This window comes from Callorhinchus milii, unplaced genomic scaffold, assembly GCF_018977255.1.
Source record: "Callorhinchus milii isolate IMCB2004 unplaced genomic scaffold, IMCB_Cmil_1.0 Scaffold13, whole genome shotgun sequence".
NCBI classification, from domain to species: domain Eukaryota; kingdom Metazoa; phylum Chordata; class Chondrichthyes; order Chimaeriformes; family Callorhinchidae; genus Callorhinchus; species Callorhinchus milii.
The window spans coordinates 5,862,153-5,932,428 of NW_024704754.1; the positions used below are offsets into that span (position 1 = coordinate 5,862,153).

At 43.9% G+C, this 70,276-nt stretch overlaps 1 protein-coding gene across 4 annotated transcripts; it reads right to left on the reverse strand.

The window, feature by feature from the left end:
- Nucleotides 1-6,234: 6,234 nt before the first annotated feature.
- On the reverse strand, nucleotides 6,235-48,976 carry LOC103186464 (pro-neuregulin-2, membrane-bound isoform). Of its 4 annotated transcripts, none has more exons than XM_042339989.1 (11): nucleotides 48,750-48,976; nucleotides 43,099-43,258; nucleotides 39,159-39,277; nucleotides 24,283-24,448; nucleotides 18,683-18,753; nucleotides 13,478-13,501; nucleotides 10,794-10,896; nucleotides 9,307-9,430; nucleotides 8,431-8,558; nucleotides 7,270-7,488; nucleotides 6,235-7,074 (listed from the first exon to the last, which is right to left on the reverse strand). In XM_042339989.1, the coding sequence occupies exons 1-11, from the start codon at nucleotides 48,862-48,864 to the stop codon at nucleotides 6,414-6,416; spliced, it is 1,890 nt and encodes a 629-aa protein (XP_042195923.1). In that variant the 5' UTR covers nucleotides 48,865-48,976; the 3' UTR covers nucleotides 6,235-6,413. The 4 variants fall into 4 exon arrangements, with proteins under 4 accessions (XP_042195923.1, XP_007903709.1, XP_042195925.1 ...); XM_007905518.2 differs by lacking the exon at nucleotides 18,683-18,753 and adding an exon at nucleotides 18,328-18,386 and having other exon boundaries at nucleotides 48,750-48,972; XM_042339991.1 differs by lacking the exons at nucleotides 13,478-13,501; nucleotides 18,683-18,753 and adding an exon at nucleotides 18,328-18,386 and having other exon boundaries at nucleotides 48,750-48,972.
- Between the last annotated feature and the right edge of the window lie 21,300 nt (nucleotides 48,977-70,276).

Sequence of the window (70,276 nt, forward strand, 5' to 3'; positions counted from 1 at the left end):
CCCAGACTGTTTGGGCTGAAATGACTTTTCTGAGTTGTACTGTACCATCTATAAATCTATCTAAATCTAAGTTTATAACATCCATTTGGAGTCCTGTAGCTCAGTGGTTAGAGTATTAGCTTTGCAAGCGAGAGACCTGGATTCGATTCCCCGCAGGGTGAAACCTTGGGCAAGTTTCTTTACTCCACACACCTGATAATAATCCCTCAAGAAAAAATAATAATAATTTGGTCACTCAATCCACGACTGGTTGTGGGACACTGCTGTGCGCAATTGGTTGCCGTGTTTCGCCCACAAATATACAGTCAATTTACTTTACAGTATATTCAGTGAAGCGCTTTGAGACGTCTAGAAGACGTGAAAAGCGCTTATCAAATGCAAGGATTATTATTATTATTAATATTATACTGTAACCCACTTAGTGGTGTAGACATATTTTGATGTTTAAATAAACCCTTTCGCCAAACATTTCAATGGGATAAGACTTTCATAATAAATACTACTGCTAATAATAATAATAATCCTTACATTTGGTCTAGTGCCTTTCACATTAGGCGGACGTCTGAAACCGCTTCACAGGATTTACTGTAAAAAGTGGTTTGGATATTTTGCGGGAGAATTTTGAATCAAATGCATGGATTGCCCCATCATATTGCACGTCTTGGTCCATATCTCACAACCAAAGCAGCCGAAACCCTCGTCCACGCCTTCGTCACATCCCGGCTGGACTATTCCAATGCCGTCCTCGCTGGTCTCCCCAGCTCCACAATGCACAAAATTCAATTCATTCAAATCTCCGCCGTCCAAATACTCACCCCCACAAATCTCCATACCCCCATCATACCAGTCATTGCCAGGCTCCAGTGGCTCCCAATTACTGAACGGATCGATTTCAAGATCCTCTCACTTGTTTTCAAATCTGTTCCTGCCCTCGCACCTCCCTACCTATCCGATTTGTGCAAATCAGATTTATTATGTGAGTCCCTTGACCCCTCTACTCCACCATTGGTGGTCATGCTTTCAGCCACTACTCGTCAAAACTCTGGAACTCTCTCCCCCAATCCCTCCGCCTTGTCTCCTTCCCTTCCCACTTTCAATTCCCGCCTAAAGACCTTTTTTATCGTGCTTACAGTCACCTCTTCCATCCCTCTCCTCCTGGCTCGGCATCAGACTTCACCACTGTGAGTGCTCCGGGGCGCTATCTCGTGTGAGGAGTGATATATAAATGCAAGTTGTTGTTGTTGTGGATTATTATGAATAATTATTATTGTTATTTGTGCAAATCAGATTTATTATCGTTTTATTTTGTTTTTTTAACCCATTTTCTTTCCGGTTCCATCCCCACTTGTGTGCTTTGTTCAATAATTGTTGATATTATTAATATTTATAAAACTCACTTTGTCAAGCCCCTCAACAAAAAAAAGCATTACAAAAAGTTTTTAAAAAAGTCAATTACAAATGCACGATTAATTATTGATTGAGGCTTATAGATACGATATTGTTGGGAGGTTTTAAACGCAGGTTAAGATATTATACATCAGCCGCAGGAATATTTAAAAATAAATAGATGTCATTTTGCGTTGACGGGAGCTCAGGGAACAAAACTGTAAATCTAATAATCTCTTAAAACAAATAATATTGTCACTCAATCCATGACTGTTTGTGAGACACTGCTGTACGCAATTGGCTGCTGTGTTTCGCCCACAAAATACACAGTCAATCCACTTTACAGTATATTCTCTGAAGCGCTTTGAGACGTCTCAGCGATTTAATAAGGCTCTGAGACATGCAAGGATTATTTTTATTTTGATGAGATTATGTGCGTCTGACCAGTTCACTGTCCCTCTTTCTCCTGCTCTATCGCTACCACCAGATTCGCGGAGAGAGTTCCGGGCACCTCAGAAACGTTCAGTCCCTATTTCTGAACGATACTTTGCTCTGTGCTGTATAATTCATCTCTTAGCCTAAGGTTCGTGTCACGTGCTGCTGCTCGGTTGCTAGCACATCAGCAAAGCCTTGCTATTAGATCGCTCTTAATAGCTGTGTCAGGATGGTTTTGTGTACGGACAAGTAAATAATTTAAAGATTTAACATCCGTTGGCCCTGTTCTGAACTTGGGGGCAATGTAATGACATTGATGTAACCAGAATGTTACATGGGGAACGATCCATCCCGAACTGTCATCTGCTTGTTATTACCCTCTTCAATATTTCATGTGGAGTCTGTAGCGTATTGGTTAGAGCACTCGTCTAGCAAGTGAGAGGACCTGGGTTTGTTTCTCGGGCTGAGCGAAACCGTAGGGAAGTTTCCTTACTCCATTCGCCTCTGTTTACCCAGGTGTAAGTAATAACCAGTTGTTTGACGGATCGCTTTTCCGAGGGTAATAATCCCTTCAAAAAATAATAATCTGATCATTCAATCCACGACTGTTTGTGGGACACTTCTGTACACAATTGGTTGCCACATTTTGCCCCAAAACATAGCCAATTCATTTTACAGTATATTCTGTGAAGTGCTTTGAGACGTCTTGAAGACGAGATAAGGGGCTATATCAAATGCAAGGATTATTATTGCAGTACAATCTGGGACCTGTTGTTGTCTTTTTTCTGGAAAAAGATTGCTGGATGGATTGCTTGGCATCTCCGAGGATTGCCTTTCCAGGAGGGACACATCCTGTTCACTTAATTCTGGAGAGTGTTTGGCGTGGGTTGACAAGAGCCAAGGCTTGGGGGGATCCAAGGAGTTGGTGGAGGGGGAAGGTGGTGGGTTAAAAAGTGAGGGAGATACTGCCTCAGTTTAATCAGCCAAAACCACATAGTTTACAACCCCACAGTCCACAGCAATGTTCCCCTGAAGCAAACACTGTTGACAACATCAGGGTTTGAAGCCGTCACATTATTACTAGTTTTCGCCTGCGACTTTTTTTTCCAAAATTCAATTGCCCATCATTTCCTGGAGTAAAAAAACTGCAATTAAACAAACCCACACTTGCACAAACACAGCCCAACCTTGTAGCCCCACCTTGTCTGCCTTCAGCCACTGCCAATGTTCTTTGTGGAATCCTTACAAAATCCTTGCACCTCCAACCACTCTATCGCCGATTCCCAAAAGCCGACCTCTGTTGGGACCTTCCCACCACTCACCTCCTCTCTCCTACCCACCATCTCCTACCTTTCTTGTGTCTCCACTCACTTTATCCTCCTCCCCTCCTTTCAGTTGGTCACTCTGCAAATGGTTCGAAATGTTTCCCAGGTGATGGCTGACAAGCAGCGATTGGTTGTGTGGGACGAGCTGTGACATAGCCACGTCCATCCCACAGAGCCAGGAATGACCTATTTAGCAGTGAGATTCTTGGCCAGGACATTGGGAGAAACTCACTTTAACTTTCTGAGATAGAATGGGGGCGGGGGGGCTGGTGGGGAGAGATGCATTCACATAGTGTACAAAAGGAACCAATAAACTTGCATTAGCAGTGAACACACAGCCTGGGCCGGTCCTGACAGGGTACACAATATAGGTGTGGATTAACTGAACTATTTTGGTGCAAAGGGATTGACACTTACCTGGAACAAATGCAACAGCAGTCAATAAAAAGAGAAGCGAGTTTCTCTCTCTCTCCCCAGGTCTCCCGGCCAACTATCCACTCCCATCCCACTCCCTCCAACCGCCCACATATCCTGTGAAGCGCTTTGAAATGTCTCGATGACATCATAAGGTGCTAATTATTATTATAAGTATGTTGTCCAGTTGCAACTATCCATATTAACATCAAAATATTTGGGCGTTAATATGGATAGTTGCAACTGGACAACATAACATCAACCGGAACCGAAAGCATCAAGTTACAAGATACAAGAGAGTTCCAGATTTCCACTTTCCTTTGTGTGGAAAAACATCTAAGCACTTCACACTGTAAAGTCGATCGACTGTATATTTTGTGGGCAAAATACCGTGTTCACATGGGGCATTTAAACATACCCCTGCCACATTGAAAAAGGAGGAGGAAAGAGGGGAAGAGGTGTTTCTCTTCAGTAAAGTCCTCGTGACATCTACAAACCCGGGGAACTTGAACCAACAAACCTTGATAATAAACCGGTAAGGGTTAGATTGCTTGCCAGAAACCAGTCAATAGCGCTAAACATTGGAATCACCAGAGTGCAACCCTGCAGCTAAAGCCTTCTGGCGGAACGTAACAGGTCACAATTAATAATAATAATCCTTGCATTTGATATAGCCCCTAACACATCCTCCAGACCTCTCAAAGCACGTCACAGAATATACTGTAAAGTGAATTGACTGTTTATTTTGTGGGTGAAACGCGGCAGCCCATTGCGCCCAGTGGAGTCCCGCAAACAGCCAATCTAATTTGCTTTGAAGTAGAATATTCTTGCTGTCACATAAACCCGTCTCGAAACACCAGAGAGAGGGAAACACAGTCCTCACGCTTGTGTTACCCACTTCTTTTATTTTTGTCACAAAACAAACCGATTGCAATAGGCACTTGGGAATCTTTGAAACTGGTTCGTCGAGGGCACAGATTTGGGAAAAAATTGAGCGATTGTTGGGTTTGGGAACGACAGCCTGGAGTCCTGGAGAGAGAAAGTTACTCCGCATCGTGTTCTGGCATGCAGTGGATATTTTCTTACAATAAGCATTGGGGTTCATTATGAAAGTAAAGAATATAGGTTTATTTCAAAATGGATAATGCTAAATTCCAATATTTCACAGCCCTGCATGGCACACAGTTGAAATGTAACCAATAAAAGTTTTTTTTTTCTTTTTTTTTAATCCTATAGCTTCGAGAGAACCCATAGTAAAACCTGCATTTATAAAGGAAACAATTCGATGAAAATTTACGCAAGTTTAGTTCATTAAAAATATGCTATAAATCTTCTCATTCCTAGCTTCACCATGCATCAGTCCAATCGGAATGGTTAAAAGACATGCAAAAAAAGTGTTCCAGAGAGAGAGAGAGAAAAAAACTCTCAGCGATTAAAAAAAAAGAGAAAATACATATTGTAAAGTTGTTGCTTGTTAATTTTGATCAGTTTCCAATCAGATTAATTTCAAAGTATCTTTTGAAAGCAGCACTGCAACCAGGAAGGCGTGTGTGTGTGTGTGTGTAGTGTGTGTGTTACTGTGTCTGTCGATGTGAGTGTTGTAAACTCGTCAAAATCTGCTCCTGTACTTTGCTGATGAAAATACTTTTGGACAAAAAAAATGACTAATGAAGGAAACTCAAACGACCCCAAAAATGGTGGACCTTTCAGTGGGGTCTCATGGCGCTGTGTCAGATTCATCTACGAGCTTTAAGCTTGGTGGACCGATCAGAAAAGTGAACAAACTCACTCTCACAACAAATAGGAAAGTCCAGATATGTTTCCCATCCCCTCTCCAGGTCGCCCACCTACCCACCCACCCACTCCCTCCCTCCCACCCAAACGTGAACCTCTAGGCTTGAACTGGCTGTGACACACACACAACACGCACTGTGTGAGTGTGCTCCCCCACCCCACAAAAAAATTAATAATGCGAATACAGAGCAGCAAAAAAAAATATTATTTAATGTTAATAATAATTCTTGCATTTGATATAGCGCCATTGAGACGTCTCAAAAGCGCTTCACAAAATATACTGAAAATTGATTGACTTTGTATTTTGTGGGCGAAATGCGGCAGCCAGTTCTTTATTAATTACTTGTTATTATCAATAAAAATATTGATGACGACTTTTAATCTACCCTCCCTAACAAAAGGTATTTGATTTTAAAAAAATCAGACCCACAGACAGAGTATGTGTGTGACAGAGTGTGAGTATCTGTGTCCATGCATTTGTGTGTGTGTGGTGCTGTGTGTGTGTGTGTATCAGTATGTGTTGTATGTGTGTATCAGTGTGTGTTGTGTGTGTTTTATGTGTGTATCAGTGTGTTGTGTGTGTGTGTATCAGTGTGTGTGAGTGTGTGTGTGTCCCAGATCAGAAGAAACCCAATGTCCAAAAGTAATAAAATCCACAGTAAATGTAAATGAAGTTAAAGGGCTTTGAGAAAGACAAGTCCATGGGAGAGAAAACTAACAGCAGAAAATCTGCTATCAGCAAGCGAAAGGCACCACAAATTACTTAACCATGATGTGAAAAATTAGCACACCATCCTCGTCTTTAACTGTAAATTATTTTTTTTTACATATAAATACAGGTTTTTTTGTTTTTTTTATTTTTTTTTATTATTTTCCCCTATAAAAAAGACTTTTCCTGTTTTTTTTTAGCTAGAAGACAACTTTGCTAAAATGAAAATAAAATGTTTTTTTTTTAATTTAATTCCTTTGTAGAATATCTGATAATTATATAAAATAAAATATTTTTACAGTTGGGGATCTGCGGAGTTTGGTGTGTTTTGTTTTTTGTTTTGTTTTGCTCTACACGGCGGCTGAGTCTCGATTCGACCGTGTCCGCGCGGTCCTGGTCTGTAAGCTCTCCCTGGGGTTGTGCCGTTCCGATGGGAAAGTCCTGGTGTCCGGCAGTCGGAATAGAGAGGTTTGCTCCGTCGTGCTGGCTCCGGGCGCGTTCTGGGAGTTTAAGAAAGGGGTGCGTTCCCCCACTTTCTCAACGGCACAATCGCTGTCAGAACTGCACGTCCCCGAGTCCGAGTCACAATCGCAGTCGCACTCAGCTCGGTGCGAGATGTGCCCGTTCGGTTTTGTTTTCCGCCACCTCCGGCTGCTGTTTGCCACTTTCCTCGGCCGCTCCAGCGCTGCTGGGATGTACTCCTGAGTGGTCTCGTACTCGTCGTCTTCGGCAGTCCTCAGCGGGCTGGGGGGCAGGCTCCCGAAGCTGTCATGCAGGTAGTTTCTCCGCTGTTTGTAAGGGTCGTGCCTCTGGTTGTCTGTTGGGTACGGGCGGTTTCTCCGCAGTAACGGCTGCTCCTCCTCCACCCTGTAGCCCCCCGCTGTGGGCGGCAGAGACGACCCGGGGGCAGAGACCCGGGGAGACAGCTCGAAGCTGGGCGCCCTCACTGGCAGGGAGTAGTGGAACTCGACAGGAGACAAGCGAGCCGGCGTGGTGAGCGCTGACACGTACCTGTGAGGGGAGGGGAACCGAGAGAGCGTCAGAACAGCATCAAGTAACAACTAGACAGCAGTCTGTGTTAGAGGGCAGGTCAGCTACCACAGAGCGATAGCTAGCTAGTCAGTCAGTCAGTGGGTTAATTAGCCGATTGGTATGTTAGTTTAGTTAGTTAATAAAAGACCTAATACTGTGTCCTGGCGTCCCCACCTGTCACTGTGAGGAGAGTCTCGGAGGGAATCCACGGAGTCCCGGCAGTACAGCATGGGGTGTCTGGTGTCGTGAAAGCCGCACACAGCGCTCAGTCTGCCTCGCGGCTCCACGGGGCTGTTACACTTGCTGGTGTCTAAGGAGGACGTCATCATCCCGGAGTGCATCTCCGAGGTCATGCTCTCTGTCTGCTCCACGCTCCACGTCCGTTCTCCATTCCTGCGGGAAAGAGATGCCGGGACAAGAGGACACGGGGTTGGAGTTGTGAAGTGACAAGACACCAGGAAGTATTTCTATAAAAATAATAATAATAATGATACAGCACATTATCACGTCTTCGAGACATCTCAAAGCGCTTCACAGAATATACTGTAAAGTGAATTGACTGTACTTTGTGGGCAAAACATGGCAACCAATTGCGCACAGCAGCGTCCCACAAACAGTCGTGGATTTCTTTACCCAGAGGGTAGTTAACAAGGGGTCGGCAGGACGGGTGGATGTTGCTGGGACGCTGGATGCTGTGATGGGTGGGGGAGAGATGGAAGGGGAGGCAGGCGATCTGGAGGGATGAGGTCAGACGGGACAAAGGGTCTTCTTCATCCAAACCAATCTTGTGAAGTTTCTCGGGACATAGAGATCTGCTCAGCTGTGTGAGAGTCAACATCAGATTTGTGATGGGACAAGAGGTGGGGGGTGGTATGGGATGTTGTGCTGTGTTGTGGGTTGGGTGGGCAGTTGAGAGTCAACAGGAACTCCAGAAGTGTTGGGTGTGTATTTGTTTGAGATGGAGTTGTTGGCCTTTTTTAAAAAAAAGTAGAAGCGTTGGTATTTTTCTTAAAATAGAAGCGTGCTGAACAGGAGAACCAGAGGACACGGTGTATGACTGAACCTGAGTAAATTCAAAACTAATCTGCAGAAGCCCGACTTCAGTGAGCGAGTAATAAACCTAGAGAACAGGCTCATTAGGGAGACGGTGGAAGCAGAAAGTGTCGATCCATTCAAGGGACAAATTAGATAGATTTCTGTTTGGAAATAATATCTCGGGAAACAGTATATAGTTTGGGACACATGACAAGCGACTGTCGGGATGGTGGAAGGCAAACTGGATGGACCTTGGTCTTCTGTTGTCTAGAAATTCTTACGTTCTTAATGGGTTAATACCTATGGCTGGATGTATGCGTTGCCGTGGAAGAACGATGAGAGGTGGACGATGGCTGACTCCCCGAAAACGAGGTTTCCGTCTCGTGCCGTCTCACGTGTTCAGAGGCTGGAACATTTTTGGAAACATACTGAAAGACAAACACAAGAGAAACACGGCACCTTCGGTCAATAGAGGTGAGCAAGTGGGCATCGGAGCTGTATAACAGAGACGTTAGGAAAACGTCAAATCTTACATTGCGTTCACCTACAAAACACAGTCACTAAACTTCCTAGTACATTCTGTAAGGATTTTTTTATATAGATGTTGTGTTGCAATTTTACACTGCATCAATCACTATAGTATTCTTGAGTCAATAATAATAATAATCCATGCATTTGATATCATGCTTTATCACGTCGTTGAGACGTCTCAAAGCGCTTCACAGAATATACTGTGAAGTGAATTGACTGTATTTTTGTGGGCAAAACGCGGCAGCCAATTGCACACAGCAGCGTCCCACAAACAGTCGTAGCTGGAGTGAGTGACCAAATTATTATTTTTAATAAAAATATTTTAAAGGAATTATTACTGCCGGATAATGCCGGAAACTTACTGCTAGGTAAACAGAGGCGTGTTGGTGTAAGCAAACTTGCCTAAGGTGCCACCCTGCCTGGGAATAGAACCCGAATCCTCTTGCTTGCGAGGCGAGTGCTCTAACCACTGCACTACAGGACTCCACAAACCGTTTGCGAAGAGTTCCTTTACATCTCCCCAATTTCAATCTTGAAACAATCCCCATGGTGTAAAGGGTTAGGGTTAAATCACGCAGGTTAAACCCAGGGCTGAGCGAGCGCACAGGTGAAGACATTCACCACTGTAATTGGAGACAAACGTACATCAACCATTTGGATGTCTTCGGGCAGTGGCCCAGGGTGGTTGGGCCCGTTGGCAAGGTTTCGGTTCTGATGGTCTGCACACAAGTTTTGCCTCAGGTGATTATGCATTTTCTTCCTCTGTTTCCTGTTACAGAGAACACATCGTTAGAGCAGGCGACACGCACACATGCCCGCACTCACGAAAATCACAAAGTTTCATCTTAGTAATGTTGCAAAACTTATGATAGTTTATATCCCCACCATTTTCTGTGATTCTAACACCATTTCTGAATATCGATTCTCCATCACAAACCTTACTTTCCTAAAATTGTTCTCTTTGCCCGTTTTCAGAACTCTTCGCTACTGAAGACTTTTCTCTTCGAACGCGCGAGCGCACACCTCCCACTTTCTCCGCATCCAACTACCCTGCTTGTTAAGCGCTCTGAGAAACTACCCCGCAAGAAAGGCGCGGCTGTACAAATGTAAGTTGATGTCCTATTGTTATTGTACATAAGAATAAGAATAATCCTTGCAATCCTTGTCATCTTCGAGACATCTCAAAAGCGCATCACAGAATATACTATAAATTGAATTGACTGTATATTTTGTGGGCGAAACGCAGAAGCCGATTACGCACAGCAGTGTCCCACAAACAGTCATGGATTCAGTGATCGTCTAATCAAAATAATAAGTAAAATAATCTTCAAAGCTAATGCAGGCTTTTGTTAATACCAAGGGGTGAGAGATGCTCTGTTTCTTAATGGGTTCAAAGATAATTAGCACTTTGAATCTGCAAGAAAATGTCATATAATTCAACTCCCAAATGAGGAGTAGATTTAAAACCAATTGTTAATTGCACTTCTATTTCCCTCTTCAATCTTTACTCTTTCCCAAATGACCACCTCAGTTGGGAAGCTGAAAGGATCGATCGCTACCCCATTTCTGAGCCTATCGCTGAGCATTTCTTTGGTCAGACCACAGCATCACAAGAGGGCTCCTGTGTTGGGAGAACATCTGTCTTAACACCAACCAGTGGGTCATCAAAATGTTTGCCTGCCTTAGATTTTTTTTAATGGCATGTTAGAATCTTTATGCAAATGGCTATCGAGGTTAAGTTATACCTCACCATTTAAAAGGGAATTTGTTAAATACTTGAAGAAAAATAATAAGGGTAAAAGCGAAGAATAGGATTAGGAATAGGAGAGCTCCAGAGGGAAAGAGAATGGACTGTATATTTTGTGGGCAAAAGTGGCAGCCAATGCCCCCAAACAGTCATGAATTGAGTGAGCAAATTTTTATCATTATTTTAGTTTTTTGAAAGGATTATTACCCCCCGGAAAGCAATCCGCCAATCGATTAACTATCGGGTTCCTATTTACTGCTAAGTAAACAGAGGCGTGTGTAGTAAGAAAACCTGCCTAACTTTTCGCCTCACCCGGGAATTATACCCAGTTCCTCTCACTTGCGGGACGAAGTCATGACAAAGACTGGGAGATTGACTGACTTACTTTGTTTTGCAATACGCGACGACACATACAATTCCAACAACAAGAAGGGCCACGCAGATGCCAGTGATGGTCAGAACTCTCTTCTGATAGAGTTCCTCAGCTTCTACAGCAAGAGAGAGAGAGAGGGAAAGAGAGAGAGAAGAGCAGGATATAAATGGGATTAAATGTCTCTGATCACAAGAAGAATTCCCCCCACCCCACACTGCATCAGTCACTCAGAAAACCTCACTCCCGCTAACAATCCGACACGTTCAGGCAAATACGATTTACAGCAAAATCTTCACAAACACCCTTTACAAAAATTGCAGGATTTATCGTAAAACTACAATTTTTATCCCCCAGGTAAACCTTCAAGTTTAAGGACAGATTAAGAGAAATTTTCTCATTTTTTAAAAGTATTAATTGTTAAAAATTAAATTGCACATAAAAATATTAAGAAAGTACACACTTTTGGAACAATCTGTCTGAAAACTGAAAGTTTAGAATTAAAACTGCATCTAAACTTCACGATAATGATAACATCTCAAATCATCAAATTAACTAACAGGGATTTTTTTCCAAATCAATTAGGATTAGTTACTCTAATTGTTACTCTTTTGGAGGTGGGGGAGTGGGGGGGGTGGGAAAGAGGGGGGGAAGTGCGGGGTGGGAAGTGAGGGGAGAGAGAGAGAGAGAGAGAGAGGAGCAGGGAAAAAAAAGCTCTGATTTATTTAATAATTTAAACTGGTCCGTTTGAGAAAAAATAGGGAAGGATATTTGACATAACCTCATTACTAAAGGAGGCCGATTGAGAATTTGCACTAGGTAGAGACTAGTCAATACACAGTTTGTATGCATCACTGACAGCAATGATAAAAGGAAGAAAGGAAATAGACAACAGAAAGATGGGAGACGTAGAAGCAACTTTTATTACAAATATCTGGTCACTGGGTGCAGAGGGGTGGGAGGAGGGGGGAGGGAGGAAATGACGTCAACTACAAGGTTGGCATTGCATGCTTTCGACTGGTAAAAGCAAGGGTTGAGGAAAGAGATCGAGGCAGACTGTGGAGGGGCTGAAGGTGAATGGGTCCTGACAAAACGTGCGAGTCGCAATTGTGCTGACAATCATCACTAATTCGAATGTGAGCATCATTCATTTTGCTCAAGGGTGAGAAATAAGCAGAAGCTGGTGTGGGTTTTCAGTGCTGCAAGCTGTTACTTTTTCTCTGCTCTGATTATCGATGAATTATTACACCATCTCAGAGCGCTGCGCAGTAGAGGGGGTTGGACACCGAGAGGAGAAAGGGGAAAGGGGGAGGTGACCGTGGGCAAGGTTGAGGAGGTAGGTCTTGAAGTGGGACTTTACAGGTCAATAATAATAACAACAATCCTTGCATTTGATACAGCGCCTGATCATGTCATTGAGACGTCTCAAAGCGCTTCACAGAATTGACTGTGTACTTTGTGGGTGGAACGCGGCTGCCAATTGTGCACAGCAGTGTCTCACAAACAGGCATAGGGGTGGTAAGAGACAGTGAGATTTGGAGGTGAGGAATTTAGTGGCTGAAGACACGGCCACTGATGGTGGAGCGGAGGGGTTGGGGGATGTGCAGGAGGCCTGTGTTATAGCTGAGCTAGGGGACGAAAGGAGGGGAAAACTATGCGCTCACCCATCCCCTCATCAAAAAAATGACGGTAATTCCGCCACGCAGTCTGGCTGGGGACACAGAGAAATTATCTGACGGGTTGACACTAACAGCAAAGTGAGTCTTGATTTGGTGCAGGTGGTTTGGTTAAAGGTCTAACTCTCTGCCAGTCAATGAGAGCTATTCGGTTTCAGCTTTAATGTTTTCCTTAACTGAGGTAACTTGCAAGTTTTTTTCATTTTGAAAAGCCCCCGCCATAAAAAACTGTTTATCTTATATCCAACTCCACAAAAGACATTTGAGTGCGGTGTGGAGGGAGGGCCAGATTTACGATCAAATCAGTAACACACAGCTGGCAGTTCAAAGAACGGGGAGGGAGCATGTGTGTGTGTGTGTGTGGTGGGGGGGGGGGGGGGGGGGGGAGAGGGGGGAAGGGTGCGAAGGGGAGAAGTGGGTTGGATGGGAAAGGGAGGGTGACAAATGGGAGAGGGAGGGTTCCTTCCATAAGCCCCTCTTGAAAGCTAACGAACTGACACAAACTTATCCTGCTAGAATGAGACTCTCAAGTTCCAAAATACCAGCCCCCCACCCCAACCCCCCTTCCGTGACTCAGCGTAAATTTGGCAAGGGGGAAGGGAGAGGGGCAGGGGAGGATGGGGGAAAGGGTGGGGAGGGGATTATGGGGAAGAGGTGGGAAGGGGAGGAAAGGGGAGAGGGGGGAGGGGAGAATGGGGGCAGGGGAGGGTGGGGAGACCTCGAGTTGGCCATCTGCAGCTCATCTTGAGTCAAAAAGAGTGCTGCCTTTGGAAAAAAGCTCCACTTATCTGTAGCTCAATGTCACTGCTTATAGATACAGACCGAAAGCCTTTATTTCTGGCCAGTAAGGAGTTAAATACAACCAGCTGTGTTTGCTTCAAAGCAAAAGATAATGGCTAGAATTCCAAGGCAGCTCTTTTTTTTCTACTGAATTGATATATATATTATATATATCTATAGTTTTTTTTTAAAAAAATCATTTCGTCTTTTTTTTTGCAGATTAAAATGAATGGTTTTCCATACCCATAAATTCAAATCCAAGATGCTCTACCACAATGCAGAAAGTTGACAAAAAAAGAAAAAAGGAAAAACAGTTTCAGAGAAGAGTATTTTTAAAACATAGCAAAAATACACGCGTGTCATGTGGTTAGCTCGAATTATTCTCTTCCCACCCACCACCCACCCACCATCCCTGTTTTTTGATATAGCAACACGGTAAGGTGTGTCTTTAACTCTCAACACACAGTGGTTAGACTTCCCCTGGTTGTTCCTGACAGAGTGGGCTCCGTTGCTGAAGGCAAGCTTTGTACACATGCAGAACGAGAGATAATGGGTGGAACACAGTTAATAGCAAAATGATCTGCCCTCCTCCCCCATTACCCCATTCCCCCATTCCCCCACCCCCGCCCTTAACACGAAACAAAACTCTGAGCCAGTTAAATAAAGGGGGAATTGTCTCAGAGTTTAAGGAAAATGCGTTGTATTTGATGGGACGTGAACAGGGAGAGATGGTTTTATCATATCTGTACTGTGAGCACAAACACAAGAGCAGCGATTGGCCTATTGAGGATGCAAAAAAAATTCACACACACGACCACGACCTCACTATCAAATGAAGGAAGCACTTTTTCTCCCCGTCTGGTGATATATGCCACGCACCTGTAAATTTGGACGATTGAGGCTTATTTAGGATTGAGTTGTGACATGCTAGGGCTTGGGTGGTCCAACCTTTTGGCTGCCGAGGGCTGGATGCAGCCCGTGGGCCGCCAGTTGGACCCCCATGTGCTTAGGGCATCGATAGCTAAAGTGGGCAATATTGAATAGATTTCTCATGAACAGAATGCCAGGCTGGTGGGTTATGAGGTACCCTGTGTCCTGTGATGTGCTTCACCTCTCTGCAATCTACTCTATGCTACATCCTGGCTGGTATTACAGGAAAGGTACTTACACAAAAGGCTTCTTATGAGGGTCACAGGCCTGACACAACACTGGCACTTTCACACGATCGCAAGATCGGCTCATCTGATTTTATTCCATCCCAAAAAACACCCATCCAACCCAACCCCCATAAAAGCATCAAGCTGCTTCTTAAAGAAGTCCCAATGTTCTGGCTTCAACCAGCCTTCCTGGCAACCTTATTCCAGTCATTGATTCCCCAGTCACTGGGTAAAGAAATACTGCCTAATGGTGTCTGTCCTGAAATAACCCCTTTGCAACTCTAAACCCATGTCCTGTTTTGTTCTGCTGTCTCTGTGCATTTGGAAGTGTTGTTCTGAGTATTATGTGATAGCCTATATGTGATAGAGACTACGATGAAGTGGCTGAATGCCAGATCCCCTAACAATCCCCCTAAGGTTCCCCCTAAGTATAGTGTTACAGCTACAGTATTGAACAGACATTCACAGTTGTAAAGGACGTCCTAACTCTTAAGCATGTGTGGACTGATGGCGAGACAGAAGGGGTACAAAGTGAGAATAAGCGCAGACAGAGGGAGACAGACAGTTTGGTGTGGTTCTTTTGCCTTGAAATGAGGAGAAGGATGAGCTTGAAAAAACAAGGCGTTTTCTCACTAGCCTTACCCTGGGAACAAATCTATAACTAATGGATTTTATTTGCCGCGTTGAATTGTTTTGTGAAGGGCAACTAATTTTCCCCTTTTTTGCATCAACCCATCAGATACCTCCCCGCAGAGGATCATGTGGTGCTGTTTGCCCATGGATAGTGTTTGGGACACACTATTTATTCTGCCTCTACAGTCAAGTCATGCAACCTCCCTTCCCCCGAACTAGAATGATTCACAGCAAGAAATCCAATTCATATCTCTCAGCTCCTATCACTCTTGCCCGTAGGAGGCTATATATTATTATTGCTTTGTGTTTGATATAGTGCCTTATCTCATCATCGAAGTGTCTCATGGCATTTACTGTAATTTTGTTCACAGCAACGTCCCACAAGCAGCCGTGAAGTGATTGACCGATTTTATCTGGAGGATTGTCAGCCAGGACACCAAGATAGAGAAACTCCCATCTCGTTTTGAATGCAAGCACACATGATATAACATCTCAATCAAAGGACGGCACCTCCAACAATGCAGTACACCCCCAGCACTGCATTGAACTGTCAGCCTAGACTACACATAATATGAATAATAATCCTTGCAAGTGATATAAAACACCAAAGTACTTCACAAAGTTTCTTTGTGACTCTGTATTTGGTGGAGCATTAAAACTTAAGGTTGGTTAATATTGAGCTGAAGGCACTGCAGAAAAAATTTGAGCTGGCAATGTCGTTCCCTTTTGTTTTATGTTGCGTCAGCGTGAAGGTTGGTATTTGCATTCCTGCCCCCCCGCCACACCCCACCGTTTAAAAAACAGCGAAAACACCCCCCTCCAACAGGTACCCCAACGCACACTCTGGGGTCCTCAAGCCTTGGCTCTTTCCAACCTGCGCCTAATACTTTCTGGAATTAGGTAAGGAGTAATGCATCGCTCCAGGGACAGAGTGCGCATTCCATTCCAACAATCTATCTCTGGGATTTCCACGTGTAGGTGGGATGCATAGAATTCTGTAAAGGGAACAATCATTCCCCACTATATCATACATGTGATGCACTGCACAGACCTCGAATCCCTAGCTACGCTTCTACTGTAAAGAGAAGACTTCAGCACCCAACAAACTCACTCACAGGCTGAAATTGTTTACCCATGAAAAATAAACTGTGTAACAGCTCACGAAACAGAACTTTGAGAGCATCACATATGTACACACTCCTGTGTCCTGTATGTCAAGAATCTATGGATGTATTCAGGATCAAGCTTAATAAATCCGGTTTACGCTTCATTCCTGTCTTAGGTGTTACGTGGAATTCCATCCCCTGCCCCGCCACCCAGATTAAATCACCGCCTCAACTCTCACGTGAGGAGGATATTCCAAAGCGCTTGACGGTTCCGGCTGGGGATGGTAGCTGGGTGGGGTGAGAAGGCGATAGCGCGGTCGAAGAAGTACGCTTCGAGGCACACCTTGAAAGAGAGGAGGGAGGGAGTGAGTCAGAGGGACCTGGTAATGGAGTTCCATAGATGGGCACCAATTGGCTCTAAGATGGATTTAATACATAAATGCAGCTGATTACAGAGATTCGGGAAGTGTTTCAGTGTTATAACAGGTAGGGTGGGCCTAGCTGGACAAGCAGCAGGAAAGCTTGTCAAACAATGATATTCATGTCAAGCTGTGTGGTTTTAGCTGATTAGACTCCAGCAATTACCCCAATGCACACTCTGGGGTCCCCAAGCCTTAGCTCTTTCCAACCTGTGGAATTAGGTAAGCAGGAGGCGTCCCTCCAGGGAGAGAGTGCGTATTCAATTCCGACAATCCATTTCTGGGATTTCCATGTGTTGGTGGGATGTATGGTTGGTTTGGTTTGGATACTCTTAAGCAACGGTGATGGGTTTCCGCAGGTGTCAGACACCCGGCTGACCAAAAAAAAACTCTTTCTTGTTTATCTGCTTTAGTTAATGGAATATTCACTGGTGACCTCTTGCGAGCTTTTCCATCCCACTGATGTTGACGAGTCTGAATCAGCAAACACCGAAATCAAGGCCGACGTATAAAACGTCTCCACAGGATGTAAAATAACTTCAGAGGAGTCCAGTGGAGGTATCAGTGAAACCTCCACGATACCAACAGTAAAAATGAAAATATAGATTGATGTAATTATTCCTACTGGTGTCATGCCACGTCAAATCTCTGTAGCAATAGTGTAATGAATTGTTCTGAGAATGGGCCGCAAATGGGGAGGTTTCACCAGAGCATAACTTTGTAATTGATCATTTAACATTAATAAATTCAATTGTCTTAGAAAGCTGGTGACCCGTGCAATCATTTTGAAGTATTTTATTGCTTGTGAATAAAAAATACGAGGGCAGAGATTAGCTTTCGTCCTCAAGTCTTAGATATACAGGGAGAAATCCCTCGCTTCCACACCTGGTCTATTTACTCAGTGTGTCAGCCAGCACAACACACAGTCACGACACATTGCGGTAAAATCAGTTAGCTTGCATTTCTGCTAACCTTGGAATTTGTGTGTCAGCCTGGCTCAGTTGGTAGCACTCTCGCCTCTGAGCCAGAGGATTGTTGGTTCAAGCCCCTATGTAATCATGTACGTAGTTTAGGATGACACTCCATTGCAGTGTTGGGGGGGTAGCGTTACATTTTCAGAGGTGCCGCCCTTCGGATAAGACAAGGCCCTGTCTGCTGCACAGATGAATCATTAAAAATCTCGCAACGCTACTGAAAAGAGAAGGGAGTTTCTCTCTTCCGGTGTCCTGGCCAAGAATACCCCCACCCCCTCACCCCCAAATAAAATCCGTCACTCATTTCACGGCTGTTTGTGGGACATTGTTGTGCGCAAACTGGCTGCAGCTTTGATCTACAAAACACACAGACACTGCGCTTCACAGCGAAATCCTTTGAGACCTGCTCCCGAGATGAAAGCCGCAGATTTCAAACATAGGGAATATCCCAATTAAATCATCTGCCGTGTCAAGATTGATACCTGAATTTACGAGAGAGAGAATATGGAATTCTATTCAATCTTCCTGGTAAATTCTTGCACTATCAGCCTCCAGTTCACAGTTATTTGTTAAGAATTTGTCGTTAACTTCCACTCTAAAGTCAAACAGGTATAACAGCTTTGGAGAAGGGGGGGGGGTGAGGGGAGAGGAAGGGAGGGAGGGGTGAGGGGAGAGTTGGGAGTTGAAATATAGGAAGGATAGACAACAGCATCAATGGCAGAGAACAACAGCGGGGGAAAAAAGCATGCTATGAATCAGCAATAGCATGCTCCAGTTTAAGAAGAAAACAAGAGTCAGACATACTGTAGAAACTGGCTATTACGTAATGTTGGCAACGATCACCTGTAAATTCATTTGGACACCTGACGAAGCAAGCAAAAAAGAGAGATAGAAAGAGAGAGAGAAGAGAGAGAGAGAGAGAGAGAGAGAGAGTGAGAAACAAGACAGAAAGGGTTTAACATTAGATCGACAATACCCAAGATACACAGACCCAAACACTATGGTCTGATCACAGAGCTCTTCAGCAACCTTAGAGAAACGTCTCAAAAATTTAATGCTCTCCATTCTGTTTGCCCTGACACGCTATATTGCTGCAAACTACTCTTAACTCCAGTGGTGCAAACCTACAAGTATGTAACTCTTTTCACAGATAACATACTTAGATCAGGTTTATATGATCTCAAGGGCTCAGTCTCCATACATCGTTGTCCGAAGAATCCAGGATGGCACCTGGGGAAGGAAAAGGGGAAAGAAATCACAAAACAAATGTAGGTACAAAATGCTACAGGTCGAAGTTAGAAAATAACTCCATTCCCAGGTGGAATTTCGTTTGCCTTATATTGAGAAAGCACCAAAGCTGCTGGTGATCATTTGCCAGCATTTGTTAAACGTCTTGACTCGACAAAGTGATAATAATAATAATCCTTGCATTTGATATAGCGCCTTATCAGGTCGTTGAGACGAGTCAAAGCACTTCACAGAATATATTGTAAAGTGGAGTGACTGTGTATTTTGTGAGCCAAAATCATCAGCCAATTGCACGCAGCAGTATCCCATGAACAGTTGCGGATTGAGTGACCACATTCTTTTTTGGAGGGATTAGTTAGTCGATACACCAATTGACTAACAACCAGGTTCCTACTTACTGCTAGGTAAACAGAGGCGTGCGGAGGAAGGAAACTTGCCTAAGGTTTCGTCCTGCCTGAGAATCGAACCCGGGTCAAGGAGCTATATCAAATGCAAGGAATATTTAATGCCAACTAATGGATAAAGCAAAACATTTTTTAAAACTGTCCAACGGAAGACTTTTCTTTGAATAAAACAATTGGGTCTTGGATTACGTTTCCGATACTTTATATTAAAAAACACACAAGAGAAAACAGGCAGGGTTGTTAACAAGTGATTAGGCAGCAGCATTTTACCCAGACTTAGGTAAGGGTTACAATAAGCAATAATAATAACCCTTGCATTTAATATAGCACCTTATCACATCATTAAGATGTCTCAAAGCTCTTCACAGAATATACTGTAAAGTGGATTCACTGTGTATTTTGTGGGTGAAATGCTGGTTGCAGGGAGCAGGTCAGAGTGAAATCAACATGTGCAGTTAATTCAATTCGATCTATGAAATGATCACACATCATTACTGTCTAGGGAATATATATAAAGGATATATACGATATGGAACAACACAACTGATGTATTCTTAACCACATGGAAATGCAATGAGATTCTTCATGTTATTATATTTCTGCCAAGCGAGAGAGCGAAAGCGAGAGAGTTTAGTGCATTGTCCTCTCCCTCCGCTCAGCGGGCTCTGGGCTGCTCCTTGTCCCCCGCCCGGTCTACCCTACAATCGGACGGGCCTTCAGCCTCTCTGCCCCCATCCTCTGGAACTCCATCCCACAGTCCCTTCGGAGAAGGGATACCGTAGTGCCTCCAATTCAGCAGCAAACTCTGAATATTAATTAATTTTCAGCCACATAGCCTCCAGTTTTTGCTTCACCATGTTATGCAGAATTTTGGCTTGGGAAGGAAGATTTTTTTTCTTTGAAAAAGAACTTGGTAAAGTTCCTTTCCTGGCCAAAATCCAAATCGATAACCTTGGAGCAAGATCTGAAAGGTTGAAATAACTCAGATCAATCCTGGCCCCAGAATATATAACAGGAAGGGACCTGGTGATCTTGTTACAGACCAGAATTATGGACTAGAACTGAACACTCCCACCAGTGTTTAGTTTTGTGTTGGGATAATATCTCGGGATACAGTATATAGTTTGGGGTATGATATGTGAATGTGATTGCCAGGATGGTTGAAGGCGAACTCGATGGACGTTGGAAATTCTTATGTTTTTATGTTCTTATGGATGGTATCTCACATGGAAATCATTTGTACCCAACCAAAAACAAAACTGGCTGTTAATTATCAAAAAACATCTTGAGACTTTTGTTTTTTTGCGGTTTCGCGAAAAGGTCAGTTCTGATTTAAATTGTTCATCAAAACAAAACCTTTTTCTTTCTGCAGTTTATTAACTGAATAACAAGCAATAAATATGAGATAATGTGGACCAGATTCACCAATTGCTGAGTTCCCAGCACCAGCCCAGGGCATTGGAATAAGTTTGGGCCTGGCTAGAGGCTTGGATGTGTGCCAGAGCAACTTGGAGGACGAACCAGACCTTAGCTATCATTATACATCTCACAGAGGCTTGGCTTAATGCCTTCATTGTCAGATGCTTAACATCTGACAATGAACATCTGAGAGAGCTTCACAAGTGCAGAAGAAGGTTTGCTCTAAGCTTTGGGTGGAGGGTAAAAACAAAGGCACAAAAAACAGGCACAAGAAAATCTCTCTCCAGCTGACGATTCCATTACACCATCTAATTGAATCGGAAGCTCACTTGGTCTGGGTTTCGGTTTAAGAACCTACACAGACATTTTCTGTCTCCCTCCTGCTTGCGTGCCTAATGCCAGCGAGCAGACAATAGTAGGGAAATGAGTTTGTTTGCAAACCTGGTTACACAGCACCTTATGGTCTCAGCTCTTTAAAAACGAAAGGGCTTTTGAATGCGTTTCAAACAAAGTTGCCAATGTTTGTTGTTGTGCCCAGTGACTAATTTCTCTGTCCTTTCCTTTCTCCACTGTGGTGGCTATGCTCAAAGCAAATAAAAATCCAGCTGTGCTAACCGGATAGATTTTATAAGGCCCGCACACATGCACTTGTCAGTCATTCACATTCATACACACTGTCATAGAAGCTGAATGAAACAGCGAGCTTGCTCAATATGACCGAGTGAGGCAGTGTGTGATTCTGGTTGACATTTTACTTGTGTGGGACTTTGTACGAGAGAGGCGGAATGAGAGTAAGAGAGAGAGAGAGAGGGGGGAGGGGTGGGGGTGATAGGACGGGACAATTCATTGCTGAACCTCCTGTTCGTCACTCCCTTTGGGAACGTTTGCAAGTGCAATTCCAAAACAGGGAACACCGCGAAATGTACAAGAGGCAGCTGGAGCTGCGAGAGTTCAAAATTCATTTGAAGATTATATCACCACAAGCCAAATGGCAAGGGGCTGTTGCAAGTCCAAAAGACAGAACCCTTTCCCGAAAGAAAAAAAAAGAAAGCGGCAACGCAGATTTAGCTCAGAGATTCCAGTTCCCTTTCACACCATGTTTCTCTCAGCTAATGGACAGCAAAGTGTAGGGGTTGCTGCTGTTATAATGTGCCTCTCTAGAGGGCGAGCATGCTTATAACATGGGCATCCTTTCACCATTACCATGCTTCCGGCTGTTAATAATAATACCGTTATTATATAACATACTGCCGTAATAATCAACTGAATTGGATAGATACTTTAACAGGAAAAGATTGCTAGGATTAGAGCAAGGGAGTGGGACTAGTTGGATAGTCTTTCAAAGAGCCGGAACAGGCACGATGGGCTGAATGGCCTCCTTCTTGTGTTGTACGATTCTATGATTCTAGTTAATAATAAAGTGGTGCGAGATGTCTACTGGTGATGGAATTTTTATGGTCAGTGAGTGATTTAGTGAGTCCTACATAGCTTGGACCTTGCGTAAATGGCGACGGATCCAAGTCATAAAGTTATTGTGCTTATTAATTATTATGAATAATTATGATTAATATTTATTATTATGACAGTATATTATAGAATACTGGCATTGCTATTAACAAATAACTTCATTATTAAAAACTTCAGCATCATCACTTTTCCAGGGGTAATACGTCCTTAAAAAAAATGTGGTCACTCAATCCACAACTTTATGGGACACTGCTGTGCGCAATTGGCTGCCATGTTTCGCCCACAAAATATACAGTCAATTTGCTTTACAGCATATTCTGTGAAGCACTTTAAGAAGTCGCGAAGACATGATAAGTCGCTATATCAAATGCAAGTATTATTTATTATTAATTATTATTAAAACAAACTATCATTACAAGAAAAACACTGATCAACTGGTCCACAATATTCCTGTGAAGCGTTTTATTTCCTGGTTATTGATACCAGAAAGGGGTTTCTTTAAATACCCAACCACTGTTAATTAATTTATGGCTCCGTTAAAGTCTTGCCACAGAACTTGCCACAGAAGTGACCCCGAGATCTTTCATCCTGCATAAATGACAACAATAGCATTGATTTTGAATTAATAATAATCCTTGCATTTGATATAGTGCCTTATCATGTCGCTGAGACGTCTCAAAGTGCTTCACTGAATATACTGTAAAGTGGATTGACTGTATTTTGTGGGTGACACGCAGCAGCCAAATTCTCTCAGCAGTGACAAACAGTCGTGGATTGAATGATTAAATCGTTTTGGGGGGATAGGAGGAATTATTACACAAGCAAACGATCCGCCAATAAGCTCCCAAACTGGTTTCTACTTACTGCTAGTTAAACAGAGGCATGTGGAGTCAAGAAACTTGCCTAAGGTTTCACCCTGCCCGGGATTCGAACTCCGATCTTCTCGCTTGCGAGGCGAGTGCTCTAACCAATATACTACGGGACTCCACAATTGGTAAGAATAAAGACATACTGCAAGAAATTGAACTGGGAGCAGTTATTAATAAACAGTTAATAATAAAATGGTGTGAGATAAGGTCTATCGGTGAGGAAATTTTTTATGGTCAGTGAGGGAATTAGTATCCTACGGAAATGATTCCCTGTATTCCCAAACAATGCAGCCTGGTAACGCTTGAAATCACTTCCTTCTCAGCGTCAGATAAGAAATGTTCCCAATCTGTTTCCACTCAATGATTTGTTAACATTGCCTCTGAACAACGTTATACTTCAAAGTGAAAGATGCAACCATAAATAAAAAAGAGCTCGTCTTTCTTGCTTGTAAGGGAGTGAATAATTATGTCCCAAGAATGTACCTTATTGAACGCAATAGCTTAAAGGTTTCAAACACCTCTCGGCATCAGCTACATTATCTGATTTGCAGGGCTCATGCTGTTCAGTTAGTGAATTAGCTGCAAGGACTGAGTTACTGCGAGTTGGAATTTATATTCTGGGCGTTTGAACGTTTCTTCCAACTTACAGGCGAAAAGAGAAATCACAAAACAACACCGTTGCAAAGCATTAGGCATCTCTATACCCTCCACATAACACACAAGCATTCTACTCATCAATAACATTAATATCAAGTAATAATAACGATAACAATAATAATCCTTGCATTCGATATAGCGCCTTATCACGTTGTTGAGACGTCACAAAGCATTTCACAGAATATATTATAAAGTGTAGTGACTAATAATAATTATATTATTAATAATATTATTAGTAATAAGTAATGAGTACTGAAGGGATAGCCTGTACCATGTTTAAAGCAATTTTTTACATTTCCGTTTCACTAACCCGTGTCAGTCTTGTGACGTTTATTGCACATTCTTTGCGTTTGGTCAATAGGTTAGAACAGCAATACATTTGCATTCCTGCCTTCTGCTTAAAGTAAGACAGAATTGGAGATTTAAAAGATGACGCTTAAACAGTGTCCTGTTTTTTCCCGCATTGCTGGCAAACTGACACACACCATTATAATATCATCATCATCATCATCGATAATAATGATGATAATTTCTCACTTACCACTAATGGAGGAAAATAAACCTTCAGTACTCAAAATGCAAATGAAACATTTTCAGTTTTATGAAACAGTCGTCAGCAAAAGTCGTCATCAAAAGATGACATCGAATTAAACAATAAACCTTCTAAAATAATATTAAAAAGTACACTCACTTACTTGCAAGAGAGTTTATTTATACCATCTATATAATAACACACACCGCCATTAACACAGTAGGATGTTTCAGTCTTATTGCATCTCCTGGCATGCCCGGACTCCGGAGATTCAGGGGTGGGTGTCGGTGACGGTGTAGACAGATTCGGGCTCGGAGTTGGAGTTGGAGCTGGAAAAGAAAAATTGAGCAAACTTAGGAACTTTCTTTATCAGGCAGACAAGTTGGCACATCCCTGCAATTACCTTCTGAAGTCTCGTAATATTTCCAGAGTTATACTTCAGATCACAAGGATCTTTCCGCTAACATCATGTTTTACCATGAGTTACAGTTCCTCCAGGGTTGGGAGAAAAGCTGTTAACAATTTTTGAAGTTGGCACCTTCACGCTATGTTGAGTGATGTCTTGTACTTGCACATGCAGTGCCGCCCTCGCCCCAAAACTGTGGCTTATGTTGCGCAGAATCTCCCTCGCTCTCCTACACACATTGCTGCTTTCTTTACACCTGAGCTGACTGATGCTCCAGTGCAACACGTCACCAACTTGCATTTGTATAACATGCAAGATCGAGTCTCATGCAACGTAGCGCTGGAGTTGCATTGTCGGGGGTGCCACCTTCCAGACGGGAAATAAACTGAGGCCCAGTTTGCATTTTGTATTTTTTTGGTAGTAACAATAATATAATAATACAATTATAAAATAATTCTTGCATTTGACAACAATTTTTTATATGTATTTATATATTTATGTAGCATTTATATTGTGCCACTCATGCAGGATAGTATTCCAGACCACTTGAATATATAGCACCTTATCACCTTGTTGATATGTCTCAAAGAGCTTCACAGGATATATTGTAAGGTGTAGTGACTGTGTACTTTGTGGGTAAAACACAGCAGCCAGTTGCGCACGGCAATATTCTACAAAAAGCCATGGAGTGAGTAACCAATTTTATTTTGGGGGATTGCTGTCCAGAACACTGGGAGAGAGAAACTCCTTTCCCTTTTCAAATAGTGCCGTGGGATCTTTAACATCCACCTGCACAGGCAGACGGGACCTCTGTGTAACATCTCATCCGAAGGACGGCACCTCCGACAATGCAACACACCTCCAGCACTCCATTGGACGGAAGCTTATTCCAAGTCCCAACGTGGGGGCTTGAACCCACAACTTCTGACTCGGAGATGAGAGTGCTACCACTGCGCCAGGCTGACACAGGGAATTTTGAGGCCCACACCCGAAGTGCACTCGAAGCAAAACTGCATAAGAACAATGCACATTATGGCTGTGTTCTCTGCTACCAGACTCTGTTGATGAGTCATGTGGTGGTTGAGGCTTGGGGAACAAGAAGGAAAATTAAATATTTTTTGCATCAGCATCAGAGGTTGATGCATCAGAGACAAATAGCGTCTTTTATGGTAATGTCATGCAAATGTAATCTAGTCAACTAAAACGTTGCATATTAATTACTCTGCTACAAAAAGAAAGTTGGGAGTGCATTTGAGAGTAATATAACATAATGAAAAATTCACAAAACATCCTTCAACTCAATTAGGCAAACGCGCCAGCCAATTTGAGGCCTTAAACTTCAAGAAAATAACTGCAACAACAACAACTTGCAATTTATACCATTTAAACAGCGCCCTTCACACAGAATAATGTTCACAGAGCGCTAATAGAAGGTGGAATTTTGGAATGCTGATATAAATAAATACTCAAAGTCCATTTTCTGTTACGATGCACAAGATATGTTAACTTAATTATTATTATTATAAACCAAATGCAAGGATTATGTATCATTATGTATCAACAACAACAAGATTACATTTGTATAGTGCCTTTCACGTCAGGAGGACGTTCCAAGGCGCTGGACAGTGTACAGCAGTTCAGACCCGAGCTGGGGTCAGGGGGGGAGAAGGAAGGGGAGGGGAAAGAGGGTGACTGAATGGCATGGTCGAAGAGGAGGGTTTTGAGGCGGGACTTGAAGAAGGCTAAGGAGGGGGGCAAGACGGAGTGATTTGCTGGCTGATACCCGGTGTACCGAGACAGACCTACTAATCATTACCAGGAGCTATCAGTTAAACCTGAATTACAATCTGTTACGAGTTGAGTGTAAGGATCTTTATAACTCAAACTTAATTGAATTCAGACAGCGGGGCTGAATATTTTGTATGTATTCAATCCATATACGTTAACCTTTTCATTCCTCTGACAGCGGTAGGAAAAGTGCTGTTGAAAAGTGCTTTGCTAATGTTTTTGCACTCTCACTGAGTTCTCAGTTAAACTACTTCCAGGTTTAATAAGTAGTTGTTTGGACTCAATTCAATATATATTTGTTCTGGTCAGTCGGGTGTCTAACACATGAGCAAACCCATCACCGTGCTTAAGAGTATCCAAACCAAGCTGAGAATTCCATGTATCCCACCTACACATGGAAATCCCAGAGATAGATTGCTGGAATGGAATGCGCTCTCTCCCTGGAGGGAGGCATCGTGCTTACCTAATTCCAGAAAGTATTAGTCGCAGGTTGGCAAGAGCTAAGGCTTGTGGACCCCAGAGTGTGCGATGAGGTAACTGCTGGAGTCTAATCAGCTAAAACCACACAGCTTGACATTGATAATTTGATACTTGTCAAAACTTCCAGAATAGAAGGATATTTCAGCACTCTGGACAGCAATTTTGTTTGGAAAATGTACAAGAATTATATAGACCTACACATAACAATCCTTGTATTGATATAGCACCTAACACACCTCAAAGAGTTTATAAGGATCTTCTGTAAAGTGTAGTCACCGTGTATTTTGTGGGCAAATATGGCAGCCAATATGCAACCAGCAATGTCCCACAAAGATCCAAGAAGTGGCCAGACGGGAACTCGGTTTAATGTCTCATCCAAAGGACTTCATTGTCCTTTACACAAACGTCCTCAATCACCCTCACATTCTCCCACAAAATACAGTCAATTCACTTTACAGTATAACCTGTGAAGCACTTTGAGACGTCTCAACGTTGTGATAAGGTGCTGTATCAAATGCAAGGATTATTATTCTTATGATTAATTAAAAAGTATCATGAAAAACAAATCATTCAGGTGTAGAAATTCCATCTAGACTTATTTTATTTTCTTAGCATTTCAGAGTGACCAGAAATTTGATAAATTCTTAGCAGCTTTTTTTTATACAAACCACAGAAAACCGGCTTCAAAACTTAAGTATGTTCCCATGATCCTAGATATAATTTCTCCCCATCTGCCTTCCACAACATTATATAGTGTACACTATACAGTGTATACTATACAGTGTACACTTCATGGCACTTTATGATCTTTGTCAAGTTGTCTTGTGCAAGGTTCCAAAATAATAATGATAATAATCCTTGTATTTGATATAGTGCCGTATCACGTCTTCACAAAGTCTCAAAGTGCTTCACGGAATAAACTGTAAAGTAGATTGACTGTATTTTGTGGGCGAAACACGGCAGCCATTTGCACACAGTAGTGTCCCACAAATAATCGTGGATTGAGTGACCAAATTATTATTATTATTTTTTGAAGGGATTATTTTAAAAAAAAGAACAAAACAGATATTCACGCTCTTGAGTGCAGAAGCAAAGTTAGGCGGAATGAATTTAAAATAGCGAAGCAAGTCGGCTACATAAATTATTTATTATGATACACTGAAAAAAGACACAAGGCTGAATGCTCAAGGAAGTTAAAATTGTACAAATAGGTATTCTATAATTAATCATCGAGTGGCTGAGCATTAGTGCCAACCCAGAGAAGTTCATCTCAGTGCTCGATGCATGTGCAGTTGGATCAAAAGAAGTCAGAGAAGCACCCAAACAGCTGCACAGAATTAGCCACAGGAATTAGCCATGCAATTAGATGGTCATATTTCAACCAATGCACAGGATTCCGTATGTCAGGATGGCTCAGTCAGTCACCTCTCTCCTCTGATTCAGAGAGTTGTGGGTTCAAGCCCCACGTAGGGGCTTGGAACTCACATAGACCAGGCTGACACTCCAGTGCAGTACTTTTAAGTGTTCCGAGACACTACCTGCATGAAGAGCACTATATAAATGCAAGTTGTTTTTTTGGTGGTTGTGGGTGGGGGTGGGGGCAGCTCTGCATTGTCAGCTGTGCCATCCTTTTAGATGAGATGTTAAACCGAGGTTTCGATTGCATTTACAACAACAACAATTTGCATTTACACCGCGCCCTTCACGCGGGCTGGTGTCTTGGAGCGCTTAACAGTGGTGGTGGTTGACGCTGAGCTGGGGGGAGAGGGGAGAAAACCTCTGCCAATCTGTGGGTTTTCTTTTTCTCCATTATGTGGAAATAAGGAGCCAAATCCTGAAACGGGATACTGGACTTGTACAAAAGACAGCGTGAGAACGACAAAAAATATATACTACTCGGTGACGATCCAAATTAGCATGGGAATAAAAGAGAGAGACAGAGAGGCTTCTCTTTTTCTTGTAACTTCAATATATTACGGGATCTGACGTGTGTTTTTATCCCGGTTGTAAACCCTGGAGCAAGGGTTGAACCAGCTCGAGCGTGTGGGAGACCCATTACTCATGAGTGCTGCATGCGAGCACACGAGTTCTGACGGAATTTTGGAATGAGTGGCAGAACACCTGCAGTGAGATCCCCCGCTTCGTTCTATGGGAATAAACCTTCGGGTAGAATCTCAAGCCTCAATAACTATCAGCAATCACCGCTCCCTGCTCTCAAGCGCTCGGGGATAACTGATGCATGCAAAGTGACGTCCACATTGAAGGGTATTCCACCCCACAGGCGGATTACCCTGTTAAGATTGCCAGACCACACACACACCACACACACACCCAGAGCCGGCATTCAGTCTCACAGCCGGAGCTGTGGAATCCTCTCTCCCTCATTTGTGAGCGTCAGGACCCAGTGGAAGTTGATTTATAACAATAATTCTTGACTTCGATACAGCGCCTTATCACGTCGTCGAGACATCTCAAAGCGCTTCAGTGGATATACCATAAAGTGGATTGGTTGTGTATTTACTGGGAGAAATGCAGCAGCAATGTGAGTGACCAATTTTTTCAATTTGGGGATTTGCCCCCTGCTCGGGTCCTGACCCAACTGTCCAGTGCCTTGGGACGTCCTCCCGATGTGAAAGGCGCTCTATAAATGGAATCTTGTTGTTGTTGTTGTATTTGTTGGCCAGGACACTGGGAGAAACTCAGCATTTTGTACATCTGAATATCTATATCTCCTACAATCTCAAGACTCTGCCTTTGGTTGGGTCCACAGTAGTCTGCGTAATGCTAAGTTTCCAGCAACTGTGGCGCTGTTAGATGGGAGAACACTTCACTGAAGGGAGGAGTTTCTTTGGTTAAATCCAACCCTTTTGCCTTTTCAAAGCATTAAAATAAGAGACCGAAAAAGACTAAAATGTGCGAGTCGAACCTTTAAAGGACATTCAAGCACGACTTTATTCAGCCTTACACACAGAGCACGAAAGCTGTTCCGCAACACGTTCTCCACCAGGGGATCATGGGGATGCCACGAGATGGATTCCAATCGGCTGTACACTTAATAAGCTCCAGGTGTTGAGTCAAACGGTACAAAGGAAGCGCAGCTCTGGTGGGACATTAGATGCGTTTAAAGATTTGAATATTCCCTCCTCTCTCCACCATGACTGTCAGGGTTGATAAATTACTTAATAGCAACAAAGCACTAACAAGAATGTTCTGTATGTGAAACACACACTGCCCTCCACACGAGCTGGGCTGTTGGATCAGGGAGAGCTGCAATAGTTCCGCTTCTGACAACTCTTCTCAAGTGTACGTGCACAAACTGGCGGGGCGAGGATTTGGGAAGTAAAGTTTTGGGTTTTGGGCAGCCTGCCTGACTCTTACACTTTCTGGTGCTAATGTTGGCAAACAAGCACCTCGGCAACATGGAAATGATCCATAATAAATTACCCCTTAAGCCAACTGGGACATGGAACGCCCTACAAATTGAGACAGTAGAGCAGACTTCATTGGAGGTTGCAAGAGGGAAGTAGACAGGGATATGAATAAAGGTTCTGACGAAGGGTCGTAGACCCAAAACTTTGACTCACTTTCCTTTCTCCATAGATGCTGCCTGACCTGCTGAGTTTTCCCTGTTTTTGTTTCAGATTTCCAGTATCTGCAGTATTTTGTGTTTTGTTTATGAATAAAGGACAGTGGCTTGACAGGGTGTGGGGGGGATAGGGCAGGGGAGTGGGATTGAATGAACACCTTGCTCTGAGAGCTGGGACAGGCTCGATGGACCAAATGGCCTGTTAATGCTGTGCTATAAGTTTCTTTGATTCTTTGGTGGCTCTGGGCTCCAGGAGCGAGCAATCTAAACCACAGCGGATTTGGCCTGAACGGGTTTCAATGATATGGTTCACACTTCAGAACAATCGGTCATTCACTTCATGGCTGTTTGCGGGACAATGCCATTGCGCAAACTGGCTGCCGCGTTTGCCTACAAAATACACAGTGGGGGAAGGTGGGGCGTCATGATTTGCCAGTCAATCACTTCACGGTAAAATCCTGTGAAGCGTTTTGGGGAGTTCTCCTGATGTGGGGGGGAAGCACTGTATCAAATGCAGGGATTATTATTCTTATTCTTACGTCAATCACGAGGCAGGGAGGTTGACGTCAGCTCAAGGGAATGGATCGAAGCAAACTCGATAAGGAGCGTGTGAGAAATTCACCAGGATATGATTAATGAGGGTTGAAACTAAAAGGATTCAGCGGAGAGAAAACATTTACATTGTAAACTCGTTATGTGAGAGTGCAGTGACCACGAGGGAGCAGGAGTCAGATTCCTCAAGAGACCTCTTGTCCAATAATATATTAATTGAATTCATGACCAGAGATATCGCAGAGAGATTTCACAAAGAACTGCTCAGCAAAGAAGTTTCTGAAAGAAGCTTTTAGACAAACAGAAAGAACACATCACCCTCCATCTCAAGACCTTCCTCTCAGACTGTGCCTTCCGTCACCCTCCTACCCCCACCCTCCTGATCCCAACCCTCAGCTCAGGGGCACATCCTTGACTATCCAGCACAGGCCCCCAAAACCCTCGTATGTGCATTCATAACATCCAGGCTTGACAATGCAAACTCCCTGCTTGTCGGCTTCCCCAACTCTGGCCTCCATAGGAGGCTGCAGATCATACAGAATTCTGCAGCCCGTGTCCTCTCCCACACCAGGGTCCGCGACCCTATCAGCCCCATCCTCACCCGACTCCACTGGCTTCCCATCACACAGAGGATAAAACAGTTCAAGATCCTGGTTCTCACCTTCAAAGCCCTCTATGGTCTTGCTCCCCACTACCTCTGTGACCTCCTAACCCCTTACCAACCTGCTCGCTCCCTCCGCTCAGCAGGCTCTGGCCTGCTTCACATCTCCCGCCTTGCCCACCCCACGGTGGGCAAGCCTTCAGCCATTCTGCCCCCATCCTCTGGAACTCCATCCCACAGTCCCTGTGCCTCACCCTCTCCCTAGCCTCCTTCAACACCCATCTCAAGACCCCCCTCTTTGACCATGCCTTCGATCTCCCTCTATCCCCATTGCCCTCCACCCTCCCCAATCCCAAACCCCCAGCTCGGGTCTGAAACACTGACTGTCCAGCGCCTTGGGACATCCCCCCCAACGTGGAAGGCGCTATACAAATGGAATTTTGTTGTTCGTGTTGGATTGACTGTAAATCTTGTGGGTGAAACGACGCAGCCAATTGCGCACAGCAGTGTCCCACAAACAGTCGTGGATCGAGTCACCGCATTTGTTTTTTTTGGGGGGTTGGGGGCAGGGGGCGCGGGTAATAAGCACATTGAACACATTCTGCCCCCCCGCACTGCTGCTGGTAAAAACCTTTTAGAAAAGGAGCTTCCACTAAATCCTACCCCTCTCCCCCCACCCCAGCAGTCGTGCTTCAATTATAAAGTGGAGGCAAAAAGGAGATGAAAGAGATGTGGAGCCGGCCTTGCCCACACCTGCCAACAATGACACTGACTGATCACAAGTGTCCCAGTACCTCATGGGCCAAGCTATAGTGATGATGATTAAATCTGGGACCTATTCTAGCGCTGCAATGTTTGGCTGAGCTTCCCTGACGGCTCAGCGAGTTAACCAAGCAAAGTACAGAGCAGAAGGTCCCACATTCAATCCCGTGTGTTTATTATAATAATAATTCTTGAATTTGTGGGCAAAAGGCAAAAAGCCAATTGCGCTCAGCAATGTCCCACAAACAGTTGTGGATTCAGTAACCAAATTATTATAATTTTATCTATTTATTTTTTTGAAGCGATTATTACCCCCGGAAAGCAATCCACCAAGCGACTTACAACCGGGTTTCTGCTTGGTGCTAGGTAAACAGAGATATGTGGAGTAAGGAAACTTTTATTTTGGCTGGGAATCGAACCCGAGTCTTCTCACTTGCGAGTCTTAACTGAGTCTGAACTTAGTCTTAACTTCAAAGTCAGTCAACTAAAAAGGAAATTAACCAAAAAGTGGTTTCACAATTTACCTCAAGACTTTACCAAGTGCATGGTCATCGAAGGAGTAAATGGAGGGAAACCCAGGGGGAATTTCTCCCCACTTACATCTGGTAGGAGCTTCACAGTGATTTAGATGTGAACAAGGACTCGGTCTGTAATTCACTGGAACCTCAAAGGAATGAGTACATTCAAGTGAATCCCACCATCACACACAGTGAGTGCTTTTGGAGAGTAAGATGCACATGAGATGTGAAGCAGACTGTGAGCGTCTCCAGTCTGGAGTCGCCAGCACTTTTCAGACCGGATCATTTGTCAGCGTTTGAGCGGATAGACCATGACATGTTTCCTTGTCAACTTCCAACGCACCGTCTCACAAAGAAACCGGCACCGCACATGTTGCTGATCACCGAGAATTTCAAACACTTTGTGTGAAATGATAAACGGTAATCCTTGCATTCGATACAGCACCTTTCATGTCGGGGAAGACATCCCAAAACGCTTCACAGGATTTTCCTGTAACATGAGGTTACTGTGTGTTTCGTGGGCCAACGCGGAAACCTATTTGCGCACAGCGACGTCTCCGCAAACAGCCATGAAGTGATTGACCAATTTTATACTGGAGACTGTTGGCCAGGAAAAGAGAAACTCCCTTCTCTTCTTGATCTTTGACATCACATATGGGGCCTTGGGTTTAACATCTCACCCGTTGTCAGCAACTCTGACAACACCACCCACCCACCCACCTGCTCCGCTCCCCCAGCCCTGGATTGAGAGTTAGCTTGGACTGTGAGCTCAGAGCCCAACATGCGGCTTCAACCCACAACCTAAAGAATTTGTCAAATTCCACACACTCTTAAAAACTATACATAAATAGTTATTCCTTCGAGTGATACGACGACGACTTATACAGCGCCCTTCATGCAGGGAAGTGTTTTGGAGCGTTTAATAATGCCAGAGCCTGACCCCGAGCCAGGGAGAGAGGGGAGGTGACTGCCAACACGGTCGGGGGTTTCAGGAGTGATCTGAAGACGGGCATTTCAGAGTGATTCCATTACTATAATAATAATAATAATCCTTGCATTTGATATAGCGCTTTTCACGTCGGGAGGACGTCCCAAAGCGCTTCACAGAACACACTGTAAAGTGAATTGACTGTATATTTGTGGGTGAACGCGGCAGCCAATTGCGCACAACAATGTCCCACAAACAGTCATAGATTGAAAATGACCAATTTATTATTGTTTTTTGTTTTGGAGGGATTATTATTAGGCGTGTGGAGTAAGGAAACTTGCCCAAGGTTTCGCCCTCTGCCGGGAATTGAACTCAGATCTCTCACTTGCAAAGCGAGTGCTCTAACCACTGAGCTACAGGACTCCACGATGGGTGATTTCCACAAGCGCAATGTTTCTGTATTAATCCCTTAAACTGTTCTCATCTACACAACTGAGACATCCATCCCTGTGTGTCCAGGCACTGACAAAGCACAGGCTCTCCTCAGACATCCCTCAGCCACTGCCACTCATAAATCAACCCAGTTCTGACTTTCCCCCTTACATAAATGTTTAGATGTCTCCAAACTCATTCTACTTTAAAAAGTTCAAGTCACACATTAGCGAAGTAAAACACATCTGGCAACTTGACATTTTGAAGAACTTACAGCAATGCCAGAAGGAATGTCTCAGAGCATGAATGGGAGGCCAGCCAGCCCAACCTCAGCCCAACCCCAGCCCACCACAGTCCAACCCCAGCTCAGCATAGCCCATCCCAACTCCAGCTCAGCCCCAGCCCAACCTCAGCCCAACCCCAGCCCACCACAGTCCAACCCCAGCTCAGCATAGCCCATCCCAACTCCAGCTCAGCCCCAGCCCAACCTCAGCCCAACCCCAGCCCACCACAGTCCAACCCCAGCTCAGCATAGCCCATCCCAACTCCAGTTCAGCCCCAGCCCAACCTCAGCCCAACCCCAGCCCACCACAGTCCAACCCCAGCTCAGCATAGCCCATCCCAACCACAGCCCCAGCTCAGCCCCAGCCCAACCTCAGCCCATCCCCAGCTCGGCATAGCCCAGCACAGCCCCAGCCCCATCTAACTTAGTCCAGCTCAGCACAGCCCAACCACAGCTAGCTTAGCCTAGCACAGCCCAGCCCCAGCAGAGCCCAGTCCCATCTCACTTAACCCAGCCAGCATATCCCAGACCCAGCCCAGTCATAGACAGTACACATTCTAAAACAAAAAGATAATAAAATATCCAAAAGATTTACAAGCTGAAGTTCTGATCTCGAAGAGATTTTTTTTTGGTCAGTTGGGTGTCTGACCCACACAGAAACCCATCAACATGCTTAAGAATATCCAAAGCAAACAGAAAATTCCATGCATCCCAGCTACACATGGAAATTCCTTGCGTCTCCCAAAGAGACGCAAGGAAGATTTCTGACTCCGTCAGAATGAGCTGCGGGACAGAATTGTACTCACAGAATTCCTGGCCGGCAAAAAGCCTTCGGGTGGAGAGAGACTGGTTTTGGGGGGAACTCCGCGAGACAGCCTTCAGCGATGAAGGAGAAGTGGGAGGAGGGGATGAGGAGATGCCAGAAAAGGTGGAACTGACGGAGGTGTCGGGGAAGCGATTTGAGATGGACACGGATTTCGGTACATCGAGGGATGTTGTAATTTCCTGCTGGGTCTCGAGGGCTGGTCGCTGTGAGGTTATTTGGCCGGAAAGCACGGGCTGGATACGTGTTACGTGGGTGTCGGCGAAGTCCGGCACATCCCCCTTCACATCCATCAGGTCCAGCGCTTTGCTCTCGCGAGTCCTGCTCACCAGGAGCCATTTTGCGGCAGCTACGCTGAGCAGTGAGTAAACCAGCCCTGCTAAAGCCAGCCCAGCGCAGGGCTTCTCACAACATAGTCGCCAACGCCTCCCGCGGCTTAGCTCCACCCTCACCCGGTAACGACAGTCCCCGGCCGGTCCCGTCTCCTCCTCTCTCCCGCTGGCCTCGCCATGCTCACCCAGAACTTCGATGGGAACAGAGACCGACAGACTTTGTCCGAGTGGTGGAGCCAACGAATATGTAAGTCGCTCTTGAGCCATGTCTTACGTGGTGGGTTAGACCCCAACACCCAACTAACTGACCGGCCCAACCTCACAACAGAGCAGAACACATCAACGCCAATCCCCAAGGAGCACGAGAGTGGGGTGGAGGGGGTGGAGAGGGGTTACACAAACTCAGGCCTGTACTGCATCCAGGAAAGCAAATGGCACACTTCACAGCACGACACAACACGGCACCCAGTAACGAGCCCAAAACCAATTCACCAAGATCAACTTTCACAGTGAAACCTTGCTCCTCATCACCGGGGGAAGGTTTTGTCTGAGCCGAATTAGGCTTTGCACAGAGATTCCTTTTGCCTGTTTGTTCCCACACGTCTGCCTGGTCTTGGGGGGCGCGGTTTGGGGGGAGAATTCTCAGTATAACTGAGAAAGGACGCCCTTTCCCGAGAGTCAGCTCAGCTGAAATCCTGGCTTCGGATTTCCCCCGCTCAATAAAGATCCTTGTGATCAAAGCTGCGTTGAGCACCCCTGCACAGTGATTGGCTAACCAAGCTTCAGAAGAGAGCTGTCAGAACAGGGGAGGGGAGGGGAAGGGGTGATGGAGAGGGCGGGGGGGTGGGGTGGGGTGGGAAAGGAAGCAGTACATCACTTAGCGAGCAGAGCAGAAACAATCGATTAGGGTAATGCAAAGAGTTACACACGTGCGTGTATGTGTGTGGGGGGCGCAGGAGAGTGGGGGGGGGGGGCATAGAATAATCTGACACAAGGTTCATGTGATGATACTCTCTGGGGAGAAGCATTTAGTGATAACCTCCTCCTACCCTCCCTACCTCTCGCCCCCGGAGGATAAGTAAAGCATGGATCACGCTGCACCCCCCCCACCCAACCCGCCCCATATCAAATTCTGATCCGGTGACTGCCAGCGAGGAACGAAAGATAGGAATCTACGAAGTTGCAGATGAGAAAAAATATAGCTCGGGGTGAGGAAGGGCTGGGGTTGGGAGGTGAATATCTACAGGCATCCAAACACTGCGGAACATGGGGCAGTTGAGTATGTCTGTGCGTACTGCTGTTTTCACTTTAACTGCTGTCTATCAGGCAGTGGGCTGGACATAGACCACAGACCTGGAGGTCTGTTCTGGCCTCTAATGCACAAAACAGACAGCAAAGCTCACCTGCTGTGGTGGCCTGACCTCGGCTCTCCCACAGTGCCAACACTTTGCTGTGAGAGACGTACTCACGATCTCTCCTTGAGCTGTCACCCTCAAGGCTTCAGGTGAGGAGAGGATTAAACACCACACCGATGTTTATAATAATAATAATAATACTTGCATTTGATATAGCGCCTTTTCACATTTCAAGATGTCTCAAAGATCTTCACAGAATACACTGTTAAGTGAATTAACTATCTATTTTGTGGGCAAAATGCAGCAGTCAATTGCACACAGCAGTGTCCCACAAACAGTCATGGATTGAGTGACAAAATTATTTTTATTTATTTTGAAGGAATTATTATCCCCGGAAAAGCAATCCACCAATCGACTAACAACCAGATTCCTACTTACTGCTAGGTAAGCAGAGCTGTGTAGAGTAAGGAAACTTGCCCAACGTTTCGCCTTGCCCAGGAATTGAACCCAGGTCCTCTTGTTGCGAGGCGAGTGCTGTGAATAATAAGGTACCAATATGCACATTAAACATAACTGTTACTTATTTCCCTCATTTTCACAATTGGAGGTTGGGAAGTGGGGGAATGGCGGTTCGGTCGAATAAGATCAGTAACACTAAAGATATGTGGTTCTTCAAAAAAAATTATTAAAACAAAAAATTTGGTCACGCAATCTAAGATTGTTTGTAGGACACAGCTGTGCGCAATTGGCTGCTGCATCTCAACCACACAAGGCGCTGTATCAAATACAAGGATTATTATTTTGAATCTGTTCCTGTTTCTTCCTTGCATACTGACTAACACACAGTTCCATTTTTACCAGACAGCTCTCTGCGACACCTTCCCATGTCAGCATTTCACTGGCCCACTGTGAACCGCACACTGCAGCTACCAATTCTACGGATGAGCACGGACTAAACAACGAGATTCTGTGTTGCATTCCCTGCTATCAGTTGCCAGCTCACTGTTTCACAGTGTGGAGGCAACACTTCATTACAAACAACAACAACAACTTGCATTTATTTCAGGCAGGGCAGGGTCCCAGAGCGCATGATAGTTGCGGAGTCTGACGCTGAGCTGGAGGGACGAGGGGGGAGGTCTTCAGGCATGATCTGAAGATGAGTAAGAAGGGGGCAAGGTGGAGGGATTGAGGGAGAGTGTTCCAGAATTTCCAGGAGTAGTGGTTGAACGTGCGGACACCGATGGTGGAATGGAGGGGACAAGGGACAAGCAGGAGGCCAGAGCCAGCTGAGCGGAGGCAACAGGTAGTGGACTAGGGAGTAATCAGATCAGCAGGTAAGCAAGTATCTGTACAGACATACAGATACACGCATACACACACACAAATGGCAGCAATCAATGACATTGATTTCACATTATACAATTGCACCTGCTGTCTGCTGTCTGTCTCATGTATTAAGAATACACTATCATTCCACACTCTATCAAATGAATCGTGCGGCCTACAGACTGATGGGACACGGAGAATGCAGCTGTCTTTGCATTATCGTTGTTCTCTTGCCAACAAACTGTGACAACATGACAAATCAAGGTCTCTCAGGGTACAGACCGGCAATAGCTAACACACAGAATTCTTCCCACTTGGATCCCATTAACTGTGCAAGCCAAAGCTCCAGTAGGTCGGGTGGTCCTAGCTAGACAAGGTGCGGGGAGCTTGCCAGGCAATATTCACGTTGGCAAGCTGTGCGGATTTAGCTAGTTAAACTCCTAGCAGCTACATCCCCACCACAGCACTCTGTGGGGTCCCCAAGACTTGGCTCTTGCCAACCTGCACTTAATACTTTCCAGAATTAGGTCAGCAGCGTGCATCCCTCCAGAGAGAGCGAAAGAGATGGTTAGACTCCAACAGTTACCCCAACGCATACTCTGGAGTCCCCAAGCTTGGCTCCTGCCAACCTGGGCCTAATACTTTCCAGAATTAAGTAAGCAGGATGCATCCCTCCAGGGAGAGTGCGGATTCCATTCCAACAATCTATCTCTGGGATTTCCATGTGTAGGCGGGACGGATAGAACTTTCAGTTTGGTATGGATACTTTTAATCACGGTGATGGGCATGTGTCAGACACCTGGCTGACCAAAAAAAGAGAGAATCTGGCAAGAGAAAGGTTGGCAAAGCCACTGAACACAAACTTACCAGCTTGGACATTAATGGTGCACTTCGAAGTAACCTTGCCTTGACCATTTTCAGCCTCGCACGTATACTCCCCAGCGTCTTGTAACTTCACTTTATTTATGTGAAGCCGCGAATTTTTTCTGTGGGAAAAAAATGGGAAACAGCTTGGAATCGAATTTCAAACAGAGGGCCTGTCAAGTACAGGAGGAAGAACAAACAAACAACAGGTTGCATTTATACAGTGTGCAATTGTCTGTCACGTTTCGCCATCAAAATACACAGTCAATTCACTTTACAGTATATTCTGTGAAGTGCTTTGGGACGTTTCAAAGATGTGTTAAGGCACTATATCAAATGTAAGGATTATTTTTATTTTATTATTATAGTTGCCTTGGATCACTGCATTAAAAAAAATTAATTCGGCAAACATTTAACATAAGTTTCTTAATTCACGTTTTGCCTTAAATTATTCAGTAATATCATTCCTTACCCTTTTGCCCTTGACAAGCATTCCAATAGAGATCTAATGTGGAGTAAGGTTATATTACTTTGATGTGCGTGTGGCAAAACAGCATCAAACAATTCAGCTGAAAAGGCTTTTTATTTGTGAAAAAAAAAGGCAGCAAAATAAAGGTCAAAATCTTTGATGTTGTTGCAGAGAGGACTAGGGAAGGAGGTGTTATTTCAGTGCAATTATTGAAATTATAATACCAATTTGGGTCCGATTATTGATCGTTCACTGGAGAGTTCCCAACAATGTGAAATTCCGACAACAGAGCTAATCAAATGACTGTTGCAACATCATGCTTTTTGACTGCGAGTCAAAAGATGTTTCTCCAATCTTTGCCAGGTGGCTGGCAAGGCTGCATTGACAATATCACACAAGGATCACAGAGCGCTTGGTGTGAAATGACATTGAGGCACGGCAGATGCTTGAAAGAGCAGCAGTGCTGATTGTTTGGCTTAGATAATGAAGATTTTATTTTGCTAGTATCTGTTTGAAAATGTGGAGAGCACAGGGGAGCAGACGCAAATGAGAAAACACTCCCTGATTAGATCGATCACTTTTAGGAAATAATATTTGGGGATACAGCATATGAGTGGTTCAGGATATGACACGTGCATGTGGCTGCCAGGGTGGAGGAAGGTCAAACCGTATGGACCTTAGTCTTTTTTCGTCCAGCAATTCTTATGTTCCTTTGATTTCTTTGTGTGTGCGTGTTTATGTATGTGTGTGTGTGAGAGAGAGAGAGAGAGAGAGAGAAAGAAAGAGAGAGGAAAAAGAAGAATAGTAAGGAGTGAAGACCAGGGGTAAATAATGGCAATAAGAGATTGCTGAATATAATCCTTGCATTTGAAACTGCACCGTATCACGTCATCGGGACACCTCAAAGTGCTTTGCGGGATTCACTGCAAACTGGTGCAACCCTATGTATTTCGTGTCAATCAATCCTTCAGGAAGGGGCAGGGATGGTTGCAGAGCAGAGAAATACAATTATTTAAATCAGCCTCAACCCTCGGTGATGATAAAGCATTAATGGGGTTAGATCATCACTGCTGTACGAAGCAACGCCCGGAAAGTGGATCAATAAATCACACATCAGGTGATGCAAGCTGGTGATGTAGCTTCCAGCAAATGGAACGCCCAACACCCCCCAACCCAACCCATCCCTCACCCCGCACCGGAGAGCCCCAGATTTGGGTAACCACCCGACACGAAAGGCATCCTTCAAATGTCGTTGTTGTCGCTTTTACAAGAGACACTAACATTGCTTTCAACTGATGAACAACTTGCAAATTGGCGTCTGCAAAGGTGAAAAGCGCAGCCATTAATCTGCATGTTAAGGTTGCACTCCGCACATGGACCGCGAAGAAAAAAAAATCCACTCAAATGAGAATTACTCTCCGAAGGCCAGGTGCCGGCGATAATAAACGAGGAGAAATTAAAAAGTTATAAACTTAATTCATTAATAACTGAAAGCATCATTTATTACCCACCGTACTTACTGGGCCTGGACAATACCAGATGGCATTAACACTGCAGCTGTATCGATATTTGCAGGCAGTGCCAGTCTATATGACTGAGCACAGGCAATTATCCATTTTATTTAAATCCCACAATACATTTCAGCCCATGTTTGGACCCAGCAAACTCATTTTGTTTCACCAGCGAAAGGCAAGATGCATAGATTCTTCGATGAGATGTTAAACCCAGTTCCCCATCTGCCGACAATCCCCCAAATAAAATCAATCACTCACTCCAAGGCTGTTTGTGGGGTACTGCTGTGCACAAACCGGGTTCTGGGTTTCGCCCACAAAATGTATAGTCTCTGCACTTTAAAGTGTATCCTGTGAAGTACTTTGAGAAGTCTCGATGACGTGATAAAGCGCTATATCAAATGCAAGTATTATTATTATTATTTGTATTGGTAGGCAACTCAATGGCTTTGTTCTCAAATCAGCCCAAAGCTCCAAAGATGATCATAATTAATAACAATCATAATGGTAACACATTTGATACTGAGGCTTTCACGTCAGGAGGACGTCTCAAATTGCTTCACGGGATTTACTGTGAAGCGGAGTGGCTGTGTGTTTTGTGGGACCAGCCAATTTGCACACAGAATTGTCCTGCTCATTGCTGTAAAGTGAGTGACCGAATTTATTGGGCGATTGTCAACCAGGTCACCAGGAGACAAAAAAAACTGACAAATTGGTCTTTAGGAATATAGGTCCCGGGGGAACCTGGGGTTTTATTTCTGCAAGTGTTAAAACGTCAGGATAGATATGGCTTCAGTGTGACATTAGTGACAGGCAACAAAGAGAGGGAAAGCAAGAGAGCACCAAAACACAGCAGCTTTTCCACTCGCCTCAGGGATGACTAATGAGATCGGCTCACTGCTGCTAATGTTCCAATACAATTTACATTTGCACAACATCGAGGACACCTCAAAGCGCTTCTCACTGTTGGCTAGGGCAAGTTGGGGGGGTGCGGGGGGATTGGGAGGAGTTGAAGAGTCTATGAGCCAGAAAGTGAGCGACTGAGGGAGAGAGTGAGAGAATGAGTGAAATAGGGAGAGATTAAGTGGCGGAGAGAGAGAAAGAAAGAGAGAGAGAGAGAGTGGGAGAATAAGCAAGAAAGATAGACACAATAAAATAATAAAAAAATGGACAACAGAGAGAGAGAATGAACGAGAGATAGAATGAGCGAAAGTGATACAGAGGGAGAGACAAACACACAGGAGGGAAAGGAGTTGGGCTTTCGTGGTCAGTAAAGCTCACAGACAATAAATCTGCTAACATAATAAATGTTATCTCCAGTAGTGCGTTTTAGTAGCAATCAGGACTAAGCCAGCTGGTCCTACACTTGGCTCTGTGGTAATAGATCAATTTGCTTTGTTTATGTCCCCAAAAAGCCTAGGAGTAATGAGTGAAAGTGTGTTTTAATCTTGAACATTTCTTTTGTGAGAGGGATTCCTTCTGCAAGCTCAGAACCCAAACCATCATTTAAAAAGCTGACTCTCCGTCTGTTTACGTTGTGTAAAAGGTTACAGGCTCAGCTTCATCGCCTGTCCTCAGGAGAAAAGGCATCGACTACCTCGCACACTGACTTGTTGCAATTTACAGCCCAAACGAACCTTGTATCAGAGGTTGAGCCACGCACATAAAACAGGGGCCGTGAAATATAGACTGAAAGGGCGAGGGTGGCTCTGTAATGCAGAGGGTTTGGCGAGAGAGACAAAGAAAGAGAGCAACAGTGGATAGGATGTGCATTTCTTAAATGGAGTGCTCACTCACACAAAGGCACACAGTTACAGAGCAACACAACAGAAGCTATGATATCGGTATGCTTAAGGCTGATAGTTCCATGCTCCCCACCTAGGGATGGAAATTCCTGTGTATTCCTGGGGAATATATTTCAGTCACACGTCGAAGTTAGATGGTATATTTCTGGGGAACTTACTTTCCAGTCTTTATCTTAATTTCACCATTCTTCTTTAGCTCCATTCCATCCTTGAACCACCTGTACACGAGCTGAGGGTTGCCTGACGCCTCACATTTGAGAGAGAGCCTCTGCCCTTCCTGGAGAGTCTGATTTTTAAGTTTCTTCAGCTTCGGAACTCCTGTAGAGACAACAATAGGTCAATTTCCCCCGAACAGTCCGTCTATAACCAACAGCCAACAATCGCTCACAAAACCTGAGACCAACTTCCCACCCGATGAACGTGGACAGAATAAGCCAGTTAATGGAGCTGCGTCTTGGGGCTCCAGTACATTGTGTGTCAGCCAGGTGCAGTGGTAGTGCTCTCGCCTCTGAATCAGAAGCTTGTGGGTTCAAATCTCCACATCAGCATTTGGAATCACGTGGTCTAAGCTGACGTTCCAGTGCAGTGCTGAGGGTGTTGCATTGTTGGAAGTGCCGTCCTTCGGATGAGATATTAAAGCGAGGTCCCCTCTGCCTGCTCAGATGGATGTTAAAGATCCCGTGCCACTATTTGAAAATTCCTGGCCAACAGAAATAAAATCGGTCACTCACTCCTGTGGGACATTGCTGTGCGCAAACTCTCTGCCCATGAAATACACAGTCAATCCACTCTCCATTATATCCTGTGAAGCGCTTTGAAACATCTCTGCCATGTGATAAGGCTCTGTATCAAATGCAAGGATTATTATTATGACATTTTAATCAATGGCAGGTGACAGAACAGGAGTCGCTACTGAAGGCAGATCATTTCCACCGCAATAAATCTCAAAGTTCATTGTAATCTGGGTCGACTACTTTTATGGATGCTCAGGACATTTTATAGGTTGCGCACTAAACAGGATGTAAAGAGGTCTATTAGAACTTTGGACAAATGGTTCCTGGGCTCCCCAACAAGTAGTAAATTTGGAAAGCATTAACTTTCTGTTGGGTCTCTGCACTCCCAAACATTTGGATGTAACTCCTTCCAGTCCACCCCTTAAATTACAGTTGTTATACTTAACAGTAGGTTTTATTTTTAAGATAAAAGAAACATCAAGTCACACGTCAAATGATTTCTGGTTCTATTTGTGGCCACATTCCGTGTAAGTGCATATTATCACTGTCATATTACACAGTCTGTCTGTTCCAGGTGGACGCTAAAGATTCCCCCTGCGGCGCTACTCAAATTTCTCGCTGTAACGGTGTCCTGGCCGACAATCCCTAAAAACAAAAAGGGTCTTTTCACTTCCTGGCTGTTTGTGGCACATTGCTATGCATAAATTGTTGCAGTGGTCTCTCATAAAACACACAGTCACTACACTTCATAGTAAAATCCTGTGATGTGCTTTGAGACATCTTCCTGACCAGACATCCTGGGTTGAGACATCTTACATCTCACAAAGCAGTAATTAAAAGCCACATATTTTTTAAAAATGAGGTTTGATATATGGCTTTTCACATCAGGGGGATGTCTCAAAGCTCTTTATAGGTACCTCTGACAATGTAGTGCTCCCCCCAGCATTTCACTGGAACCCAAATAAAGATTCCCCCATTGCTTCCTTGGAGATGTAATTCAGTCTGTTGTGGTTTGCAGACTTCTCATCCTATACCTCACAGAATCAGACATCATAAACCCTATCCCACCCGGCTCTTTAGCCATCAGCCTTTTAATAATCTGTGAAATAAACTATGAGAAATGTTAATGTGTCTGAACATAATGTGGTATTGATTATCCTGCCTTAACCACCACATCAAACACAGAAAGAGAACGCACACATTACGCAATTTGCTTTCTTTTCCAATAACTTTTCCAGATTCAGTTGAAGTTTTTTTCATACCCTCTTCTTGGAACAGGTAGATTAGTATTACAAATCTATTTCAGTCACCCGTTCCCTCGAAAAAGTTATAAAAATAAATAAACTCATCAAAATGTTTAATAATAATAAAAAAACGCCTTTGTGATTGACAGTGTCAAGCACTTTACGACTCAAGACTGAGGTGGATAGATATTTGTTAGGTCAGGATATCAAGAGATATGGGCATGGGAGGGTAATTGGAGTTGAGGTGCAGATCAGCCATGATCTAATAGAATGGGGGAACAGACTCGAGGGTTTGAATGACCTACTCATGTTCCTATGTTCCCAGAACATGTTCCCAGTGTAAACCATCTCCGTTTGTTTCTGATGAAGCCTGAACATAACAGAATAAAGAGTTCGCTTTATATTAATCGCTTTAGTTTTGCAGTTTGCACACCCAGAACCACCCGCAACGCATTCGCCTCCGCCTCCAAAATACTTTGAGACATGAAAAGCATTGCCTCAATGCCTTGGGTTCTTACTACTATTTATCATTATAATTACAAATCATGTTCCATCGTCAAAACTCCAGAAAATAACAATCCTTGCACTTGATACAGCGACACAGAAAGGCCTCAAAGTGCTTCACAGGATTTATCACATATCCCACCACACAGAACAGCGTAGCGACTGTGTGTTTTGTAGGTGAACACAACAGCCAATTTGCACGCAGCGATGTCCCACAAACAGCTGTGAACCACAGAAATTTACAGCACAGTAGACGCCGATTCAACCCATTTTGCCTGTCTGTGCCGGCTCCTTGAAAAGCAATCTTTTCAGTCTCAATTACCTTTCTCCACATGTAATTGACTCATAGTTTAGGTAGTGAAGTGAATGACTAATTTTAACTGGGGTAGGGTGCGGTTTGGCTAAAACACCGGGAGAGAAACTCAACTGAGTCAAACTTCTCCAAACATATGCAATCTGTGAACCCCATATTCCTAACCGCATTACATCAGGCGCCTGAGGGTATGTCTGTCTGTCTGTCAGTTAAGTAGCATGGGTTTGAAAGCAATGCTCTGTGAGGTGTTACGAGTTGGCAGCCTAGATATTGTGAGTGAGTTTCCCCTTATTTACACACAATTTCACTTCTCAGAGCCAGATGTGCTCAACAATCTCAAAGCTTGTCTGCGTAACAGCTGGCAATGATATGTGAAGCAGATTTACCAACTCCCACTGATGAGCTCCATACCCGTGTGATGTTGTGTTCCCGAACTGGGTTCTTACTTAATGCCAGATAAACGGAAGTTTGTGGAGTGAGGAAATCTGCCTGAGGTTTTGTGCTGCCTGGGAATTGAGTCCAGGTCCTCTCACTTGCGAGGCGAGTGCTCTAACTAATATCCTACAGGACTCCACTGGTTGATTGATTTCAGTGCTCAACGCATACCTAAATCCCAATGAGACTGATTCCTCGATAACTGATTTCACTTTTGCCTTTTATCCACAGAGCAGAACATTGAGACTCTAGCAAGCAGGACCATCGAGTGGTCAGTGTGGGTTTCTGCCTGAACTTTAGCCTTCACCTGTGTTTGCGACAGTATGTGGAGTCCTGTAGCTTCAGTGGTTAGAGCACTCACCTCGCAAGCAAGAGACCTGGGCTCAATTCCCGGGAGGGTGAAACCTTGGGCAAGTTTCCTTACTCCACAAGCCTGATAATAATCCCTCAAGAAAATAAAAAGAATAATAAATTGGTCACGTCAATTACGACTGTTTGTGGGACACTGCTGTGCACAATTGGCTGCAGCATTTCACCCACAAATATACAGTCAATTCACTTTACAGTATATTCTGTGAAGCGCTTTGAGATGTCTCGAAGACGTGGAAAACACTCTATCAAATGCAAGGATTATTATTATTATTACGAACTTTACCCTTCACCTAAGTTTGCGGCAGTAACTGTCCAAAGAAGGCAGTTCCTCCCTGTGTCCAGGCCAACAATCAACCCCCAGATAAAATCACTTGCTCACTTTTTGGCTGTTTGCAGGAATGTTGCTGTACACAAATTGGCTGCCTCATTCGCTCACAAAAACACACAGTCACTATACTTCACGGTAAAATCCCGCAAAGCGCTTTGAGAAATCCTCCCAACGCAAAATCAAACACAAGGATTATTATTTATTCGCTGGGCTATGTAAGGATTTTGAAAATGAAACTCCCCCCACCCCCACCCCCTGAAAAATAGACCTTCAATTATAGAGGCAATAAAAAAACATAGCATTCCCTTTGTCAAAAAAAGCACCCAACAACAAACAGTTTTTCCAAGATGCTGCGCTTTTTCAAAAATGTCTAAAAGCAAATGAAGCACTTTCCAAGACATTACCAGCACAGATGCTGTTAAGGCACACATACACACACACATACGCACACATGCAAACACACAAACACAGCACGATTAGGCTACAACTCTGTGCGTCGCTCATGGGCACATACACACACAAAACGCCTATGCAATCTGTTCCGTTTAGCGCTTTGGAAATCACAGAGATACTTCCTTCCCAAAGAGTGGTGCTGACACCCCCAAACCCAGAGCTTCAACCCACCGACCAGAGCTCACATGTTCTATGTTACAAATGTTCTCTGACAGGAGCTTAGACTGTGAAAACACAAAGTGTGTTAGATTGGATCCCAGCGTGCGGATGCTCGCAACTACAACTTGCATTTATATAGCACCCCTCACGCAGGGTAGCGTGCCAGAGCGCTTGACGGTAGCAGAGCCGAGCTGGGGGGAGAGGGGAGGTGACCGTAAGTACGGTCGAAGAGGAAGGTCTTCAGGTGCGACCTGAAGATGGGGAAGGAGGGGGCAAGGCGGAGGGATAGAGGAAGAGTTTCGGGGCGCCTAGTGGAATGAAGGGCATGAGGGACAAGCAGAAAGCCGAGCCAGTCAAGCGGAGGCAGCGGGTAGCGGGTTGGGAAATAAGCAGGTCAGAGAGGTTGGGAGGTGCCAATTTCATTTCATGTGCAAGTGGTTCCGTGGGGTCCTGTAGCTCAGTGGTTAGAGCACTCGCCTCGCAATCGAGAGGCCTGGGTTCGATTTCCGGCAGTGTGAAACCTTGGGCAAGTTTCCTCACTCCACACTCCTGATAATAATCCCTCAAAAAAAAAAATTGGTCATTTCAATCCACGACTGTTTGTGGGACGCTGCTGTGCGCAATTGCCTGCCGTGTTTCGCCCACAAAATATACAGTCAATTCACTTCACAGTATATTCTGTGAAGCGCTTTGAGACGTCTCGAACGCAAGGATTATTATTATTATTAATAGTCGTAGTATTATTATAAACGCAGCTGAGAGAAAAGAGGGACATTTCACAGTGCCGCTCTGGTGAATAAAATCCCCAGATACTCAGAAGTGTATCCTCACATACTTCTGAACAGCGAAAAAAAACTGCACATCTGTGTGTCGCTTGTTCTCCTGCCTTCCCACTTTTCAACCGGTACAACTTACAGCACATTTTTTCCTGAAGCATCTTAAAACATTCCAGTGGGTACGTTTCTTTTTAAACACCCTCCTCCCCGCACACACACAAACACAAAATAAAAGCCCCTTGCATTTTACTTTGTAGGGTTTCATCTTCCAAAAAAAAACTTCTTCTGAACCGCCTCAGTAACTCGCAAGTTAAAACACATTCCCTCCTCCGCACACTATAAGGAGATGGCATTGATTCGCAAAGCAGCTTACGTACACAAGAAAGCAGCACAACACAACATAGCACAGAACAGCACAGCGTGGAAAAGACAATTGCAGAGTTTGCATCAGTTGCTGAAGGGAGCAAAGAGGCAGTGTCTTAAGCCCTTACCATCCTTGCCCTTCTTTCTCCCACCTCTGCGACCTTCCCCTCTCTTTTTCCCCTTGCCCTTTCCCTTCCTCTTATTTTCAGACATTCTGGGTTGATTCTGATAGTTCCAGAGCATGCAAGTCCCCACATACAACAACTCCCTCGCTCCCTCACTTGTACGCAGAGAGACCTCTGCTGCGGTAAGGCTCACTAAAACTTCCTTATCACTATGTTTATTCAACGCCCACTCTCGTACCTCCTACTTGCTGCATGACGTTTCCATTCAAGACACATTCACAGGTCACCTCTTCCTCCTCCCCGCCCTCCATCTCCCCCCCACCCACCCCCTACCCTCTCCCCAGCAATTCGATATTTTGTTTGCTTTGGAATTGGTGTAGAATGAAGGCATTGCCTTCAAATGTAGTTAAAGTCTTGTTGGTGCGGGAGTGAGTGGGTGTTTCTAAGAGGAGAAACAGCACCACATTCTCATGCCAGGTGTTAGGGAGATTCAATTTCTTTGCTTCTACTCATTCTCCACCAACATAACCACCACAACAAATTGCACTTCCACGTCAGGAGGACGTCCCAAGACAACCACGGGTTTGCACCCGAGCCGCGGAAATGGGAAACCACAGAAAACTAACACGCAAACTCATAATCTGGGACGCAGATCAAATGCGGAGAATTATTATTATTGTTATATTACTGCTTTGGCTTTATGACTGACGGGAAGTGTGAGCGGACGGAGCTATGCGAGGACGCCAAAAACAAACACACGACTTTGATGAGCAATAAAAATGGGATTTATGACCCTGACCGACAGAAACAGAGGCTTATCACAGATAGCGTGATTAGAGAGATGGTAAGCCATTAACACAGTGTGTTCCTCCAGGGATCAGGGTTAATGCATTATGGTGATCAAATTAGGAACATAGGAACAGGAGTAGGCCATTCAGCCCCCCGCCCTTCTATAGAATCATGGCTGATCTGTACCTTGACTCCAATTACCCACCTTTGCCCCATATCCCTTGATACTCTGCCCTAACAAAAATTACCATTCTCCCGCAAAAAAAGGTTTTTATTTTATGGTAATTTCGACTGCTAGTGTTTTGGGAGCCGTGTTTAGGATTTTAGCACGTGTGAACAAAACAGTCCATTTAATTACCAGATAAGGAAAACCTCTAAAATAATTTAATTTACTGAGCACCAAATCAGTGCCTGATTAAGGAAACTCATCACTGGGCGACACTTATTGGCGCTTCTAAGCACACCAAGACACCGATCGGCGTGAAGGCCGCTATGTAAATACAGGTTGTTGTTGGTTGTTATTGTCACTCTCGTCTGCGCACTGTGAACTCACACACACAAGACTTTGCCACAATGTAATCGAGTTACAGCTGTGATGTGAAAACAGCGGATCATTTACACCATTTGAAATGCAAATTGCGGGGTTTGTAGGTTCAAGTCCCGTGTCAGGAATTGGAGCTCATATACTCCAGGTTGACACTCCAAAGCAGTGCCTGGGGGAGGGAGTGCTGCATTGCCAGAAACACCGTCCTACCCAAGAGACATTAAACCAAGCTCCTCGTCCGTGCCCTGCTCACTGTTCAGATACATTTTAAAAGATCCCATGACTCTACTCGAAAAGTAAAGGGAGTTTCTCTCCGATGTCCTGGCCAACTGTTTGAGATGTCTTGACAACGCGATTGGAGTCCTGTAGTGTAATGTTTGGAACACTCGCCTTGCAAGCGAGAGGACAGCTAGAAGCTGGTAATCTCAGAGAAGAAAAGCGCTGATAATAGGGGTGGATTAGTAGGATTTGGTGATTAAATACTCAGTGACCTTCCTGTGATCTACTCTCCCAACAACAGTTTTGATAATTTGAGATAGCAAGGCACGCCCGAGCGATCTGATTGAGAGATGAAAGTAAAGGTGGCTTGTGCCAATATTTCACCAGCCTACTGTCATTACTGTAAATTTCTCAAACCATAAACATACCAAATATTAGTTCAACTGGAGCTCGTAGGGAAAAGGACTCTCACTCAAGGGGGGTGTATGTGTGTGTGAGACATATCTACAGAAAACACACACTTGCTCGCAGATTCACTTGTCCATAGATTCACGCACACATGAACCCACCCACACATCCATTCAACCTCGCACACACAAACATTCACATTCATTCACACATATACACCCCTTGAGTGAGAGTTATTAACACAATAATTAACACAAGGATTATCACAATAATGATCCTTGATTTGATATGGCACCTTTCACATCAGGATGATGCCTTAAAGTGCTTTACAAGAACAACTGCAAAGTTGTATATTGCTGGCAAATGGGGCTGCCGCGTTTCACCCACAAATTCACTTTACAGCATATTCTGTGAAATGCTTTCAGACATCTAGAAGACGTGAAAAGCGCTATATGAAAATGCAAGGATTATTATTATTACTTGGCCCATTCACAAACAAAACTATGTATGCAAAAAATTTCCTTCTGAATGTGATTATCAAATCCCCACCTTTTTGCCAGTACAGACCTATATCGAAAGCTTGCACGGAATGCTCAATTGATGCTGAAAGAAACTGGAATCTTTTGTGTAATTAGTTTGTACCTACTCTGTGAATAATAATAATCCTTGCATTTGATACAGCACCTTATCACATCATTTGAGACGTCTCAAAGCGCTTCACAGAATATACTTTGGAGTGAATTGTATATTTTGTGGGCGAAATGCGGCAGCCAATCGTGCACAGCACTGCCTCACAAACAGTAGTGGATTGAAGTGACCAATTTTATTATTGTTTTTTTTCTTGAGGGATTATTATCAGGAAACTTGCCCAAGGTTTTGCCTTGCTGGGAATTGAACCAAGGTCCCAAGTACAAGTGATACTTTTTTTTAAAAAAGCTGAAACCTTCATTTTTTAAAGTCATGAATGGACTAGCACTCGCTTCCGTGACAAAGTAAAAGTCCACAAAAACATACGCCTCTTTGCCTATTATGGGATTACAAAGGGCTCAAATTCGTGTCCAAACGAGTCACCCCAGCACATAAATCAGTGATGGAACAAGACAAGTCTTAAAAAGGGCATTTAGGAAAAACTCACACTGATTTTTTAAGAAAACATTATTGCATGCAACTGAGACATCAAGACCACAAGAGCATGCAATTAAGAATTAAAGAGGCATAATGAAACTCGCGTGGGTAAGATCTTAGCAAAACTGTACTATCAGCAGTCAGGACTATGCTGTTTGTCAGAATTTTCGATGAGGCAGCCTATTGGCAAGTGAGAATCAAAGACTTGGCCTTTCGTATGAATATAAAAATGCCTCCGCCCTCACAAGAGCAAGCAAGGACATGCACGCAGATGGGAAAAACGCTTTCAGGCTTCTTATTAACTTGTCTCACTATTAAACTTTGACCATTCTCAGAGATTCAATTAAGCTGTGTACAGATACTCGGGCAACTTGTAGGCTGTAACAGAAACCTGATAATGGGTTTCAGCATATGGCTCACATCACCTACTGGGTCAGACCAACCCCTTCAACAACAACAACAAAAAATTACATTTCTACAGTGCCTTTCACGTCGGGAGGATGTCCCAAGGTGCTGGACAGTTAGGTTTGGACCTGAGCTGGGGAATGGGATCCGGAGTGGTAGAGGGTAGGGAGAGTAGGGGTAGGAGGGTGACTGAAGGCACGGTCGAAGAGGAGGGCCTTGAGACAGGCCTTGAAGGAGGCAAGGAAGGGAACAAGGTGCAGGGACTGTGGGATGGAGTTCCAAAGGGTGGGAGCAAAGAGGCTGAAGGCCCAACCACCGATGGTGGGGCGGAGCGGGCCAAGCTGGGTATATGGCGCAGGCCCTTGCCCTCCAACCCTCTTGACTCCAGCCCGCAGCTTGGGTGCAAACCCTTCACTGTCCGGATCCTTGGGATATTCTGCCAACGTGACAGGTGCTGTATAAATCCAATTTGTTGTAGTTGTTGTGATGACCAGAAGATTCCATCATTATTCGAGGGAAACCAATTTTGCTCAGGGGAACCCGGATATAAATCCCAACGCAAGATTTCCAAGGTTCCTGACACTGATGGGTTCCTTTGATCTTGTTGGATACCTGTTGCCAATAACCCCTGAGCACAAGGCAAAATTAATCTGTCATCAAAGACAAATGCATGAAATAGCAGGCAGAAACCTAACCAAGCCCTATTGAATGTACCAACCAGATACAAGTAGTTTTAAATTACAACAACAACTTACACAGCTCCTCTCACACAGGTAGCGTGCCAGAGAATTGGACATGGCGAAGCACAATGACGAGCCGGGGGAAAGGGAGGTGACTATAAGCACAGTTGGAAAGGAAGGTCTTCACGTGTGACTTGAAGATGGAGAAGAAGGGGGCAAGGTGGAGAGATTGAGGGAGAGTTTCCATGGCATCATGGCTGAACACCCGGCCACCAATGGTGGGACAGAGGGCACGAGGGACAAGTAGGAGGATGGAGCAAGTCAGGCGGAGGCAGCTGGTAGTGGAGTGGGGAGTAAGCAGGTTGGAAAGGTAGGGAGGTGCTAGGGCATGAAAGGATTTGAAGACAAATGTGAGGATCTTGAAATCGATCCGTTCAGTGATGGGGAGCCAGTGGAGCCTCAAATCACTGTGAAACCGTTCATACCTTCACCAGTCATCAATGATACCAGGTATCCATTGTGGAGTCCTGTAGCTCAGTGGTTAGAGCACTGGGCTCGCAAGTGAGAGATCTGGGTTTGATTCCCGGCAGTGCGAAACCTTGAGTAAGTTTCTTTACTCCACACATCTGATAATAATCCCACAAGAAAAATACAATAATAATTTGGTCACTCAATCCATGACTGTTTTTGAGACACTGCTGTGCGCAATTGGCTGCCGCATTTTGCCCACAAATATACAGTCAATTCACTTTACAGTCCATTCTGTGAAGCGCTTTGAGACGTCTCGAAGACGTGAAAAGCGCTATATCAAATGCAAGCATTATTATTATTATTATCCACTGTGTTGAAAGGTTATTAACTACAGAGCTCATTCACTAACATTCTCAAATTCATTTTCCTTCAATCATTTAACGCACAGACACGAGAGCAAGAAAGATGAATTTAAAGGCCAGATGGAATCTGCTTTGTTCTTTAAAAAAACACCTTGGAAATAAGATGTCTTGTCTCCGCTTGGCTCAGTTGGTCGCTCTCTTCAGTATCTCAGAGACAGAAGGCTGTGGGTTCAATCTCCCACATCAGAACTCACATAGTCTAGGTTGTCATTGCAGTGCTGGGGGAGTGTTGCATTGTCAGATGTGCCGTCCTTCAGATGAGGTATTAAACTGAGGTCTGCCTGTTCAGGTGGACGTTAAAGGTCCTGTGGCACTATTCAAACAGAGAAGGGAGTTTCTCCTGGTGTCTAGGCCAACAATCCCCCAGATAAAATTAATCATTCACTTCATGGCTGTTTACAGTACCTTGCTGTATGCAAATTGGCTGCTGTGTTCACCTACAAAACAGTCACTACACTCTACAGAAAATGTTGTGGAGCACTAGCCCTTTGAGACGTCCTCCTGATGTGAAAGGCACTAAAAGGATAATTATTATTTCTATTAGGCTACGTCTTGAAGAGATCAATTAATTCCCCGTGCAATTTTCATTCTACATTCAGTACAATTCTCACACAAAAAGGTTAATGGAAATTCGGAACTCTCTCCCCAAAAGCCTGTGGATGTCAGTTCCATTCAAATTTTCAAGACTGAGATGGATAGATTTGTGTTAGGTAAGAGTATCAGGGGATACGGGGCAAAAGCGGGTAATTGGAGTTGAGGTACAGATCAGCCATGATCTAATAATAATAATAATCCTTGCATTTGATATAGCGCTTTTCACGTCTTCTAGACGTCCCAAAGCGCTTCACAGAATAGACTGTAAAGTGAATTGACTGAATATTTGTGGGCAAACGCACAATATATAATATAATAATCTAACAGAATGGCAGAGCAGGCTCGAGCGGCTGAATGGCCTCCTCCTTATCCTATGTTTCTTTGTAATTCTCACTATCGATGAGTTTCATCTTGCACCAAATAAAGAAGCTTTAAAACAACTATTCCACAAACAAAAAAAAATGTATTGATAAAAGGAGGCATGTACACAAACCTTCCGTGACAAAGAGAAATTGTGAAATGCAATTATTTACCTAGGTGACTGAACTGACCGAGCTGTAGACCGTGAATCGCTCAGCCAGCGATTACTGCAAAAAATCTCATGGATTAACACACTACAACGCCCACACGCTTGTTTTCAATGTGCGTGGGTGTGCTGCACACAAGCTATATGTTATTGCAAATTCCATCCGCAGGCAGAGACACTGGTTATCTTGCCCACAAAACAGCTGTTCCTGGGCTCACCCGATGCTCGTTCCTCAATGAAGAAAATTCCTGGTGTCCTGGTTAACAATAAAATTGGTCACTCACTCTATGGCTGTTTGTGGCACACTGCTGTGCGGAAATTGACTGCGGTTCTTTGCTCACAAAAACACAGTTACTCTACTTCTTAGTGAAATCCTATAAAGCGCTTTGGGACGTCCTCCCAACGTGAAAGGCGCTATACTGAATGCAAGGATTATTATTATTATTATTAAAGCCCTTCGACCCATCTAAACTTATCTGTCCAGGATACCTACCTGACCACCTGCCCCCCTCCCCCATCACAGCACATTGAGACATCCTCCTGACGTGACTGGCGCTCTAACAAATGCCAGGATAATTACTTTATCGTTATGATGCACTGCCTATGAGCTATTTATGCGACTGTATCAAATAACACAAACCACCAGTCAAGGGAGTATTGAATAGTTTCAATGATATCCCTTGATACAAGCTGTAACAAGAGGTCACCCAAATGAATACGTGTAAGTCACCCTAAACACAGTAATAGCTCATCGACACGCAGGCTTAGTAGACAGGTTACAAACCGAACACCCTACCTCTGGAACTGACTTGGTATTCAAATTAACCCTGTACATCAGTCAGGCGTGCTTTGATGTTTTATGACTTGCTGTAAAATAACTTTTTGGAAACGATTGACTTCACTTTGGCTCTTAACCTCTTGCAACACCATTCCTTAGGCTAATATAGCTGCCGGCACTTCCTTCCACACGAGTCCTAACAACTGTCACAAAACTAGTTGTTGTGGAGTTTTGTAACTCAGTGTTGGAGACCTGGTTTTGATTCTCAGCAGGGCGAAATGTTGAGCAAGTTTCCTTACTCCACTCTGTTTACCTACCAGTAAGTAGGAACCCGGTTGTTAGTCAATTGGTGGATCGCTTTTCTGGGGATAATTATCCCTCAAAAAATTTTTTATCACTCAATCCGTGCACAACTGGTTGTGTGACGCTGCTGTGTGCAATTGGCTGCTGCATTTTGCCCACAAATATACAGTCAATTCACTTCACAGTATATTCTGTGAAGTGCTTTGAGATGTCTCGAAGACGTGAAAAGCACTATATCAAATTCAAGGATTATTATTATTATTATAACCTATGTGCAAACAGAACCATAAATAGAACAGTAAAAAAGTTAGACTCCTTGGTAATGATTTGTTATACTGCAGCTCATTTTTTTCCAGTCATCAAGGCGTCGCTTCAAAAGCGCTTCACAGGATTTACTGCAAGATGCAGTGACTGTGCATAATTGTCAGTGACTGTGGCAGCCAATTTGCACACAGGAATGTCTTGCAAGCCTCAAAGCAAACAACCATTTTTTTGAAAGTTGTACAGTAAGTTGAAAGTCTCTACTCATAAGCTACCGTAGAACTTAAAAATAAATAGAAAATGAAAATTTGCAGGACATTTTCCTTCAATTTATCAAATATCTTTTCATAGCTGGGAGATAGTTTAAAATCCACTTTACAGTATATAATGTGAAGCGCTTTGAGACATCACAACAACGAGATAAGGCGCTGTGTCAAAAAATCCACAACTGTTTGTGGAACGCTGCTGTGCGCAATTGGCCCACAAAATTACAGTCACCACACTTTATAGTGTATCCTCTGAAGCGCTTTGAGACGTCTCGAAGACGTGATAAGGTGCTATATCAAAGGCGAGTATTATTATTATATCAAATGCAGGGATTATTATTATTATAGTTCCACATAACGAATCTTACATGAAGATTTTAAACACTCCAAGACGCTAACCCTTAGGAAAGCTGCAATATAAGTGCAAGCTGTTTGTGCTGTATTACAGCCAGGCAGGTGGTTCACATGTGTTGACAAAGCGCACAGAGCAACCTCAATATGAATCTGACTTGGTCCCTGCAACCAAGAATGATTTAATGATGATGCCTCGTGGAGCTGATTCATCCTTGCATATCATCCGTAAACTGATGTGCAGAATGAAAGCAAGATGAGGAGATGTTAATTGCAAGCAGCTGCCGAGAAAAATAAATTGATACTAGATTCATCCGTACTCAGGTTGCACGGGGGAGCTGGAAAGTCATCTCCTCGATAGAAGCAATATTCAGTCGACTCGTCTCTAGCTGGTTACCCCAATGCACACTCTTGGGTCCCCAAGCCTTGAGACCCTGGAGGGTTTTAAAGGTGAAAAGGGAAAAAAAATCTTTAAAGAGAATACCAAGTGTAGTTTAATCAGACTCCTGCAGCATACTGGACAAAGCACTCGCCTCGCAAGCGAGAGACTTGGGTTCGATTCCCGGGCGGAAACGAAACCTTCGGCGAGTTTCCTTACTCCACACGCTTCTGTTTACCTTGCAGTAAGTAGGAACCCAGCTGTCAGTCGATTGGTGGATCGCTTTCCAAGGATAATAATCCCTTCAAAATAAATAAATAAATAGATAATTTGGTCACTCAATCCACCACTGTTTGTGGGACACTGCTATGCACAATTGACTGCTGTATTTCACCCTCAAAATATACAATCAATCCACTTTACAGTATATTCTGTGAGGCGCTTTGGGGCGTCTCAATGAAGTGATGAGGCAAGCTATATCAAATTCAAGGATCATTATTAGTATTATTATTTAATTGATCTAATGGAATAAATATTCCTTATAATGGAATAAGCACCACCACTCTCACCCCTTCCCATCTGATGAAGAGCCCACAACTCCCTGGTGTCTTCCACTCAAGTCATACACGGATTCATCCTAATTCCTGAAAAGGGGTCAATGAGACGTGCCTCAATCTTTCTTCCAGCCATCAGTGCGAGTGTAAGCAATCCCCAGCGGTTTGATCTAGGCTATTAGAGTTCTCGACTGGGTACAAGAATTCACACATTCTTTAGAATGCATTAGTTATGCTCCATAAAGTGTGTCCCTGGTAATGTGTGTTGCTTGCGTTCAAAGCTGCCATGTTGCACGTCATTCAGTTTATTTCCCAATCTGAAACTCAGATTCCTCAGAACCTCAAAATGTGCGACAGAAAATTTCAATAACAATCCTTACAATTAACACAGCGCCTTTTATATCGGGAGGACATCTCAAAGTGCTTCACAGGACTTACTGAAAAAAATAATATTTGGTCACTCAATCCATGACTGTTTGTGGGACACTGCTGTGCACAATTTACTGCTGCATTTCGCCCACAAAATACACAATCAATCCACTTTGCAAAATATTCTGTGAAGCGCTTTGAGATGTCTCAAGGACGTGGTAAGGCGCGACAACAAATTCAAGGATTATTATTTTTATTGTAAAATGTAATGATTGTGTGTTTTGTAGGTGAATGAAGCAGGCAATTTGCATACAGAATGTGACCCATTTTCGAGTAGTGACATAGAATCTTGCACGCCCCTCTGAACAGGTCAGACAGGACCTCAGTTTAACGTCTCATCCAAAGGACACTACCTGTAATAAGGCAGCCTTTCCCCCAGCACTGCATTAGACTGTGAGTACAAAGTCCAGGCCTGTGATTTGAACCCACTACTTACTGATTCAGAGGTGAGAGGGCTTGGTAACTGAGCTAGGCTGACACCTACATTTCAGGTCCAGTTTTGTGCAGTGTAGACCAGCAAGGCAGCAAGTCAGAGTTAAGCATCTGCAATAAAAGCAATAACATTCCACTGTGATTCAGTGTGGATTAATGGTTAGAGCGCCCGCTTCGCAAGCGAGAGGACCTGGGTTCCATTCCCAAGCAGGGCCAACCCTTACACAAGTTTCCTTACTCCACAAGTCTCTGTTTACCTAGCAGTAAGTAAGGTAGAATATCAAATGCAAAGACATGAAGTAAGGAGGCTCCCGTCAGGCATCACATTATCAGAATTAATACTTCTGCAGTGCCTACCAAGGGATTCAAATGAGCTTGATGTGCAACGCAAGCCTCTACATTCCGTCCAACAGCCACCAGCTACTCTGTCTTCTGAAGTCACATAAACTGACAAACCATAATAAACAAACGATAAAATTGGAAGCGAAGAGACAAACTGATGATGGGTTCAACCCAGGCCATTTCTCAAATCTCCAAAACCCACAGAGCCACTCCACTTAACACTGAATCCTGGGAATGCCCTGTCCGACCGACGTGAACGGCACTGAATCAACTGCAAGGAGTCTTATTCCTAGTATTGCTATTTTCATTATCGTTCCTTCAGAAGCTGCTCAAACTGCTCAAGGTCACAGCATTTTTTGGTTCACGGCATAAATTGACAGTCAGCGTCAATGAGGCAGGCAGGCATTAAACTCTGGCTAAATGCCACCGTGCTGGGTCCCACGCAGTCTTCGTCTGAAAGACATTTTGCCTTAAAATTTAAAGTGAGACAGAACAAAAACAACAGCAACTTACCTTGGTATAATGCCTTTATCAATGCCTTGATAGATTTTTGGTGGTCAGAGTATTAAGGGATATGGGGAGAAAGCAGAAAATTGGAATTGAAAGGATTAGCTGAGGTACAGATCAGCCACGATCTAATTAAATGGAGGAACAGGATTGAAGGGTCTCCTCCTATTCCTATGTTCCTTTCACATCATGAGGGCATCCTAAAGTGCTGGATAGTCAAGAATTGTGTAAAACTCAATCATTTGGAAGGTGGGTTTTCCACAGTTCATTAAGGAGAATATGGTTTCCAAATGAAGACCAATTCAGAGAATTGTTGAACCTTAAATTTTAATGCAAGGTGGTCTCCAATCATAAGATTGGGTGACATTTTGGGCCCCTCTCTCACATGGCTTTGTAGTTTGCTGCTGGCAATCACTGAAAGCTCGACAGATGTTATTTTTTACAACAAACATGTTCTTGTAAACTATTCGCAGATTTAACTGTATTCGAGCAGCAAAGTGAAACTCTGAACTAATGAAACCATCCAGAAATGCACGATTCCTTAGAAATCCCGAACCACAGATAAACCATTTGTAAGCCAACTGGCGACATTTTTCTATGGCAATATTTTCCCCAATTATTTTATAATGACAACATTGCAATTACGGCTGGGCACGATCTCAATTTTTTTGTTGCAAAAAATGGATTTCGTAATAGGCTCTGTTGCACAACTTAGGCAGGTTAAGGCAGGGTCACTTTGGCATGCAAGACATTAAAATTTCACCCACAAACGATACGGTCCATTCACTTTACATTATAATGTGAAAGGCACTTTGATATGACTTCATAAGGTGCTATATCAAATGCAAGGATTATATAGGATTATTGTTAAATGGGACTGAGAAAGTCTACCCAGAAAAATAATAATAATGATGATGATGATAATAATCTTTGCATACGATATAACCCCTTCATGTCTGGAGGACATCACAAAGTGCTTCATAAGATATCCGGTAAAGAAATCACCAGCCAATTTGCACACAGCCACATCCCACAAACAACCATGTTGTGAGTGACCAGTTTTATCTGGGGGATTGATGGCCAGCAGGAGAGAAAAACTCTCTTCTATTTCTGAACAGAACCACATAAACTGTACTTTCAGTTACAATACGCCAAGGTAGCAAAACAAGAGGCCCAAGATGACAACGGGCAATTTCTGGTAGGAAACCAGCACGTAAACCTCTGTGAACACTTGCAAAAAAGTATGTTTCCCATGTTTAACATTTGTTTGCTAATTGTACAATATTCTACTTTATCTGTGTCTGACAAGAGATTTTTCACAAAATCCATCCATCCGCTCCTCTGTTAACCTTTCAGCATATATTTTCAGAACTTTTTTTTGCTTTTTATTTACATTAGAGTTAATAGCAATGTCGATTAACAATTAAAGGACATCTCTTGATGGTCGATAGACCAATCGAATGCTTGCTGCTGCCAATCGGAGCTCTGAATGTCCATGTTTGGAAGTTGAATGGTATCAACAGTAACAACAAATTACATTGGGATCAGGAGGGGTGGAGGGCAGAGAGGGTAAGGCTAGGAGGGTGACCAAAGGGGTAGTCGAAGAGCAGGGTCTTGAGACGGGCCTTGAAGGAGACAAGGGAGGGAGGGAGGGAGGTGAAGAGACTGTTAGAGTTCCAAAGTATGAGGGCAGAGACGATGAAGGCCTGACTGCTGATGGTGGGGTGGGGTGGGCTGGTGGGGGACACGGAGCAGGTCGGAGCCTGCTGAGTGGAGGGAGAGGACAGGCTGATATGGGTTTAGCAGGTCACAGAGGTAGGAAGAAGCAAGGCCATGAAGGGCTTTGAAGGCGAGGACAAGAATTTTGAACTCTGACAATGTTTGTGCTCTGATGTTTGTTTGTGCAACAATAAATGCCAATTACCTGATTATTCTTTTCTGTTTTCCTGGAAAATGTTGGAAATAAACAAAAGTTATTTTTAAAAGAAAAAAATAATCTCGGAATAAATGATCACAACACAACAGTCCCGTAGCCTCAGGGTCCTTGCATTGAGCCAAAATCAAATGGATTTGCACCACTGCCCACTTCAGTATTCACTGGTCTTAGTGGTTGGACTATCCTGCCAACACCTTGATAATCCACAAAAGGGGATCTGGCAAATTGTTTAATTCAGTCTTCACCTAAACTCCAAGGCACTAAATAAAGTAAACTTCTGATAACTCATCCCTGAGTTGACTTGTCACTACCACTTAAGTCATCACGCTGTTGATATCCCAGCTGCATTTATTTATGTATTTATTGATATGCCTAACTCACCACTTCTGATAACTCGTCACCGAGCCCCTTTCCTTGGAGAGGTGACTGTAAATGCAAGTTGTTGTTATTGACCTTGAATTTGTTTTTGTGCAGTTTTTAGACACAAATTTGCACAAAACCAACTTCAAAGTTAACCCTGAGTGTAAGAATTTGCCAAATTCTGGATGCACCCATAGAGTAAATCCAACCCCAGGTGGAATTCGTCAACCAAAATGCCTAACAGACCTACAACGGCAAATCAAGAGACAACAGCTGCAGACTTTCAGCCTTTAAGAGAAATATAAGTGCATAAAATGGAGGTGAGCAGTATTCACAAGATGTAACGTATCCCTAGCATTTAAGCTTTGAAGAAGCATAATTATAATGAGGATATCCCTACAGCAGGAATCATCAACAAAGGCACTGCAGATAATTTAATAACAATAATTATACCTATATTTGATATGTCAGGAGATCGTCTCCCAAAACACTTCACAGGATTTACTATAAAGTGGAGCGACTGTGTGTTTTGTAGGTGACCAATTTGTGCACAGCAATTTCCCCATAAACAACCATGGAGTGAGTGATTAATTTTATCAAAGGGATTGTCGGCCAGGACACTGAGAGACAGAAACTTTCTTCTCTTTTGCAACAGCGGCGCAAGATCTTTAACATCCACCTAAACAGGCACAGACTGGACCTTAACTTAACGTCTCATCTAAAGGCCGCTGCCTGTGACAATGAGTGTTCCCCCTAGCAGTGCACTGGAGCATCAGACTGTGACTATAAGAATTCAAAGTCCTCAACATGCGGCTTGAACACATAACTGTCTGCCTCAGAGGTGAGAGCGCGAACTATTGAACCAGGCTGATACCTGGTTCAACCCATACCACTTATTTTATATCAACATCAACAACATCAGGAAAAATTAGCATTCAAAGCAATTGAACTCTCACAACAGAGCACAACTTTAAATGATAATGCCAAAAGAAGTCATCATAGTTTGTAACAAACTACAGATGTACAGGCTCAGAATGCAATTGCGTGCTTAAACAGACATGAATTCTTAAGACGTTTACATGATTTTTTGGGGGTCGGCCAGGTGTCCAACACAAAAATCCATCTCATTGCTTATCCAAACCACAATGACAGTTCCACATATGTATGTCTCCCACACATGGAAATTTACCTGTGTCTTGAATGGAATGCGCACTCTATCTCTCTCTCTCTCTCTCTCTCCCTTGAGGGAATCAGAAATGGACAATCTCACAATTGGTCATTCATTTCGTGGCTCAATGAACAAATCGTCTGCCTCGTTCACCCATAAAACGCAGTCAGTGAACTTTACGATAAATTAGGTGGAGAGTTTTGAGAGAGTCTCCTGACATGAAAGGTGTAAGGATTATTATTATTATATAACAACAACGTGCATTTATGTAGTGCCCCTCACTCAGGGTAGCATCCCAGAGGCTTATATAAATGAAGCGTCAACTCAAAAGGTGGAAGATAATAATAATAATAATCCTTGCATTTGATATAGCGCCTTATCACGTCTTCGAGACATCTCAAAGCATTTCACAGATTATACTATAAAGTGAAACAAAAACAGAAATCGCTGGGAAAACTCAGCAGGTCAGGCAGCATCTATGGAGAAAGGAAAGTGAATCAACGTTTCGGGTTCACGACTCTTCATGCAGTTCTGACAAAGGGTTCGTGGACCCAAAACGTTGACTCACTTTCCTCTCTCCATAGATGCTGCCTGACCTGCTGAGTGTTTCCAGCGACGTCTGTTTTCGTTTCAGATTTTCAGCATCTGCAGTATTTTGCGTCTACTGCAAAGTGAATTGACTGTATATGTTGTGGGCAAAATTTACATCTTGTAGACTTCTGGGCTGTAACCCAACGAACATGAATGAAATGTTCATTGGTGGAAAATCCCCAGCACCAGCCAGTGTCAAGACGATCACATACAAACACACACACACCAAACAAATACACGCATGCTAACAGTTTGGTGCCAGAGTCTCCTGGTTCATATCTGTCTCATTTCGTTCCAGCTGTGGCGCTGACTGTGTGTGTTAAGAAAAAGTGGCAAATATCATACAGCTAAATTGAAACCACTAATACTCAGTAGGTCAGGCAGCAACTATGTTGGGAAATCTGAAATATAAACAGAAGTTTCTGGGAACACTCATCAGGTCAGGCAGCATCTATGGAGGGAGGAAAGTGAGACAACGTTTCAGGTCGATGACCTTTCGTTAGAACTGACGAATTGGTCATCGACCTCAAATGTTAACCCACTTTCCTCTCTCTGTAGATGCTGCCTGACCTGCTGAGTGTTCCCAGCAACTTCTGTTTTTATTTCAGATTTCCATCATCTGCAGTATTTTGTCTCTTAAAACCACTAACGTTCTTTGCTCGAAAACATCAGAGTTTTAAGCCTCTGGTTATTGCTGGCCGCAATGCTGCTCCAAGTCTTAACCTCTGTACTGTCTCCACAAGTTACTGTATGTGATACTCCGTGAGTACGGAGACTAGATGTGGGCACATGTTTCCGACAGCTATCAAGTGAATGATCAATTCTATCCAGGGATGAGTGGGGTGGGGGGGAAGGGGAGTGTTGGCCTTCACATTTCAAGTAGTGTCAGGGGATCTTTTAACGTGTACAATAATAATAATAAATGATAATAATCCTTGCATTTGATATAGCACCTTATCACGTCGTTGAGACGTCTAAAGTGCTTCACAGGAGAAACTGTAAGGTGGATTGACTGTGTATTTTGTGGGCGAAACCACTGCGTTGTAGAGAACGTCGCTTTCTAGGTATATTCCATCTGTGATACTTTATCAAAGAATGCTTCTCCCCAGTATTAAGCAAAGAACTAGCATCCTAATTACCAGTCAACACGTGGGAAAAGATTCTGATGTGGGTTNAAAAAAACACCTTTTGTAAAATGTTGCCCTCATAAAATGGATGTGGTTTCCATATATTCCAGTTTTATGTTTAAGTCTCGAAAGTGTTTGTTCTTTTTTCCCATCAATTATAGTCAGGAGATTAATGGACCACATGATATTGATTTTGTATTATCCTTTAAAAGTGGTTGTACAATCTTTCCCCCCCCCATGTGTTAAGATTAACCTGCTGTGACAAAAAACTTGCCATTGAACTAGATTAATACCTCAAAAGGAGTAATATATAGAAATGTAGAAGAAAGAGCAGATAAATGGGACTGCATGGATTGCTCTTTCAAAGAACAAACACACACACACACGATGGGCTGAATGGCCTTCTTCTGTGTCGTACATTTCTATGGTTCTATGAGTCCGTGGAGTGGGGCTCGAACCCACCTACAACCTTCCCGACTCAGATGCAAGAGCACTACAGACCAGCAGTTTTTCCCTCCCAGTGTCCTTGCCAACAATCCCCAAATAAAGTTGGTCACTCACTCTACGGCTGTCTGTGGGACATTGCTGTACACAATTGGTTGCCGCGTTTTGCCCACAAAATACACATTCACTCCACTTTACACTATAGCCTGTGAAGCGCTTTGAAACGTCTCAACGACATGATGAGTCGCTATATCGAATGCAAGAATTATTATTTATTATTTGAATAAGCCAGGCAATGACTGACAGCAGGGCACTGGAGTATTAGAATAAAGGTCAGTTGCACAATGAATGTCATAGTCGTGAGGAAAAGAGAAACGGTTCGTTTATCGTTACTGCAAAGCCGGATCCATCAGCAGCTGTCTGCATTCTCACAGGGCTTATGGCACATGGCAGATATTAAGTGAGTTAATGACATATGAACACATCACAGGCACTCACAAAGCAGAACACAAGCAGATGATCACTTGTCAGGCTTGCAAACTGCCCTTGCACAATGCTACGTCTTACTTCAGGAGCAGGCAAACAGTTATTGGGCAATGGGGGAAATGCCTCGAAAGGAATTGTGTGGTCAACCTCTCTGTTCTGTGGAGCCATTGGAGTCCTGTAGAGTATTGCTTAGAGCACTCGCAAGTGAGAGGACCCATGTTTGATTCCCGGACAGGGCAAAACCTTAGGCAACAACAACAATAAATTACATTTGTATAATGCCTTTCGCGTTGGAAGGACGTCCCAAGATGCATGTTTCCTTACTCCACACTTCTGTTTACCTAGCAGCAAGTAGGAACCCGGTTGTTAAGTCGATTGCTGAATCGCTTTCCGGGGGAAATAATCCCTCAAAAAGAAAACACAATTTGGTCACTCAATCCACGCCTGTTTGTGGGACCCTGCTGTACACAATTGGCTGCTACGTTTTGCCCACAAAATATACAGTAAATTCACTTTACAGTATATTCTGTGAAGCACTTTGAGCTGTCTTGATGACATGATAAGACGCTTTATATCAAATGCAAGGATTATTATTATTATTATATACATTGCACCTATTTTCCATCCAACCCATGAAGGCACCTACAAAATGTGATTAGAATACAGTAGACTGGCATCCTCTATTTCCCCATAAAAACTACGTTAGTCAAGACAAATAACCACCCGGAAACATTGTCAATGTCAAATCATCCAGCCGGTAAATACCTACTGAGCAGGTTATAGACACTGTTTCTCTTTGACCGTGCCTTCAGCTCCCCTCTCGACTCTCTTCCCCCTCCTCGCTCCCTCCCTTCCCTTCCCTCACCCTGACCATTTCCCCCCTCCTCTCTCCCTCCCTTCCCTCCCCTCACCCTGACCATTTCCCCCCTGCTCGGGTCATGACCCAACTGTGCAGCGCCTTGGGACGTCCTCCTGACGTGAAAGGCGCTTTATAAATGGAATCTTGTTGTTGTTGTGATTGCTCATTTTTGCATTGAGACTATGTTAGACCTTAACGGCAAATGGGCAAATTTGGGGGCGAGTTCTACCTAAGAGTAACCCAGCCAAACTGAGAATTCCATGTCTCCCACCTACACATGGAAATTCCAGAGATAGATTGTTGGGATGGAGTGTGCTCTCTCTCCCTGGAGGGACACACCCTGTTTCACAAGACTGAGGCCTTCCTGATTGGCTCCCCTCAGCGCCTCCACATCTCAGGCACTGACAGCATCACCATCCAAGGTTGCACACTCCACCTCACCAAGTCAGTCCAGAACTTTGGAATCTTGTTTGACCCTTGACTATCCTTTCTACTCCACATCTGTGCCATGACCCGCTCTGCCTTCCCCCACTTCCGCAACATCATCCGGCTCCACCTCTGTCTCCCACTGAGACCCTTATACATGCATTCATAACATCCAGGCTCGACTACGCAAACTCCCTGCTTGTCGGCCTGCCCAACACCTCCCTCCATAGGCTGCAGGTTATCCAGAACTCTGCAGCCCATGTCCTCTCCTGCACCGGCCTCCACAACCCTATTTACCCCCATCCTCGCCCAACTCTACAGGCTTCCCATCAAGCAGAGGATACAGTCCAAGATCCTGGTCCTCACTTTTAAAGCCTTCTAAAGCCTCCCCCTCCAAACACCCTACCAATCTGCCTGTCCCTTCGCACAGCGGGCTCCAGGCTACTTCACGCCCCTCGCCTCGCCTGCCCCACCACGGGCGGGCGGGCCTTCAGCTACTCTGCCCCCATCCTCTGGAACTCTATCCCGAAGCCCCTCCGCCTCGACCACGCTCTTGCCTCCTTCAAGACCAGTCTCAAAACCCTCCTCTTCAACCATGCCTTCGATCATCCTCTTTCCCCTTCTCACTCTCCATCCTCCCCGACCCCTAGCTCGGGTCCAAAACACTGATTATCCAGCGCCTTGGGACGTTCTCCTGACGTGAAAGGCACGATACAAATGTGATTTTGTTGTTGTTGCTTACCTAATTCTGGAAAGTATTAGACGCAGTTTGGGAAGAGCCAAGGCTTGGGGATCCCAGAGTGTGCGTTGAGGTACTACTGGGGTCTAACCAGCTAAAACCGCATAGCTTTCCGTTGATACCTCTTTCTTGGCAAGCTTGTTCGCTGCTTGTCCAGCTAGGACCACCCTACCTGTTAGGACTTTGGCTTGCAGGGTTAACAGGAGCTGAAATGGGATGACTCCCCAGATTGCTGCTTCTACATGCTATGTTAAGAGAATAATTAGCCAATTACCTTAATTGCGCAAATGCTGCTATTGCTCATCAGTAATCACTACCGATGTGGCAATGCTCCAATACCAGGTTCACATAACCATCAATCCATATAAATATATATATTTTAGCATGCTTAAAGACTGATTATGGGGTGTAATGGTTATAATATAATGGACCAATTAAAACAAACGGAAATAATAATGAAAATAATCATGATAATAATCCTTGCATTTGATTCAATGCTTTTCAGATTATCAGGACATTTCAAAGGATTTTCAGTATATTCCGTGAAGCACTTTGAGACGTCACAGCGATTTGATAAGGCTCTATATCAAATGCAAGGATTATTATTATTATAATAAAGTTAAACAGAGTGAAACCAAACGGTGGAAGTTAATGAATTGAAACATGAATGGACCATTGAGTAAATTTTTTTCATGCTTATTCGCAGACACGTAATGGATGGTACTGTATTCAAAGATGTATCGGAAACATCAAACCCAGCACTCCAGCCAGAAGACAAGTCTATCAGATAACACGATCAAAAAACACTGCGCAAAAGATTCAATGGAACAAAGGGTTTTGATCTCAGAAAAACATGAAATCGCATCATCCAAGATTAAATGGTAAAGTTGGCAGACATACACTGCTCTTTTAATAGTCACAATCTACGATTTCATCCACAGTATCAAATTGTCCCGATTGGTCTGTATTCTTAACACTGAGGATTAATTTAAAAGTCGTGATCTCAGGGAGAAAGCATGCTAAATGAGAATGGTCTAAAACAAATTAGCTTAAGTGCTTTGAGACGTTATTTTTACGTAAATGCCTCTGACTAAATGCAAGTTGCTTCTGGATTAATATAGGTTAAGGCTTGCAGGCTTACATCAGCATCCTTGCATTCAAAAGTGGTTGATCCATAGCACTTGAAAAACTATTCTCTTAAATGATCAAAAGCACCTAATGGTGGAGGAAACTGATGGTGGTTTTGAGACAACATTTGATTTATTGGAAATCTAATTCCAGCAAAGTGACTTGGTTTATGTCAAGCCTCCTTGCTTCTGAAGGTTTGCTTCATCCCCATCAGAATAAAGGTAACGTCACTCAAGTGAGAAATCAGTGCATTAGCTAACCAAATCCGTCGGCTTGAACTCTTCTGGTGTGGAATCAAGAACTCAACAACAACAACTTGCCTTTACGTAGTGCCCCTCATGCAGGGTAGAGTCCCGGAGTGCTCGACAGTGGCAGAACGTCTTAGATTCTAACCCAAGAACACGAGCTGAGGGTCTCAATTTGATGGGTACTCGGCAGAAAAGATGGACTGATATTTTGGCAGCCTTAACTTAGTTCCTACTGGGCGAGTGCACATTGAAGAATAAAAAAAACATAAGTTCAATTTGACATGTAATCTGGAAGTCTCATCCAGTGCATCAGCAGGAGGGCGCACTTTGGAGGCAAAAGTTAATGCTGTGTCGTACAACGTACAGAACTGCATTAGCTCTGCCGCAAGACTGGCTACTTCTGACTGTCACTAGATACAGAACAGAAGCACGGCTCCATTCTCCAGCGCTGATGCATTCACTTAAATAACAGAGAGAGAGAGAGAGAGAGAGAGAGAAAGAGCACAAGTGACAATGATCTGAGAAAAAGACTTTGGCGTTCCATCAGAGTTACTTTAGCAGAGATATGTAGAGTCCTGTAGCTCAGTGGTTAGAGCACTCGCCTCGCAAGTGAGAGACCTGGGTTCGATTCCCAGCAAGGCGAAATGTTGGACAAGTTTCCTTACTCCACATGCCCCTGTTTAACCTAGCAGTAAGTACGAACCTGATTGTTAGTCGATTGACGGATTGCTTTTCCAGGGGTAATAATTCAAAAAAATAATAATAAAAGTAAATTGGTCACTCAATCCACGACTGTTTGTAGACACTGCTGTGCGCAATTGGCTGAAGCATTTCACCCACAAATATACAGTGAATTCACTTTCCAGTATATTCTGTGAAGCACTTTGAGACGTCGCGAAGATGTGATAAGGCACTATATCAAATGCAAGGATTATTATATTATTATATTGCAGTGTAATAAACAGCGTAAAACCTTTGCATATTTACACCGAATGAAATATACTGAGCGCATTAGAAAATAATTTAATAATAATAATCCTGCTTTCGATATAGCGCCTTATCATGTCGTTGAGACGTCTCAAAGAGCTTCAAAGAATATACTGTAAGGTGAATTGAGTGTGTATTTTGTGGGCACTGAAAGAGTTTCTAACCATTTCGCAGAACGGAGTTACAGAGTTTCTGCCCGTATTCCGGCAACAACCCCTCCCCGCACCCTCAGTAAAATTGGTATTC

Bases quoted from the DNA above. Each gene is read 5' to 3' on its own strand.
- LOC103186464 (XM_042339989.1), bottom strand. From the start codon at position 48,864: ATGCTCTGGAACTATCAGAATCAACCCAGAATGTCTGAAAATAAGAGG. The intron at 10,897-13,477 runs GTATGGAAAACC...CTCTTGCTGTAG, and splicing joins TCTTGGATTTGAATTTATGG to AAGCTGAGGAACTCTATCAG. The intron at 7,075-7,269 runs GTGGGGACGCCA...CTCCCCTCACAG, and splicing joins GACTCTCCTCACAGTGACAG to GTACGTGTCAGCGCTCACCA.